The following is a 72,089-nucleotide window of genomic DNA, read 5'->3' on the forward strand; positions in this document are numbered from 1 at the left end:
TTGTTTGCTGAGATGTGCGAGGTACTTTGAGAGAGTTCGATTGTGATTTGATTGCTTCGTGTTCCACTTTATTTGTGGGACACGAATTCGCTTCCGGTGCGACTTGACTTGTGTTGTGTTCCACTTTATTTGTGGGACACGGACTTATTACCGATGCGATTCACCTGATCTCTCATTCATTGAGATGTATATTCCTGTATCGTCTGGCTTGCGTTTCTCTTGCAGGTTGCTTGTGTGGCTGTGTTTGATACGCACCACATAGCGGTTGTGATTTATTTTCACACCGCATCGCTTTGATGCTTATGCTGGACTCCTGGCTTTGATGGATGTTAGATTACGTGAAGCTTCTTCTCTGCTTACGCTTGCTAGCTCATTGCGGATTTGCTATCCGTTCGGTATTGTCTCCTGGTCCCTTTTACCGCTTTCTCGCATCATCCTTTAACATGAGAAGTAGGACCTAGACATGCATCTGGCCAAGCCCTCGAAAGAGGCTATGTTTTTGTTGGTGTGTTTACAATTTGTGCTTTGCGGCAGAGAGTCACGGTGTAATAAGTCCTATATGGCACTCCGTTAAGTCCTCATGGAAGGCATGCGGAAAGGATTAGCAATCAACCCCCGCCTAGTCTCATCGAGTCCGTTTGGTATGCGTACGCTACGCGTTGCTCGCTTCCGAACCTGCACAAGATCTTGTTATCGAGTATGTCAGGAAAAGGGTTCATGTAGCCGGACCCCCGCCTTTCCTATAGCTCACGTCGCTCGACGTTGATGCTCGGTGTACGCACGCACCGTTTTCCTTTACGATCCGTGACGGCTTGGTTGCTGAGAGGGGTCCGCCCTCTTGTCTATGGCACGATCATTTTCACGAGGTCTAATGCTTGGTTGACTTGGGTTGAGCTGCTCCCCTTGGCTATGGCGGGACCGCTTTTCTACCACTCGGTCAGTACCGTTGGTTTGTTTGCTTTACGAGCGGATGCTCGTTTGTGTGATATTCTTGTGCGCTTCCCCCTTTTCCCCATAGGTTGTTAGGCTAGCTTAGACTTGTACCCTTTGTATGATAACATTAGGTAGCAAGCTTTCCCCTTTAGCTTAGGTTTTCCTCATGCATTCTTTAAAACACAAACCACACTCTTTGATTTTCTTTTCTTAAGAGCTTGTTATTTCCGCTCCATTCCCAGCATAAGTCTCCAAAGGTCGAGCAGCGGAGTGTGAATGTAACTTGTTCACCTAAAAAACACAAAACAAACAGAAATTAGTTAGCCGAGCTACGGTAGCTCTGATTCTGCAAAACAGATACGTAGGCAACGGGGTAGGGCCCGTGCGAGCATAATCCTTTCTTTTCCCTACATTCTGCATTCATTTTAGTCCAGATTAGCGTAGATTTGTTACACACCCATAGATTTAGACACATGCGTGGATACCATCGAGTACGATGGGCGCGAGGGGTGCTAACACCTTCCCCTCGCGTAACCGACTCCCTTACCCTTTTTCTCTGGTCGTGAGACCGTTGTTTTGTTTTGTGGTTTGCTAGCATTCCCCTCCTTTTCAGGATAAATATGTTAGTGGCGACTCTGTTAATTTTCGCGGTAGCGATAGCTGGCGACTCTGCTGGGGAAGTCCTGACCTATTGCGGGTCCGGACTTAGCGAGTCGATCCTAGCGCTTGTGTGTTTATCTTTGGGTGCTTTACTGCTTTGCATATTTTACCTGTTTGCATTGCATTCTATGTGCGCTTTTACTTTTCTGCATCATATTCTGGACTGTCTGGATTTCTATCTGTGGGTGGGTGTTTCAAGAGGTAAAAGGCCCAATACCCAGGCTATGAGTGATACCATAGGAACTAGGATTAGAGTGGCCGTGACGGACAGAAGGCGTATGCCTGATTGATCTGATCACGTATCCACGGGCAGAGCTTGGTGGAATGAGGCAATATCGTATGATAACGCCTACATTCGATCCTTTGTTGGCTTTTCGACCTACCTTGGCCTAGATTTACCCGTGAGTGGGGCGGGAATCAATGATCATTTAACAGGTACATTGTTGGTGACCGCTGTTCTTGTTCGTGGGTTACCGCTGTTCTTGTTCGTGGGTTACCGCTGTTCTCGTTCGTGTGTACTATTGGTTCCTGTTCGTGGGGTACTATGGTTTTTGTTCGAGTGGTAATGTATGTTCTATTCCAGTGTGTTGGTGACTATATGTTCTGGTTCCGATGGTAACTTGCTCCGTTGGTGACTTGTGGTTTGGGTGGTGGTCCAAAACTATACCGAACCTTTGAACTTGTGCCGTGTGATTTCTCGGCATCATCAGATATATCCAGTATTGTGGTTCCCACCACTTTGCATCATTGCATATTTACATTCCAAAAAAATAATGTACAAAAAATAACTAGCATACATGTTCCTTCCATTTCCAAGGAATCGTGTCTTTAAGCCTCGTATCGAGCTTTTCCATCTCTTATTTGTAAAAAAAAAAACAAAAACATGAGAATTCCTTGGAAATTGAATGAACTTGGCATTGCATTCATATCATGCATCTCATGCATTTCATGCATAATAGGTGTTCAGGGTCGAGGATCTCTTATTCAGACTTGGTACTCTCACCAGATTCAGAGACTTGATTTGTACTTATTGTGTGTTCGAAGATGGGTCATGGAACAACTTTGCGGGGATTCTACCGAGAAGAAAGCTCAGTTGGGGTTGTTTATGAAGACATGCAAGTTATGACCCATGCTCAAGGACTCTTAGTAAGAAAAACTCAAGGAGCACTTCGTGGATCTCTTCCACAATTTTGCGGTTTCTAAAGCTCCTCGTCAGCGGCTTATCTCCTTTTCTCTCGTGAATTCAAGGGGTATGTTCTCGAAAAAGGAGGACCGAAAGACAAGTCTATTTGATTCTCATGTCTTATGCTCATTTGCTTCCATGCTTGCTTTATTTGCAACTGGTTAAGCTTCATACTGTGTGGATGTCTACAGATTCTCTACTTGATGACGATGACACTAGGTGTGAGTTCTATTCTGGGGCACCTGGTTATGATGTTAGGATCTACAAGTCTTTGAAGTTGCTTGGGGCTCCCGCACGAGGGATAAGCAAGACTTTGTCTATCTTGAGCATTGCACCACTTGCATTGTTCGAATCCCTAAAGCACTGACAAATTCCGTGTGACTTTGCCAGAATCTTCCGCTAGACAGTAATCAAGAGTGTTCTGTAGTGGCACCTCTCATTCTCAAGGTTCTGCTTCATATCCCGAGTCACCTTCTCATGGAGTTTCCTTTTCAGCAACCATTGCTTGTCAATAGAGACAGAAAGAGTATAAGAAGCAGGCTGATGTAATCCTAATGCCAGGTGTTCAGTTGCTTCCTTGCTTGTTGGAATTTCAGTTGGTAAAGATTCATGCTTTGGTTCTTCCTCACCACAGATAGCTCTCCCGAGTTCAATGACAATACTTGGTGTTTTCCATTCTGGGGCACCTGATCATAATGTCAAGCCTTAAGAGGTGTTGAGGTACAAAGAGTCCAGGACTTGCTCGATGCAGAGATGTTTGAGTTTATTCATAATGGTTTCTGCTGGTCAATCCCATTTCATCTGCTGCAACTATAATGTTTGTTCTTCCTCAAGGAAGTAACTCATGAGAATCACGTGCAACTTGTACTGCCAGAGGCTCTCTTCACAACAACTGTTGTGTGTTCCAAGAAACGACTTTCATGGCCAAGCGTCAGAGGTTGTTGTTGTTCGCTGATAGTAATACAAGTTTCCTCCATTCATGATGGTGTTTTCTGTTTCAGAAGCTATATTTAGGGCTCCCGACCGAGGGATAAGCAAGACTCCGTGTTCTTGAGTTTGCACCTGGCAGCTCAAATCCCTAAAGCATTGTCTAACTCCAACAGCTATATTTAGGGCTCCTGACCGAGGGATAAGCAAGACGCCTTGTATCTTGAGTTTGTGCACCACTTGCATGACTCAAATCCCTAAACCTGGACACTTGCAACTTCTGTATGGCTTCGCCAAAATCTTCTTCCAGGAAGTAATCTAAAGTGTTCTACAGGAACATATGCTTATGCTTGGTGTGATTTCCACTCTCGGGCACTTGGTTATCTGATTGAAGGTTGTCAGTCATTCAAAGACAAAGTACAAGACCTGATTGACTCAAAAGCTATCACATTCGCGTCTGAAGGCCAGAATTGAAGTTCTCCTTTGACTCACCGGATCTTCTGAAGCAATAAGTCCATACGGAGAAGATCTCCTCAACATTGGCAATTCCTGAATCATAATGCATGTTCATGTTCAAGCTTTCTTGTTTTGTTCAATATTGTTTGCATGTAAAATTTGTTTGTTTTTGAACTATAATCATAATGCATTGGATATGTTTGTCTTGAAAAAAATCCACTCGCTTTTGCTCTTATATGTTTTTCTATGCTTTTTGTGATACTCAACTCTTGTTAACAAAGCATGATAACTCTGAAGGGAGAATGATGAACATAATACCAATAACCCCAAATGGTATGCTTTTGAGTAGAACCCTGTTGATGAGGTACAGGCATTATTTCAAATTCCCAAACACTGGAGATATAAGGGAGTGAAACCCTCGTTAACCCCTCTGAGCCTTCGAAGTAGGAGTTTCTTTTCTAAAAAAAAAACCCTTGTTTTAACCCTTGGGCAGGGTAGTATTCAGTTAACCTGATCGAGCATTCAAAATTCATCAGGAGCACACATTTAAGGATACAATAACGGTTATCTTTCAAAAGATTGAGGAAAGTCAAATCCACAACGATTATCCCTCACCTCATGAGGTTGAGATATCACGATTATCCCTCACATTAGGAGGTCGAGACCAACATCAAAGCCGCTGTGGTTTATCCCTCACATCAAGAGGTCAAAATATGACGATACCACAATGGTAATTCTTCATCAATCAAGGACTCAGGCAGTCATAATCACTTCCAACAAATCAGAGATTCAGGATCACATGACTTGTTCAAAAAAAAAAGAATGAAAAAAAAAGAAGAAAAAGCCCGCTAAGTCAACAAGTTGAAAGCATGTGACTTAGGCAAAAGTTAGGGCATCCCGCTGGACATCCAAATCAAAATTCAAAAGAATTTGTCCAGGCAAAAATTAGGGAAACAAAAAAAAAAGCAAAGCAAAAGCGAAAAACAAGGATTACAAAATAAGAATCCTCATCAAAAGAACAAAGTCGTGTGATCAGACACCAAAAACGAAAGGTAAAGTGGCTGCCATATCCAGAATACTTCATTGATTCCTTAATCATCTCAAACTCCTCTTGAAGGATGAATGCTCGCATCGAGTTAACTGAACTTAGGACTGGAGAACATCACGAAGGGGGTGGGCACCAAATAATTTTAAGCCTAAAAATCCTTTTTTCTTAAACCGTGAACCTGGCCACGTTACAACCCTGAAAAGTCCTAATTGAAGCAGGGTTAATTCGAAAGCAGACTATACATGAGAATACGGTAAGCTGACTCCTAGGAGATCCGCTAAACGCTTGAGTTGGTATCACACCATCTTTCTTTCATAAAAAACTTGATGTTACGACATCCTTTCATAAAGTTTCTTTAAACTTCAAGACAAACATACTATTTGCATTAGAATTATATTTCTCATAATAAACATTCTTTGCATATGAACAAGTGCTTAACATCAGGAAAGTTTCCATCATGAACTTCAGATGAAAAGTTTATTCCTCCCGAAGGGCAGCCATATTTCAAAGTCTGATCACCTTCAGGGGCACAAAAGCGTTTGAATACTTTGTCGAGCAAGTTTTCACTAAATCTGAGGCAATCAGGTCAAGATTCTAAAAAATCTCTCAAAGTGCTAAACAATCCGGGGCATTCACCCAAGCACAATCGAAGCTACTTCCAATACAGGTCAATCAGGGGCATGGTTCCAAAGTTCAGGATATTGGGGCAAGTTGGCTATGATAGCACAAATCTCGAGAAGGTATTACGAGATGAATTTCTTTAAAGTCCCTACAGGCTGGGGCAAAGCACTATGCATTGGCATTCTTTCCTCATCAGGAGGTGTTCAGTTTAAAGTTCGGATGTGAGCTAAACAACTTATGAACTTAAAAACCGTCAGGGTCATCATCCTCAGCAGTTAGAAGCTGAAAGTCCAATACTTGTTGGCATCCTCACAATCAATATGAATATGCAGAATACTATAAAAGCCAATGCCTGTTTGGTCTCTTTGAAGTCAACACTTTCTTGACCCCTTAAGCCCACTTCCTGGTGGCATTATCTTGGAGAACCAATGCCTATTTGATGCTCCAGCCGATACTTGTTTGGTGTTCTAATCACTGCTTGCTTGTCAACTTGTGAATCTATTGCTTGTTAGAAAATTTTCAAGCCCAGATGTATGACAATTTGTTGCTCTTGCATTTTCCCATTGTGGATGAGCATCACTATCCTCTGTCATGTGAGGAAACCTCGTGAAGATGTCATGCTATATTCTGGGGCATTTTCATCTGTTTATCTCGCAGGTACATCCTTTCGAGTACACCATGTCAGCGCGTTGGCGGATCTAGACAAGCGAGAGATCCTCATTCCCCAGTTGAGTGCATTCAGATGAGGTTTTCTTTGTTCCAAGAGTCTCATATCCTCAGCAAAGCATATTTCAACGAAATCTCCGTGCTTCAGAAGTCTTATTCCCCGGTGGAATATTTTCTCCCTAGTTGAATCATGATTGAATGGTATCTGATTCCCCCAGCAAGCTTTTAACGAGGTTCTTTGCCCGAATGCCTCTCTTTCCCCAGTAGAGCGCTTCTCTCTCCATCAGATGGACCTGTTTTCCCCAGGAGAGTCATCTTATTCCCCAGTGGAGTTGCCTAAACAAAAGGTTCTTATGCTAAGTTCCTTATCCCCAGCAGATCTCATATCCCTAGCAGATCGCTGTATAGAAGTATTCATCTTCCCCACTGAGTCTTTCCTCAGCAGAGATTCACATGCATCCTCCGCAGAATCTGTGTCCTTCAAGGATTTTCCCCAGCGGAATGCTTTATTCACCAGCAAGTTGGTCACTCCCCATTAGAGTTGTCTTCATGACTTGCCTTTATCTCCACATCCCTAGAGTGTCGAGAATTTTCTTCTCTAATGAAGTTGCCAAGGTATTCCCCAGGCAGCCAACTGGGATGTTCATATCCCTCAAGCAGGATTTACTCCCCAAACAGAGCTCGCATCTAGATTTGATCGTCTCCAGCAGATTTTTGATCCATCTTTGCCAGCTCGCAATGGTGACCCTTGGTCACTCATCTTGTCTTCCCCGCATAGTTCCATAATCTCTCCAGGACTTCTTCAGCAATTCAGTGCTCCTCCGTTGTCTCCCTAAGCAACGTTCGAATCATGCATCATTTGCATTGCATTCTCAAAAGCGTATAGCGTCTTCCTTCTCGGAAACGTTATTCCCTACACATTCATACACGCATCATGCATAAATCATATCATATCTGTTGTTTCTTTCTGCAGGAAAGTTATCCAGATACAAATGCCTCCCTAGAGAGCAATATTCGCCTAGTCATTACAGGCGCTTATCCTGATGTTTTGAATCAGAAGAGGATTGTTCTACTTATTTTCTGGCATAGCTCAGATCAGTTCAAAGACATTCTTATTCCTGATGCCCCCAGATCGGTGGAAGATATTTGTTCCTATCCTGATATCCAGCTTAGTTGAAGGAACCGCCTCCGGATCTCCCAAGATCTTCCGAAGGAGCAAGCCTGCTGATGCCTCAGATCAGTTGGAAATATCTACGTCCTGACGATTTATTTTCGTTCAGAAGAAGAACTCATCTGCCCAGTCCTGATGCTTACTATCAGTTGAAGATGTTTTCTTTTCCCGGCGTACACAGTTCGGAAGAGATATCTGTTCCTATTCCTGATAAGTCAGACTTTCAGTTGAGGGAACCGCCTCCGGATCTCGTCGATCTTACGAAGGAGCAAGCCACTGATGCCCAGATCAGATGGAGATATCTGCCTGATTGACTTTTTCATTCAGAAGAGGATTGTTCTACTTATTTTCTAGCATCGCGCCTAGATCAGTTTAAAGACTTCCTTTCCCGGCGTACACAGTTCGGAAGAGATATCCGTTCCTATTCCTGATAAACCAGACTTTCAGTTGAGGGAACCGCCTCCGGATCTCGTCGATCTTACGAAGGAGCAAACCACTGATACCCAGATCAGATGGAGATATCTGCCTGATTGACTTTGTCATTCAGAAGAGGATTGTTCTACTTATTTTCTAGCATCAAGCCTAGATCAGTTTAAAGACTTCCTTTCCCGGCGTACACAGTTCGGAAGAGATATTGTTCCTGTCCTGATAAATCAGACTTTCAGTTGAGGGAACCGCCTCCGGATCTCGTCGATCTTACGAAGGAGCAAGCCGCTGATACCCAGATCAGTTGGAATATCTGCCTGATGATTTAATTGCATCAGATGGAGATGTCGCCTTGGCGCCCAGACCAGAGATATTTACTACCCGTTGATGCCCAGATCAACCGGAATATCTCCTTTCGATTCCCAGATCGACTTAGACATCTATCCCCGATTCCTGTTCGGAAGACATCTGCTACGCCTGATGCCCAGATCAGTCGAGATGTTCCTTCTCTTGATGCCCAGATCAATTGAAGTTTTTCCCCCTGCCTGTGGGGTTGCCTGTTCCTTCTTATCACAAGTGGGAGCTTATTTAATTATCCAGGTTAATTGAAGTTTTTCCCCCTGCATGTGGGGTTGCCTGTTCCTTCTTATCACAAGTTGGAGCTTATTTACTTATCCAGGTCAATTGAAGTTTTTTCTCCCTGCTTGCGGGGTGGTACATTCCTTCTTATTGCAAGATGGAATCTTCTATTGATCAAGAGCGCAAATTTTCGAGTTCATTCTGGTATTCAATCTCCTTCCACCTCAACGTTTTGAAACTTTCATTTCTCACTCGCCAGGTTCAAGAAGTTTGAATAGGGGCAGCTGTTGCACCCCAAAATTTGCCCTCTTTAGTTGAGCTATAAGTTATGGATGACGTTTATTTCGTCTCTCAAAAATCAAGAAAAAAATAAAGAGTTCCTTTGTTTTCAGACAGTTCAGTGCAACTGAGGGCGTGTGATGCAAGTCATGAGTTTGGGGATGTCGTACCAAGACTTAATTCCAGTTTATGAGGAGTTTGTGAATCATTGCAAGCTTAAGGCGTTCATCATGGTTCAAAGTCCAAATTATATGTTCCAGTCATATGCCTTTGTTATGAGGATTTTAGAAACATTTGTTCATGGGTTGGTGTGTGTTAAGAGTTTTGATACAAATTGACAGATTGAAAGATAATTGCAAAGTGATGTAAAGTTTGAATAGTTATAATAATGCAACTTTGATTCAAATGCGGAAAGAAGGTTATTCAAACATGGTTTATAAGATGAAGGATTGGATTTCGTCATTTAATCACAAGAGAAAAAAAAAAGGCATTACAATTCAAATCAAAGTCCATTTCGATTATTATTACAAATCATCAAATTCCTACATCATTCAATGTTCCTTACAAAATTTCCAAGATCCAAATACTTATTAAAGAACAAATTGAGGCCCATTACAAGAAAGGTTACAAAAAAAAACTAGTGACTTTCATAAGTCCATTCCAAGAAGTCTCAGGCCATCTCATGTACCTCTTTAAATCGAAAAGTTGCTGCAAATTCAAGAAAAAAAATCGAGCTCCTTCCATGGCCACGGTCCAACAAAACCGGCTGGACAAAATCTGGCACGTGAGAAAATCATATCAGAAAAAACATGGTTCAGCTAGATAACGGAGCCTTCAACAGAAAATTGAGGAGGGGAGCATAACAGAATCTGTAACAAACTTTTCCAATCTCAATCTTCATCTTCATCACACCATAACATCATTCATCATCCTTCACAGAAAAGAGGTAACAGAAACTGAGAAAAAAGAAGAAAATCTAGAACCGAAAAACGTAACAGAATGGGAACTCACGAGATAACCTTCATGTAACAAACTCTTGGCTCTCCCTCTGAAGGAGATGGAATCTTCCTCATCTCAGGATCGATCTTCAACCTTCTCGTTCATCTTGAATCTTCAACATCATCACCAAAACAACCTCTCTGATTCATTCACGAAAAATTCACAGGACTCTTCACCATAACCGTTCATCATCTTCAATCCACCATCACAAGAAAATCCTAACAAAAACTCATACAAAAAATCAATAACAAGAAAATCGAAGGAGAAAAGGATAGAGAAATCGAACCTTCAATCTTAATCTTTCTCTCTCGATTCATCATCTTTGCAACTTCAAATCTTCATCACTCATTTCCAATTTCAATCAACACTCCACGATTCATTCACCAGTTCTCCAATCTTGATTTCGCAGAAAATGTAACAGAAAATCAATATTCAACAAATCTGCAAGAAATAGCAACGATCTTCATCGTCATTAATCTGCAAGAACAACGCTCGTCATCTTCATCAACAACAATCTCACCGCCGCGCATCATCATCGCCAGTCTTCAACGGAGAACCTCCGAGAACGATCTTCATCGTTAAGCCAAATCGGAGACGGAGCAATCGGAAAAATGAGATGGAGACGAAGCAATTGAATAGACACAAAAGGACGACGAGGTGGTTCTGTTGGTACACGGCGAACTCGATCGGAGATGTTCGTGAAAGTCGTTCCGGCGCCGCCGCGAATTCACGAAGAAGAAAAAGAAGCATGTGAATATCTCACGTAAACACTAAAAACCTAATCCTCTTTTGTTAATTTGATTTGTCATTAACGTTAATTGTGATTGAAAACTAAATGGAGTTTAATTTGACTGTTAGTGTGTAGTAAATCAAAATCTGAATCATGAGATATATTGATGGACTATACACATTGGGCCTCACGAATTGCTATACCATACACCCCTGTAGCCCACGTACCCCTTTTTCTGATGCAACAATAAGTCCTTGGGCCAACTCTGGCTGGGCCTTAGCGCCCAAATTGCTGTTTACACATTATTTTCAGTCTTAAACCCCCATGTGTGCATGATTTTATACTTTAGACTTAGTTCTTTTTAACTAGTTTGTTTTCTATTATTTTTTCAGCATGATAATGACATAAAATCATAAGTTTTGATTAGATTTTCACATGATAAAAATGAACAAAAACATGTAACATTTTCTTTGTCCGGATATAATTTAATTGTTTTTGTTATATAGTTTTGTTCTTACTTTTAGATGAAAATTACATAAAAACAATTACTTTTGTTAGATTTTTGCTTGATAAAAAGAGATGATAAAAAACATGTATTATTTTCTTGTTAGAACTTAAATGTTTTGTTTCATAGTTTAATTCTAATTCTTTGATAAAAATGCCATAAAAAAACAATTTAATCTTGTTAGGTTTTGTTTTAGAATTTTATTTTGTTTTAGAATTTACTTAGAATTTAATTTCTATTATTTTCTATGGCGGGTGCGTGTCTCCTTGTTATTACTGATTTGTTTGCTGAGATGTGCGAGGTACTTTGAGAGAGTTCGATTGTGATTTGATTGCTTCGTGTTCCACTTTATTTGTGGGACACGAATTCGCTTCCGGTGCGACTTGACTTGTGTTGTGTTCCACTTTATTTGTGGGACACGGACTTATTACCGATGCGATTCACCTGATCTCTCATTCATTGAGATGTATATTCCTGTATCGTCTGGCTTGCGTTTCTCTTGCAGGTTGCTTGTGTGGTTGTGTTTGATACGCACCACATAGCGGTTGTGATTTATTTTCACACCGCATCGCTTTGATGCTTATGCTGGACTCCTGGCTTTGATGGATGTTAGATTACGTGAAGCTTCTTCTCTGCTTACGCTTGCTAGCTCATTGCGGATTTGCTATCCGTTCGGTATTGTCTCCTGGTCCCTTTTACCGCTTTCTCGCATCATCCTTTAACATGAGAAGTAGGACCTAGACATGCATCTGGCCAAGCCCTCGAAAGAGGCTCTGTTTTTGTTGGTGTGTTTACAATTTGTGCTTTGCGGCAGGGAGTCACGGTGTAATAAGTCCTATATGGCACTCCGTTAAGTCCTCATGGAAGGCATGCGGAAAGGGTTAGCAATCAACCCCCGCCTAGTCTCATCGAGTCCGTTTGGTATGCGTACGCTACGCGTTGCTCGCTTCCGAACCTGCACAAGATCTTGTTATCGAGTATGTCAGGAAAAGGGTTCATGTAGTCGGACCCCCGCCTTTCCTATAGCTCACGTCGCTCGACGTTGATGCTCGGTGTACGCACGCACCGTTTTCCTTTACGATCCGTGACGGCTTGGTTGCTGAGAGGGGTCCGCCCTCTTGTCTATGGCCCGATCATTTTCACGAGGTCTAATGCTTGGTTGACTTGGGTTGAGCTGCTCCCCTTGGCTATGGCGGGACCGCTTTTCTACCACTCGGTCAGTACCGTTGGTTTGTTTGCTTTACGAGCGGATGCTCGTTTGTGTGATATTCTTGTGCGCTTCCCCCTTTTCCCCATAGGTTGTTAGGCTAGCTTAGACTTGTACCCTTTGTATGATAACATTAGGTAGCAAGCTTTCCCCTTTAGCTTAGGTTTTCCTCATGCATTCTTTAAAACACAAACCACACTCTTTGATTTTCTTTTCTTAAGAGCTTGTTATTTCCGCTCCATTCCCAGCATAAGTCTCCAAAGGTCGAGCAGCGGAGTGTGAATGTAACTTGTTCACCTAAAAAACACAAAACAAACAGAAATTAGTTAGCCGAGCTACGGTAGCTCTGATTCTGCAAAACAGATACGTAGGCAGCGGGGTAGGGCCCGTGCGAGCATAATCCTTTCTTTTCCCTACATTCTGCATTCATTTTAGTCCAGATTAGCGTAGATTTGTTACACACCCATAGATTTAGACACATGCGTGGATACCATCGAGTACGATGGGCGCGAGGGGTGCTAACACCTTCCCCTCGCGTAACCGACTCCCTTACCCTTTTTCTCTGGTCGTGAGACCGTTGTTTTGTTTTGTGGTTTGCTAGCATTCCCCTCCTTTTCAGGATAAATATGTTAGTGGCGACTCTGTTAATTTTCGCGGTAGCGATAGCTGGCGACTCTGCTGGGGAAGTCCTGACCTATTGCGGGTCCGGACTTAGCGAGTCGATCCTAGCGCTTGTGTGTTTATCTTTGGGTGCTTTACTGCTTTGCATATTTTACCTGTTTGCATTGCATTCTATGTGCGCTTTTACTTTTCTGCATCATATTCTGGACTGTCTGGATTTCTATCTGTGGGTGGGTGTTTCAAGAGGTAAAAGGCCCAATACCCAGGCTATGAGTGATACCATAGGAACTAGGATTAGAGTGGCCGTGACGGATAGAAGGCGTATGTCTGATTGATCTGATCACGTATCCACGGGCAGAGCTTGGTGGAATGAGGCAATATCGTATGATAACAGCTACATTCGATCCTTTGTTGGCTTTTCGACCTACCTTGGCCTAGATTTACCCGTGAGTGGGGCGGGAATCAATGATCATTTAACAGGTACATTGTTGGTGACCGCTGTTCTTGTTCGTGGGTTACCGCTGTTCTTGTTCGTGGGTTACTGCTGTTCTCGTTCGTGTGTACTATTGGTTCCTGTTCGTGGGGTACTATGGTTTTTGTTCGAGTGGTAATCTATGTTCTATTCCAGTGTGTTGGTGACTATATGTTCTGGTTCCGATGGTAACTTGCTCCGTTGGTGACTTGTGGTTTGGGTGGTGGTCCAAAACTATACCGAACCTTTGAACTTGTGCCGTGTGATTTCTCGGCATCATCAGATATATCCAGTATTGTGGTTCCCACCACTTTGCATCATTGCATATTTACATTCCAAAAAAATAATGTACAAAAAATAACTAGCATACATGTTCCTTCCATTTCCAAGGAATCGTGTCTTTAAGCCTCGTATCGAGCTTTTCCATCTCTTATTTGTAAAAAAAAAAACAAAAACATGAGAATTCCTTGGAAATTGAATGAACTTGGCATTGCATTCATATCATGCATCTCATGCATTTCATGCATAATAGGTGTTCAGGGTCGAGGATCTCTTATTCAGACTTGGTACTCTCACCAGATTCAGAGACTTGATTTGTACTTATTGTGTGTTCGAAGATGGGTCATGGAACAACTTTGCGGGGATTCTACCGAGAAGAAAGCTCAGTTGGGGTTGTTTATGAAGACATGCAAGTTATGACCCATGCTCAAGGACTCTTAGTAAGAAAAACTCAAGGAGCACTTCGTGGATCTCTTCCACAATTTTGCGGTTTCTAAAGCTCCTCGTCAGCGGCTTATCTCCTTTTCTCTCGTGAATTCAAGGGGTATGTTCTCGAAAAAGGAGGACCGAAAGACAAGTCTATTTGATTCTCATGTCTTATGCTCATTTGCTTCCATGCTTGCTTTATTTGCAACTGGTTAAGCTTCATACTGTGTGGATGTCTACAGATTCTCTACTTGATGACGATGACACTAGGTGTGAGTTCTATTCTGGGGCCACCTTCTCGTAGAACTAGAACATAAGGCATATTGGGCCTTGAAGCTTTTAAATTTTGACCACAAGTTGTATGGTGAGAGAAGAAAAATCCAACTTCATGAGTTGGAAGAGATGAGATTGCATGCCTACAAGTCTAATTCAATCTACAAAGAAAAGAACAAATTCTATCATGATAGTAAGATTAGAATTAAGGACTTTAAGGTAGGCCAATTGGTGTTACTTTTCAATTCCCGGTTAAGACTTTTTCCGGGAAAGTATAAATCGAAATGGTCAGGACCGTTTCTGGTCAAAGAAGTTAGAAGCCAAGGGGCTATAGTGATAGAAGACCAGAAAACTAAGCAAGAGTGGGTTGTTAACGGTCAGAGGTTGAAGGTTTATCGAGGAAGCGATTTTAATCGTGAAACATGTGTTTTATCGTTTGGTGATCCTTGATTGCCTTTGACCGTCGAGCTGACCGACGTTAAACCAAGCGCTCTTGGGAGGCATCCGAAGTTGTATATATTCACTTGTGTTTGTGTTATTTTTTGCAGGTGGGATTTTTGTGTTGTCGTCGAGCCAGAACTGATCTACCGGTATTTTTGGGTGTACTGAGAAAATGCAGTTTTTCTGCTGTTTCTAGTGTAGCGCGTGTCGCACCCATATGCGCGCGTCGCGCGCTTAGTGATTTCAATCACCCCTTCCTGGCAGAGATGAGGGCGCATCGCGCCGAGATAGCGCGCGTCGCGCGCTGTACATAATTTTGAAAAAAAAAATAATTTCTGTTTGGGCCCACCCATGTTGGGCCCGACCCAAAACGAAAGTTAGAAGGGTGACTAGGGTTTGGAGGTTTGTTGCCTCCATTCTCCTCCTTCTCCTCTTTGTCTCATAGAAAGAAAAAACACACACACACAAAGCTCTTGACTTGTGCAAGTTCCTTCTCTATTTTTCGTCTCTCTATCTTCATCATCAACTAAGGTATGGTCTTTCTCCCTTTTCTTTCCATTAATGTAGTTTTAGAAGCTTAGGTTTTTGGATTTAGGGATTTCTTTGAATATTTGAAAAACTAGGGTAGAAAACATGTTTATGTTGTATATAATGCTTGCTGGAACCCTTAGAAGGGAGGAGAAGCTTGTTCTCCTCTTCTGTTTTGCTTAAAAATGAAGGATTTTTCTGGGTTACGCAGAGCGCGCGTCACGCCCTGTACAGCGCGCGTCGCGCCCTGGGTGCAGTTTTGAAATTTTTTTTATTTTTATTTGAATTTGGAGTCATTGTTTAGGGCTTGTTTTGTAGTTGATGATGAATGTGGACTGTTGTGTGCTTTTAGTTGTGAGGATTTGCTTATGAGTGCTAACTTTGTTTCATTTTGTGTGTGTTTCGTTTGTTTAAATTGTGCAGGTATGGCACCTATTTTGAAAAGGAAGAAGACTGGTTCAGGTAAGGGATCTTCCTCACAAGCTGCTAGGTTTGATCGGTCAAAATTTCAAGGACCAGATCAAGAGGCTAGGTACCATGAGCTTGAAAGCCGTGTCGTGTGGAGCAAGCGCACGGTAGTTCTATTGACCACGGCCACTTCCAAAGGGCGTGGATTGCTTTGTCTGAAACTTGCTGGGACAAGTTGTTCGCTCCAGGGCAATTCTATCAGGTGGAGATTGTCAGAGAATTCTATGCGAACGCCTTGCCTCCTAGCAATTGGGTGGGCACTGAGGCTTACCCGTTTAAGACATGGGTGAGAGGTAAGGCTATTGACTTTAGCAAAGATGCAATTTTTTATTTTCTTGACAATCCTCTTGCTTTGGTGGAAGAATGTGAGTACCATCCCAAATTGAATAGAGGAAATTGGGATGTGGAGAGTATTAGGGAGAAGATTTGTCGTCCTGGTTTTACTTATACTCTGACTAGGGCTGGGCTACCGAAGACTTTTATTCGTAGTCAGTTGACGGAGGATGCTCAGTTGGTGACCTCGGTGGTCCTTTACAACATAAGGCCATGAAGTCACACTTCCTCCATCACCATTGATATTGCAGACCTGGTTCGGTGTATCTTGAATGGCGATAATGTTGATGTGTCGAGGATTGTGGCGAATGAGCTGAAGAGAGTCGCCCTGAATAGGACTCGTCATGGCGATGGGGTAAAGTGTAGATTGATTTTTCCTGGTCTGATAATGGGTTTGTGCAGGAAAGTTGGAGTCCGGTTTCCATCTGGGGGAATGATTCCCACGGATGGCATTATAGATGATATTTTTGCTAACAGGTACTGTCTGCCTGGTGGCCATCCTCATGGTGTTGCTGCTAATGCACCTGACCTTCCTGATGCTGCTCGAGCTGTTCCGGTTGCTGCTGCACCACCTGCTGGTCCTCAGTATGGTGATACAGGTGATTGGAACTATCAGATGCACATGGCGCATCAGAGAGCATTTATGTTTTTGCAGGATTCTATCCGACAGTTGTCTCTGCAGCAGCCTGTTGGTTCCAGGGATGATTTGTCTGCTTATGCTTCATGGCCTGAGGGCAGGCCAGATCTTGAGGAGGGGATGGAGCAGGATGATCCGGAGAGTTCCGATGAGGAGTAGATTTTATGTTTTATTGTTTTATGTTTTATTGTTTTTAGTTTTATGTTAGAACAAATTTTAGTTGCTTTTAGTTGCTTTGTTTTTAATTTTGTTCCATCCTTTTGGATGAGGTACTTTGAAAGGCTAAGTTTACGCCTTTGGATAGTTAACACCGTTTGGTGTGCTTTTTATATATATATATAAGTTTAGTTTATTTTATTATCGCATTTAAAGTTAAGTAGTTTTATTTTAGCGTTTATATTGAAGAAATAATGGTTTTTGATAGTTGTCCTGATGATTAATTAGCTGGAACACGAATTTTTGATGTCACAATGAATGTGGGTGATGCAATACAATTTGAGTGGTGATGATATAAGTTGAAAACTGTACGTGCAAGGTACATCCTTTATCGTTTTATTTATCAAGTACCTTTGATTCTGATGCTTTTAATTGTACAAATTAGTTGTCATTAATTTCTGTTGGTAAAATTAGTTCAATTGTGAATCACTTTAGCCCAGATATAGTTGTGCGGAGACTTTCCACTGTATATAAATAATTGTGCTGGATACCAGAAATGTGCGTTTTAACTCGTTTTTCTTATGATTAATCTTGCATTTTTATTAAATTGTGTAAAGCATGAAAGTGATCAAAGCATTTTGTTTCGTATTACGAGTATAACTTCTCTACCAAATATAACCTACCCGGTGAGTGTGTGAGTATTTGCTAACCACTTTGAGCCGCTCTGCCAAGATTCAATCGGTATCATTTCCTTGTTTATAATTGCCGAGTTTTGATCTGAATCTTGATGACTTTCTTTTAAACCTTAAAGAGTACCATGAAACGTGGTTAGCATTGATTCCTTTTCACCTTAGAATAGGGAGCATTCGTGATTATGTGGTGGTAATATTTAAGGTGGGGAGAATAAGTTTTTTTGGTTGTATTGGTGTGGAGAAAAGAATAAGTGATTGCTCAAGAGAGAAAAGAAAAAGAAAAAAAATAAAAAGAAAAAGAAAATAAAACGAAAAAGAAAAAGAAAAATATAGCTAGTTTCCCTTAAATTAAAAGGGTGAACTCTTGATCAATAAAAGGGCCTTGAGAAATGACACTTCCTTGTTAACCAAGTCAAGCTACAACCCTAAAGTCTTTGTGATTCTTGCTTTTACGCTTTTTATATATCTTTTGTTTAGATAAGTCATAATCAATTCTGGATGTTTGCGTCATTGTCTGGTGAGTGTTAGGATCCTCCATTTTTGTTCTCTCAGTAGAGAAGTGCGTAGGTGTGATTCATTCTTGAACTTCTTTTGAATGTGGAATTTCTGACATAGAATTTGTATATAGGATTAGCATTGTTATCATGGTACTTTGATTGAAAATGGTAAGGATAGATCTTTGTGTACTTTTGGAATTTGAACCATTAAATTGTTCTTGTTTCTGCTTGGTTGTTTCATTTGTGATATTTTGTGTTCCCGGTAATTTATCATTGTTTTGTTTGAGGACAAACAAGAGTTTAAGTTTGGGAGAGTTGTTAGGTGCCAAAATGTGTTAATATTTAGTTTAATTAGTGGCACCTTTCGACCGTTTTTATCGAGTATTCGTACAATACCCTGAAGTTTTAGATAATTATTTATAGTTTATAATTTTTAGCTTTCATTTTATGTTAATATGTGTTTTAGTTATGATTTTGTAGGTTTTAGCTCATTTTGGGAAGTTATTGAGCAAGTTTTGGCCTTGATTGAAGCCTGCTGGGCAGAGGTTTGCGTGCGTCGCGCGGTGATATGGGCGCGTCGCGCCCTGGGCAAGATATTTTGTGAAGCTTCCAGCAGAGAGTTGCGCGCGTCGCGCGTTTGGGCGGTTTAACTTTTGAGTGTATTGGCGCGAAGCGCGCTGGAGGGCGCGACGCGCCCTGGACAGAAAACAGAATTACTATATATAGTGCAAATCAGATATTTTACTTCTTCTTGATCATTTTAAGAGCTCAAGGAACCCTAACTACTGTAGCAAACTGAAGAATTGGAGAATCGAAGCTTTGATCGTCGATTAATCGTCGTAGATGCTTCTTGTTCTTCATCTTTACATTCTTGAGCAAGCTACCATTTTCATGGATAGCTAAATCTCTTTTGTATCAAGATAAGATGTAATCCTCCTATACTTTTGTATGTTTTTCTTGTGAATATAGTATGTATGAACAAGTGATGATCAATATAGATGGTTTAATTTGTTTATTAAAGCTTTTCTATGGTATAAGTGTTTGAGACATCAATGTTTGTACCTTGATCTAATTTCATCATCTATCAAACTATAAGTTGCAGACATGGATTTAGCGTTTGATGTTTACTTAGTATCGGTTTTAAAACGTTATTTGTATTGTTTAAACGGTGGAGAAATTGTCGGTTAAACAATACGATAAATCTAACTATATCGTTGCGGACACGGACGGTATAGACGTCGATACGTAATTATATTGATCGTTAACGAGTTCATATACATATATTTATAAGGAGACGAACAAAGTTAGGTCGATGAAATCAAATCCTGATACATTTTCTTTAACTTAGAACTTTCATTAATTTACTCCTTGCTACTACAAGTATTGAATGAACTTTTGCAAACTCAAAACCAAAGTAATATTAACTCAAGACAAAATAGGCTATAGAACGTCGGTGATATCGCAATAATCCCTGTGGATACGATATAAACGAAAAGTACTCGAGTATACTCTTTCAACACTCTCCTAGAACAATATCTTTTCTTAACAGTACAAGAGTTCCATGTTCTCACAGACTTGACAGTTAGAGTAGATAACGTCCATTATGTTTTTGAAAAGTACCAACCAGACACATTGATCAATTTCTGCTACAAGCTCAATCTTCAACAGTAAACTGACTCCTGGTTGAGGTGTCTCATGTCCAAGGAAAGACTTAGCTATTGTAATATGAACTAAGCCTTTTAAAGTGCAGATGCCTCCTCTTCCAAATCAGGAGTAGGTTCCAAACATGTGAACAATACACACTTGCTTAGCACCCAAGCATCTGTAGTATTCTACTTTTATTCAATAGAATTCTGCACAATCTGTTGGTCAGATGTTCCAACATCTAATAGGACAACAGTTTCCTTTTTATGGAATAATCCCAAAAGATCCTCTATCAAAGCCTAGAGATTGGCCTTTTTAGGATTGAAAGCAAAAATAAATTGCTCCCACCTTCGTTCTGATCTCTTTTTCAGTAACTCATATATGAGAGCCTTTATGAGTGGAGTTGATATCACCATCAAGTATTGTGGGCATCTCTTACAAGCTAGTTGAACATCTCTTCAAGTATCACTCCACCCTGGGATACACCACCTTCAAAAGAGGATAGAGGGTTGCAACCTCAACACACCATCAGAGGTTTTTAATTAAATATAAATGCACAACGAAACAAACCACAAGAAAAACTCCTTCTTACACACTCCTTCACTTCAAGGGACCATGTACACATACTTTGTTCAAACAGCTTTTTAGTAATCACCTTCTTTCTTGACCATGAACCAGAAAGTATCCCCCTTGAATCTCATCCAGAACCAGACAGGACGCCTAATCTAATACCAATTGAAATTCTGGTATAATAGAACCCGGATGTCGTATATGATGTCGAGACACCTGGTCTGACAAAAACATACATGGCAAGGAATAAACATTAAAACTGAAAAAGTAATAAAAGACACACATAATTGTTTACCCACTTCGGTATACAACAATACCTACTCTGGGGCTACCAAGCTAGAGATGAAGTCCACTATTTGCAATATCAATTTGCAGACCTACATCCAACACACCCGTTGACGATCTACGCACTTAATCACTACACAATGACCCTTCTACCTAGGTCCTCCCTAGATATGAGAAACCCCTCTCACTCCCCATCATCGCAATGATGTTGAGCAGTTTCCAGTCCCAGGAACTGTATCAACGACCTAATCATCAACATTCTAAGCACACAAACAAACCTAACTTGGAGTTACTTCAAAGCTTCCTCCAAAAACAATACACCTCTTACCTACAGGCTTCAAGGTGGACACTACAACTTCTCTTGCTTCACAGCTTCGAGAAGAATATACGGTGACCTTCCCACAACCCGGGAGGTTCACCTTTCCTAGCCCTAATGGTTACATCTTTGAATAGTTATTGCCTAGGTTACAAAGCTTCTATTTATAACCTTATTACCCAACTGGGTTTGGGCCTTCAAAATACAAATTAGGGTTAACCAAGTTAACCTAATTTTCACATAATCAGGGTGTTAACACATATGTTGTAGATGAGATCTTCTAATGTTATCCACTCAACACTAAATAGATAGTTTCCTAAAATGTAGCATGAGATAAATAAGGAAATATAAAAGAAAACATAACAGCCAGTGCTGTCAAATACTGATGTCACAATATCCAGCATGACATTGTTGCACCCCAAAATTTTCCCTCTTTATTGGAGCTATAAGTTAATAATGACGTTTATTTCGTCATTCTGAAATCGAAGAAAAATAATAAAAAGTTTTCATGGGTTTAAGAAGAAAGGCGTGAAAAATGGTTTAAATAGTGGAAATACGAGAAAATTCGCAAGTCATATTTGGAGGGTGATATGAGCTAAGTTCCCGCGTTGTCTGGACTGTTTTGACGATATCTACAACTTTCGTGTTCGGCTCGGAAGCCAATTCTTTGAGGAAGGTTGCCAGATTTGCAAATTACTTGGGATTTCATAGTGAAAAACAATGCTGAATGTAGGGTTTCGGACCTCAGAAAATTCATATCTCCTAATCCGCTCGTCGGATTCACTTGAAAATTTAACTGGAGCTCCGTACCATCATTACCAAGATTTCATATGTTCAGACCGAAGGCCAATTATGCACGGAAAATTCCCAGAATCTTAAGAATTGTCGCGTCGTTTCGGTAAAAAGTGTGTTTTCGAGTATGTCGCGCCGAGTTTGAAAATTCATAACTTCTTCGATTTTCATCGTATGAAGTCCATTCCGGCGGCATTTTCTCGGAAATTTCGTTAGCTTCATTTCTTCGTCACACATGCTTGTTCAGATTTTGAGCCGAAGATAGGGTTTCATCGAGTTCTTTGAGCGGTACTCACAAAATTCTGCATAGTCGGACCAGATGAATCAGCGTTTCTCGCCATTCAAATGCGCGTATTTTCTTCATCGCTTATCGGATTGAGATGATTCTCGCGGTGACGTGTCAAGAATTTGGTCATCTTCACAATGGTATTGGTTTCGTTTCGGAATGTAGAGCCGAACCGAGTTTCCTTAAAAACGAGCCAAAATGAGACGCACCGAGGGCAATTTGGACATTTCGCGTTGACAATATATAAACATTTTGCTCTTCACAAATAAAAGGGGGAAGCTCACAATTTCAATTCATCAATTTGTCACAAACACTTTCTCTCAATTCTCTCTCAATTTTCATAGATCAAAACCACAAATCACATAAAACTTTCATCAAGATTCATCAATCTTCATCAAGATCAAGAACATGGATTGAAGAATCAAGATCGAAGTTTGAATTTCTCTTCCTCTTCTCCTTGCATCTCGCGCGCCACTCTATCTCTCTCTCCCTCCGGATTTCGTTCGAGTTCGTGTCGCGTTCGTGTCGTGTTCGCGTTCGTATCGTGTTCGTGTTCGCACTTCGGTTAGATCTTCATTCGGTAAGCTTTCGGATCTCGAATTAAGTGCTTAATTGTTGATTATTATGTGAATTCGAATTCCGATCCGCCTCTTGTTCTCGATTGATTGATAATTGATGATGATTGATCGGTGAATTTGTTCATACTTTGTTCGAATTTGTCGTGTTCATGTGAATTGTGTTTGGATTTTATGTTGATTGCATATAATTGTTGCTCGTTGATGATGAATTGTGATATTCGTGTTCGAATCCGTGATTATTGGATGATTTTGTGTGCTTAATTGTTGATGTTCGTGTATGTTACTTGTGTCGCACTCAAAGTGTTTGCACAAATGCATGTGTAGTGCTTTTGCTTAATATTTGCCTTGCTTGACGCGTCGCACTTAGCATGTTTATTGATATGTGACTCACTTGATTCGCGGATTTACGTATAGCATGAATTGTCAGTGTTTGTTCGCTCTAATTTCAAGTTGGAACGGTTTTGGATTGAGTGCGAACGGCTCCGGAGCCTTAAAAATGCATAAAAACCTGTTTTGCTATGCCAGGAACCGGGTTGTCCCACGCGGGAACCGGTTCCCACTCAATCCAAAATTGCTGGTTCTCTGTGTTTTTGTACCAGGAACCGGGTTGTCCCTAGGTGGGAACCGGTTCCTGCGTTGTTTTCCCCCCTGTGTTTTTGCACTAGGAACCGGGTTGTCCCTAGGTGGGAACCGGTTCCCAGCTGTTTGAAATGTTGTTGGTTCTGTGTTTTAGTACTAGGAACCGGGTTGTCCCTAGGTGGGAACCGGTTCCCAGTTTTCTGTCTCTGGTTTTTAGTACTAGGAACCGGGTTGTCCCTAGGTGGGAACCGGTTCCCAGTTTTCTGAAATGTGGCTTCTCTGGTTTTTTATATGGGGAACCGGGTTGTCCTATGCAGGAACCGGTTCCTGTGTGTATTTTTGTGTTTTTCTTTTATAACTTCAATCTTACATAACTTTTTACTCGTAACTCCGATTTGCACGTTCTTTATATCGTCGGAAAGCTTATGAGATGTACTATCTTACTAGATTCTTAGTTTCCATTAATTTGTAGATCATTCATGTTTGATTTCTCTTTGATGTTTCATTGTCCATTTCATGTTTACCTTACTTGTCGATTTCCTTTCGTTTTATGGTAATAACACAATTCCGATTGCGATGTTTGTTATCTCTAACTTGTGTGCTAGTGTGCAAGGCTATTGGATAGACACCGATCGACACTTGTTACTTGTGTGTTCCGTTTCACTTGCGGAACACAATCCTATTCATTCGTATCGTGTTCTCATCCGGGAGACACGATCACTATTACTTTATATCTGCTTGTTTGGTTTGCTTGTTCCTCTTGCAGGTGTATTGTGATCATGCTTGATGCATACGTTGATCGTTGTGCGCTTTGTGGCTGATCGGTGTGCTGACTATTTGCTTTTGCTTTGCTAGCTCGCTTGCGGGATTCTACTTTCTTCGCTTTGCTTCGCTTTAGTTTACGGATCATCATCCGTTTGGTATTGATCCCGTTTCATTTTATTTCTCTCGCACTTTATCGCTTTACCGCATCATCCAATAACATGAGAAGTAGGACCTAGACATGCATCTGGCCAAGTCCTCGAAAGAGGCTCTGTTTTTGTTGGTGTGTTTATATTTGTGCTTTGCGGCAGGGAGTCACGGTGTAATAAGTCCTATATGGCACTCCGTTAAGTCCTCATGGAAGGCACGCGGGAAGGGTTAGCAATCAACCCCCGCCTAGTCTCATCGAGTTTGTTCAGTATGCGCACGATCTTGTTATCGAGTATGTCAGGAAAAGGGTTCATGTAGCCGGACCCCCGCCTTTCCTATAGCTCGCGTCGCTCGACGTTGATGCTCGGTGTACGCACGCACCGTTTTCCTTTACGATCCGTGACGGCTTGGTTGCTGAGAGGGGTCCGCCCTCTTGTCTATGGCCCGATCATTTTCGCGAGGTCTAATGCTTGGTTGACTTGGGTTGAGCTGCTCCCCTTGGCTATGGCGGGACCGCTTTTCTACCATTCGGTCAGTACCGTTGGTTTGTTTGCTTTACGAGCGGATGCTCGTTTGTGTGATATTATTGTTTGCTTCCCTTTCCCCTCGTAGGTTGTTAGTTTAGTTTAGACTTGTACCCTTTGTATGATAACATTAGGTAGCAAGCTTTCCCCCTTAGCCTAGGTTTTCCTCATGCATTCTTTAAAACACAAACCACACTCTTTGATTTTCTTTTCTTAAGAGCTTGTTATTTCCGCTCCATTCCCAAGCATAAGCCTCCAAAGGTCGAGCAGCGGAGTGTGAATGTAACTCGTTCACCTAAAAAACACAAAACAAACAAAAATTAGTTAGCCGAGCTACGGTACCTCTGATTTCGCAAAACGGATACGTAGGCAGCGGGGTAGGGCCCGTGCGAGCATAACACTTTCTTTTCCCTACATTCTGCATTTATTTTAGTCCAGATTAGCGTAGATTTGTTACACACCCATAGTTTTAGACACAGGCGTGGATACCATCGAGTACGATGGGCGCGAGGGGTGCTAACACCTTCCCCTCGCGTAACCGACTCCCTTACCCTTTGTCTCTGGTCATGAGACCGTTGTTTTGTTTTGTGGTTTGCTGGCATTCCCTTCCTTTTCAGGATAAATATGTTAGTGGCGACTCTGTTAATTTTCGCGGTAGCGACAAACATCCAACTAGATCATGTATTAGCTTAAACATTCAAATCCTGCAGAACACTACACAAAGCATGTCATGACATCAGTCAAGACATCAGAACACACAGGGATATTTTACCACAAAATGAAGCCAATCATTAACATCTACAATCATTTTAACTTATTTAGGATGTTGCACTTTGATTATTTTGATGCTAGTTCTTATAAGTTGTAAGTATTTTATGCCATTCTAGGTATTATTTGGTTTTTGCAAATATGTTTATGATGAATTTTATCATGCATTAAGAAATTTAATGTTTAAAAAAAATAACGGTAATATGTTAAACTATTTATTAAGAAACAATCTGACACACCATTAATAGTTATATAGGAAAAAATTGGGTAACCCACTCCCAACCTAATCCAACCCAAAAATTTGTTTTGCCCAAATCGACCTAATGATATCTAGGGTGATTATTTTACCTCACCCAAATTGATGGTCCATGTACGGATTGAGTTATGATTTTGGCGAAATTCAACCAAAATTGACCATGTACAGTACACCCCTAACTACGAAGACTCTTCCTCAGCTGACCTAGCACGAGTCATCGCTGCCTCTCTATCCGTGATCTTGGAAGTAATAGTTCCATCCTTTCCCTGGGTCCTCACTACAAAATGGAAATAATTAAAAAAATCAATTAACTACCGCCATTTTTAAAATTTCTGCTACTCTACGACTATTGCCGATATTTTTAAAAAATTTTGGTACATTTTTAAAAAAATGAACTCATTCAATTTCAAAATTTCTAGTATGTGTATATGAGTGGATATTCGGAATGTTGAAATTCACGTTAAAAACTCATGCAATAACATCGACATTTTAAAAATTCACGGTACATATATAACAGGTTTTATCAGAAATGTCAAAATTTTCGATAAAAACTCATTAAAATTTTAATTTTCTACTGTGAATTTCGCAATTGGCGATAAAAAATATGAAATCTAAAAAAAAATACATGCTTTTTTATGATATTGTGGGTGTGAATTACAAAATTTTCAGCATCGCAAAACAAATTTGTTACATGGGGGATTTTTTAAGTGATTTGGAAAATAGTTTTAAATTTGTGAAATAGTACTTTCACTCAATGTGCGAGGTGCTACGTATAAGGTGAGGATGACATAATAAATTCTCCTATGCAGCGAATTGGTTGGATCTGATTTAGAGATTGTCTTTACAGACTCCTCTATAGGGAGAACCTCCAGGAAAAATCCAAAAATACCTCTGCTTCGGAGGTGCATATCCGAAGTTATTTTTTTTCAAAATTGCATATCCGAAAAAATTTCCTAAAAAATTGTTAGAGATTTTTTCGGATATGCATATCCGAATTAATCAAAATTCTAAAAAATTAAAAATTTTAAAATATTGATTAATTAAGATCTCATAAAATTGATATAATTTATAAGTTATGGATAATAATAATAAAATTGATATAATATATAAAAAATAAATATATTAATAATATTTAATAAAAATTTAAAATAAAAGAGATTAAGTAAGAATAAAAAATTTATTTACTACTTTATTCTTATTTTAATATATATTTTGAATTACATTAGTTTTTCCAATAATTTTTTTATGTATCATAAAAAAAATAGTAAATACATAAAAAAAATAGTAAATAAAGTATTAATTTAAATATTTATTAGGTTAATATTATTATTATATCTTGATTATAATGATATATTTTAATTAGAGTTAAATATGTTTTTTGTCTCTATGAATATCTCAATTTTGATTTTTAGTTCCTATAAAAAAAAGTTGACTTTTAATCTCTATAAAATTATTTTTGCACTCAGTTTTAGTCCTTATAAAGGACCAGGAGTGACTAAAGTTGAGTGCAAAAGTAATTTTATAAGACTAAAAGTCGACATTTTTTTATAGGGACTAAAACCGATTTTTTGGTAATTTTATAGGAACTACAAACATATTTAATCCTTTTATTTAATACAATTAATTATATTATTAATTGTATTGATTCACCTTGATTTTAATTTTTTTATAATTATTAAATTTTTTCGGGGATATGCATATCCGAAACATTCTAAGAGCAAAAATTGGAATATTTCGGATATGAATCTTCGAAGACACCCCTCATTAAAAAAAATGATTTTGAAAATGCATTTCCAAAATAAGGAATTTTCGCCGCGGATGTTCAAAAAGGTTGGGAAGTCCATAAGGAAATTCTCTCTGATTTCACTAAAGTCACCGGCCCAATCCACTTCATTTTGAAGAGGCCCGTCGACTCAGCGCTTTTACTTTTGCCAGAAATCGTCGGAGTCGCACTCAACTCATCTCGCCGGTAAGCTCAGCCGGACTCGGTCATCAGCCGCCAGAAACTGCAACCAAAGTCCTCACAGGTTTTGTTTCCCTACTCGTCTCCTTTATTGGACGCAAGAATTAGAAGCATTGATATATTACAGTCAGAGTCACTGCCGTGTGACCAAATGGATCATGGATATTCCTGTTGTTCAATCACTCTCTTGCAAAAGCAAGGTATAACTATCTATAATTTATCCACAATGTATTTCACCCTTCTTTAAGATGTTACATTTTGTATTTTAAGTATAAAAACTAGTCAAAGTAATATCAAATTGCAAATTTTACAATGTCTCTTGAAACTGAATGTTGTATTTCTTATTTTTCATTTCACCATTTTGCATAACCTAATTAGCTAGTTATTGTTTATTAATCTTGAGACCAAGGTTTTAAATGACTGTCGTTGCGTAGAGGTTTTCGCCATTTCGGGGTTGCTGCCGTGTGAATTAACCGCAATTTCTTCCTCATCACAATCGGTGAATAACAGTATTTATATCGGCACCTTTTGATACCTTTGTGTCACAGCCGTTTTCGTGGTAATGGATTTTTTTTTTTAACTTTGCTTGAGATATAGTTAAATGATTTCATTTATTTCCTTAATCCAGTTCATCTAGTTCCTAGAAGAGGACACCTTGAAAGGAAAAACTATGCATGTGATAGCTGGTCCAGTCCAGCTCTTTGGATCCCTTCAATATGCTGAGGGAACTATTTCACTGAAAGTGGGGTCTTCTCTTAACACTCTCAAAGCATATAAATAAAAAGGTAGCTTAATCAAAGTCCAGAATATTTTGAAAGCTAAGTAGTACTAATAGCTTAGTAAGGCACCTTCGGAAGGAACATATATATGCTTTTTGACTTAACACCGACATTAAAAAGTCGTTGTTAAGTCAATGAAGCTATCTTGCATGATTTGAAATTTAGCATTAAGACGGCATCGATGCACCACGACAAGTTAATTCGTGAAAACAATTTATTTGGTTTATTTTGAATTTACATGTAGCATCTCTGCTGTTATATACTAGAATGCATTAGGTTCTAACATAAATAACTATTTTCTGTGCTCAGATTATATGCTTAATAGTTAGCTTGGATTTTGAGATAAACTTCCTACTTAGTTACTCTGATTCTTTGAATATGGAAAATATACGTGGATTTCATAACCTTCTTGTTAGTACATTTAGCAAGATACAATAACAGCTGGATATCTTTCCTATTGACAAAATATTGCTATGATTCTAACAGAGGTCATTCATCCATGATTATCTAGATAGGATGTCGTTTGGAGGATAAAGATGTTGAGGGATGTAAGTGATACTGCAAGTCTTCTGAAATTCTTTTACTTTCAGTCAGCCCCACCTGAAACAAACAACAGTAGTAAATACGATTGAACTGAGGATAGTCATTATTTTCTAAGGAACATCTTGACAGTATTAAGAAAATGATGAAATGTTAGAAGACTAAACTTTTCTTACCTTAATCCCTTGGCATTTTGCATTTATAGCATTCTGTCCTGCTAGCATAATTATGCATTCCACAGCCAGTTCTGTTAAATTATAAATAAAAGTAAATAAAATAGATACTCAAATTAGGAATGATTTGGATACAGGTTCTTATATCATATTTCTTTTCACGATTAATAAAATTAACTGAACTTGTTTATATTGACCACTGTCTATATTATTATTATTTGTTTTATTTTGGAAAAAAATACATCTTTATTGTAATTATTAATATGATCTTTATTCTCAATTTTAACCATTATGTTGCTTTGTTATGCAAAAATACTGCAGCCTTTGTTCTAATCATCACTATATGTTACTACTGTGCAAGAGCTAATTACTCTTTCATTCTCTGGGAGGAATAAAAAGGAGATTGTACTTTCAATGCATGAAAATGCGGCTTCTGTGAGTATATCAATTACATATTTACTAAATTACACTATTCACCTTTTATGATAATGGACATCTAGGTAATATATGATTGATGGTCTTTCAAGTTGTAACTGATTGCAAAGTCTTAATTGAACAATCGCTATTGTGAAAAAAACGATTTTGGAGGGTAGAGATAGTGATAACTGATAAAGTACATGCACATGCATAACAAACCATGAAGTTTAAATTTAAGTTATTGTTGTTTCATTCATTAGTTTAACTCCTTTTTTTTAATTCACAAATGTCCTTTTTAAGAATAGATGTTATTTCAGCCCTCAAAACTATATGAAGATAATATGAACTAACCTTGGGCAAATCCAGTCTCCACTTTTCCATCCCGGCGGAGAACTGCAATCAGATCCATATCCTCCAGAACCAGTCATTTTACCTCCATATCCAGAAGAATACTCATCTTTAAATGAACCACATCTATAGCAGTTGGATCTGCTTGCGTAGTTGTGAGCTCCGCAGTTCATAGCGGTGCAAAACCAGTCCCCTGCCAACGTTTCAGTCCTGCTATATCTATAGGTTGTTGGATCAGGGCCTCCATACTTAGGGTACCCACAACTTTGGCATGCTTCCCTCTTCTTGAAATTTATGTGCTCGCAAGCACCACACATCCAATCTCCACCGGACCAGCTCATTTTCCTGTTCGATTTAGATACACAGGAAGTGATAAGTCTTAAGAAATTTAGGTTTCATTAGTTTCCTAGTTTCAAAGATGAATGAACAATGAGATACTCGTATTTATCAAGAAAGTTACATATAATATCCATGCAGATGAAAAATACTTCAGATGCAAATGACAAACATAGAAACACAAAGTTTACCTTTCAAGAAAGATTACAAATAAGAGAAGAGTCACACACTAACAGTTTGATACTGCTATAGTAGTTTAAGAATGGCTTGTAAACTAAGATGGTGAGTTTGATGCTTGTGTTGTGAGGTTTTATATAGTGGTGGAAAGATCTATTGTGGGGGGACATTAATGTCTATTTTCTTTCTCCGGTAATCTTCCAATGGCTTTCACTTCAGATTCTAAAACTAAAATTTGCTTGAAAGATGTGGATAATAATTTGTCACTAGTGTTTCTGTTGTTGTTAATAGAAATGGTGGGAAAGTTGGGTAAATAGTGCATGTTTATACCATTTGATCTATCTAGTCTCTTTTGTCCATCTTTAAGTGATTCCTATGCATTATTGAGAGGAACATATCCATGGGGAAGTAAGGCTATATGAGGGGTAGTTGTTATGTGGTAGACTGCAAATGTCTAATAGAATCCACCCTTCAACCCCACCTCACCTATGGTTTAAGAACAACACAAGCTCAATAGATATGATTTATCACATCTTTTGTATTAGGCTTATATAATACAGTAGTTGATAGTGTCTTTGTATTAACTTAGTAAAATAATTTATATAGAATTGATTCTACATCCATTTCAAAGTTCTTTTTTTAACTTTGTTTCAATTGCTTTACAGCAATAATTGAAATGCCATTCGAAGATTCAGGTATCCAATATTACTTTGTTTTTCTTATCTACCGACGAGTTTACTAAATGAATGACTGTAACATTTGGATTGAATTAATTAATAATCCCATTTTTCTGCTGATGCTGATGTGAGATGACTTACCTACACATACATACTGAATGTCTCTACCATTTATATATTTATTTATTAACTATTTAAGTTTTCATTGCTGCCATGTCATTTCTGCATATGCAACCTTAGTAAACTTGACACCAAAATGATGGTGGAAATTTTAAGAATAAAAGCGAAATTGGGAAGAAAAAGTATATTTAACTTTTTTTTTATTAATAACATCAACAACTTTTTATATATGTTTTTCTAAAGCATTTAACATGCCACCTCCAAGAGGTATGTTTTTAACATTATACCCTTGTCTAAAGTCACTAATTTTAAAAAAATATGCGTTTCTAATAGAAATTTCAAAAAAATGCCGGATTTTTAGAAATTCTCACGAGTTTTTACCAGATTTTTTGAAATTTCCGGAATAAATTTCGCAAAAAAAAAAATTGTATTATCGGAAATTTCAAATTTCTAATAGTACAGATTTCTTTTCTTTTTGCAAAAAAAATATCGGAAATTTTAGGGAGTGCCTAGAAATTTCATGCTTCACCCCACTAACTTATTCAAGATAATTTTAGAATAAACAAATGTGATGGGTTGAGTGTATAATAAAAGGGGTGGCATGTTAAATATACTATTTCTAGACGTCACATAAAGTAGAGTCCAATGTCATACTATTGAATTAACACTTCATGTGCAAAAACTAATATATATATATATATATATATATATATATATATATATATATATATATATATATATATATATATATATATATATATATATATATATATATATATATATATATAGAGCATATCAAGTGAGAGCATTTTAAAATGAGAGATGAGAGAAATAAATATCAACTATTGGATTCATCAAGAGAGAGAAGGTTAATGCATTAATGTGGCTATTAATTTATCTCTCTTGATAAATCCAATGGTTGATATTTATTCCTCTCATCTCTCATTATATCTCTTGATAAATCCAATGGTTGATATTTATTCCTCTCATCTCTCATTATAAAATGCTCTGTGAGAATGAATCTGAACCATTGGATTTTAAAATAAATGGTATATATATATATATATATATATATATATATATATATATATATATATATATGTCATATCATATGAGAATGTCATATTTATGTGAGAATGAATCTGAACCATTGAATTTTAAAATAAATGGTAGAGATTATGAGTGAATCTTTTTTTTCTCTCTCCTACATTTTGAAATAAATGATGTAGGAGAGAGAAAAAAAGATTCACTCATAATCTCTACCATTTATTTTAAAATTCAATGGTTCAGATTCATTCTTACATTCTTATATAAATATGGCATTTTCATATGATATGCCATATATATATATATATATATATATATATATATATATATATATATGAGGAGGGATATATTTACTCCAGGAGTAAGTTATTATAACTTACTCCACATCTTGACCATTAATTCTTTTCAATCCAATGGTTAAAAATAATAAGTAATTAAATGTGAAGAGAGAAAACTATTACTTATTATTTTTAACCATTGGATTGAAAAGAATTAATGGTAAAGATGTGGAGTAAGTTATAATAACTTACCCCTGGAGTAAATATATCCCTCCTCTATATATATATATATATATATATATATATATATATATATATATATATATATATATATATATATATATATATATATATATATTTGACATAAATAATTTAAATAAATTAATAATTAAATAAATTTATAAAATAGTTTAATAATTGTGAATTTTTATTGTAGAAAACAAGTGATAAGAATTATTTATGACAGTTGTCAAAAGAAAGGAATACATAAAATAAAAAGCATGCGGCGGAGCGATGGTGGGTAGAATAGAATGGAAAGTTGAAGGCAGTAATGTAGGTTTCAAAAAAGTGATACAGTGGAATCTAAACTTTAATTTTTATGCATTTTGCAAGTGGTAGAAACCGGATCTAGCGACACAAACATTAACTTTAGACTTCTTAACCTACTCCATCTCTGTGCTCTATTTCCCATCTTTTATTCTTCATAAATATCTCATCAAACGGCTTCAAAAATACTGATAAACAACTATTTCATTGAAACACTTAATTACGAGTAGAGATCCACTCCATTTTCTAAAAAGAAATGGAGGGTCTATTATTTTCGTGCATAAAATTAAATAAATAATAAATATATGTCACATGTTTTAAAAATACGTGTAATGATTAGTTGGACATGCTAGAAGTGTAATGTAAATTTAGAAAATAGAAAATATAAAAAAAATTGATAACATAATAATTTACCATCAATTATTTCCACAAGTTAAATATTCAATATGCAATGTAATGCAGCAAAGCTTACCAGCGAAGGGATACATCAAATTTCTAGACTTCAGAGACACTCCTTTATTTTGTGTTATCCTCTATCTCAAGAAATATTTGTATTACATAACACTCTTGGAGTTTGCTCTATTCGTGATCTTATATTATAGGCAAAAAAAAACATCCAAGACAATGGTCAATTAACTTTGTCTTATGCAAACCTTGCATAATGCCTTGATTGTGTTTCTGCATTTGTGCTTTTTTCATCCTCATGGTTTGTTTCTTGCCTTATTATTTACTACTTTTGACTTTTTTTCTTACCTACTTGATTTTGATTTTGATTATTTAATATGTAGATGAAGTGATTATCACCGCTGAAACTCACATAAACAACTACTAGCTTCCTTATTTGAAATCGAATCGGGTGTCTAACCTAACAATATCGTCTTTTGTGTGTTTTACAAGCAGCTGGTTTTGATTTTATTCTCAACAACTTCATTACTTCCCATGTTCATGCTTTTTACTTGCTTTGTTTTGTATCATATTGTATGCATCATGCCTCAATAATCCATGTCCTTATTCACCTCATTGTTGTTTTTTTATAGTATATATTTTCCTTTACAGAATTTTATTTTGTTTTTTTCTTTAATTTTAATTATAAAAATAGAACCTACTGTTGACAAGATTCTTCTGGCCATGGCTTAGATGGGTCGAACTCAAATTCGTAATTTCATTGATGATAAGGAAGGAATCATAATTTAAATCAAACAAAAAAAGGAATTGCAATCCTAGTCACTAAGTTTTCACCAGACAATATGAATATTCCACATATAGTTAAATCCAATTGATATGAAATAAAACCCTGTAGTGACAGTTCTTAATGTCACTCTTTTTATTCTCCACGTGTGAAACTTTTTATCAAAAAAATAAAATGGAAGGCTATTCTATAACAGTACTTTGGATTGGAGAATCCATATCCTAATGATACTGCCTCCAAAATATAGCCGTTCCTTTTACATTTTCAAAACAACCATACGTCCACTACAAACATAGAATCCAAAGTGTTGCTTTGCACCAGTTCAGACCTTAAATTTTATTTTTGCTTAGGATGATGATAAGGCATGTATTGCCAGTATCAGATAAAAGTGACTTTAAGAAGTAATTAGTATCTTTGCATTTTTTTTATGAGTATTTTCTGTGCTTTGATAGTGTGATTAGTTTTTACTAAATATAGATATAACTTGTATCATAAGATAACATGTTAACAAATCATAAATAGAAAGTTTATAGTAAAAAGACAATGAAAAAATTAATTATTAACTTTTATTAAAATTAATGAACAATTTCTGATTTTTTTTAATGTATTTTTACATTTAAAAATTAATTTATACTCTTAGAGCATATGTTAACGTTATCCAACTAATTTATATAATACACATTAAACTCTAAAAAGAATTGGCTACTAGGCAATTGAGAATTTTGTGTGGAAGACAACACATAGCTGTAATTCAACCCGTACAAGATTGTGTGCAGCAGACTCCATATTGTTGATCATTGTCTATGATGCAATAATGCGCCAGAGACTATATTTAGCAGTGTTTTAAAAATCGAACCGGTCATTAAATCGGTGAGGATATTAAGTCACTTGTTCATTGGTTGAATCATTGGATCACTGGTCGATCTGCATGACTAAATCGGATTAAATCGGATAACTCGGTTGAATAAACCGGTCTCTATTGCAAAATTAAATCGGTCAAACCGGATGACCTAGTCTCTAAAAAATATCACAGCACCTACAAAACTTTTCAAATTTAAAATATCATAATTTCACATGTTTATTTTTTACATTCAAATTTTAAATAGAATCATCACTCACAACAAAATAATACAAAATATAAATTTAAATAAATTTTAAACCAAGTCTAATTGCAAACAAGGGAAACGCTGTTGTAAATAAAGTTTGAATAATGTCTAATTATATTTTAATTATATTTTTTATAAAAAAAATCACGAAAACGACGTCGTTTTGTGCGGAAAAAAGTATACATTTGAACCACCGATTTTCTAAACTGTCAATTCACTGGTTTTTTCCGATTTTGACCGGCTCTCTTTGGTTCAACAGCATATCTGATCCAACAATTAGACCAGATCGGTGACCTCTTCGATTCCCGGTCTAACCGACCAATTCGGTCCGATTTTTAAAACATGATATTTAGTACTATATGTTAGATCTATATTAACATATATTGTAGAGAAAGTATAATTAAATTTTGTGCATAGTTCATTCACTTGTATTATCTTCACTAATGAATTATTGATGATTATTTATACAATCTTATAAATAATAATAAAGCCCAATCATCTAACCAACTTAGTTAATTATAACAAATAATTTAACTAACATCTTTTAAATTTTACTTACACTCCAACACTCTCTTTTAATTCAAACTCTATACTTATTTATTACATTGAACATGCTTCACATCTCTTTGAACTTTTCAATCTTGAATGGCTTTGTCAAAATATTTGATGGTTGATCTTTTGTTTTGCAGTGAGTTAAAGTAATTTTGCCGTTGTTTACATGATCTATAAGAAAGTGAAATTTAGTTTCAATGCACTTGTTCCTTGTATAAGTTATGAGATTCTTTGTAAGGTTAACTGTTGATTTGTTGCCTACCATTAATTTCATTTCTTCCTCTTTGCTTATTTCCTTCTCAATCAAAACCGATTACAGTCACACTCCTTTACAAGTTGAATTGCAACCTGAGATATACTTAATCTCATAAGAATATAATGTCATATTTGGTATATGTTAGATCTATATTAACATATATAGTTGAGAAAGTATAATTAATTTTATGCATACTTCATTCACTTGTATTATTTTCACTAATGAATTATAATATCCCTTAAATTCTCTAAGACACTTAAGTAAGACTCCCCCATGTGTTGGATTTTTCAAATACTCCACTATTGACTTTTTTTCAATCTTCGTCTGTTAAGCTGTCTATGACAAGAATTTCAAAATTCTCTTCGTCGGCGTACCCTAGCTCTGTAGTTTCAAAATCTGACGGGGATAGTCTGGTTGAAACAACCCTTCCTCTAACTTTGATTGCATATTGTAACTTCTCTTTTGAATTTTTTTACCTAGAAGCAATCTGGGCCAAATCATTGGCCTCTTGGTTTTTGAGTCGAGGTACATGTCGAATGCTCACCGTTTCAAGCCTTTATAAGAGTCTGTTAGCTATCACAAAGTACATAATAAGATTTTCTTTGACACATTTATATTCTTTTGTAATTTTTTTTATAATAACTCCAAGTCACCAATTATTTCGACTCGAGTTGCCCACCCAATTCCAACAAGATTTCAAGTCCGGCTATCAAAGCTTCATATTTGGCCTCGTTGTTTGAACAAATGCATTTGACCTTATACTTGAATTTTTTTGGGATTTTATTAGGAGAATAATCAGGACTCCCACGGCTGTTCCATTTTTATGACTAGAGCCTTCGAAGTATAACTTCCAAGGCTCAAGTTCGAGATAGTCTAGAGGACTTTCGATTACAGAGTGGTCAACTATGAAGTCTGCCACTATCTGTCCTTTCACATCCTTTAAGGCGTGTATGTTAATGAATATTAAGTTAATGCAAGTGCCCATTTGTCAATTCGACTATGCAACATATGTTTAGATAACATATGCTTAATAACGTCGAAATGAGAAGAAACATAAACATCAACTTGCTTTATATAGTGCTTTAACGTTGTACATGAAAAGTATAGACATAGACATAATTTTTCAACTGTGCTATATATAGTTTCTGCATCATTTAAAACTCGACTAAGGTAGTAAATCGCTCTTTCAAAACCATTTTCATCCTCTTGAGCCAACATGCCCTCTAAGGTTACATCAAATGCAGATATGTACAACTTCATGCTCCTATTTCTACAAGGAGGAGAAAGGATTGGAGGATGAACAAGATAATGCTTGATCTTGTCGAAAGCCTCTTGCTGAGCTTGCCCCCATTCAAAACCTCCTTTCTGCCCCCACTTACGTTCGAAATAAACCTCCTTAAGAAGTTAATTTTGCCTAGTAGCGACTGAAGTTCCTTCTTTGTTGATGGAGCTTTCATTTCCATAATGGCCTTAATCTTATTTTGATTTATTTCAATCCCTCTCATGTGGACCACAAAACCTAAGAAATCCCCAGCCTGCACACAAAAAGCGAATTTAAGAGGATTCATTTTCAGACCATGCTCCTTCATTCTTTCGAATGATTGTCGAAGATTTTCAATATGACTTTTTCCTAAAACAAACTTAACAACAATATCATCAATGTAAATTTGCATAAACGTTTCGATAAAGTCATGAAAGATTGAGTTCATTTCCCTTTGGTAAGTTGCCCCAGCATACTTTAGGCCAAAAGGCATCACTACCCATTTTTAAGTGCCTAAGGCGCAAGGGCATCAAATTCATTTTTGGGACATCTTCGTTAGGAATGAAGATTTGGTTATAACCAGAGTATCCGTCGAGCATACTCAGGTACTCATGTTCTGCAGCAGAATCAACTAGCATCCCGCTACAAGCATTGGATACTCATCTTTTGGGGTTGCATAATTCAAATCTCTAAAATCTATACAAACCCTACGATTTCCATTTTTCTTTATAACTGGAACTATATTGGCAATCCATTCAACATACGTGGTCGTTCGAATGAAGTTGCATAGAAGAAGCCTTTCGACCTCCTCTTTAATCTTTGACAAAACTTCAGGTGCAAAACACCTTGGAGTCTGCTTGACTGACTTTCTTCCAGGCTTGATTGACAGCTTCAGTTCGATGGGATCTCTGCTTAAACCAGGCATTTCGTCGTAATCCCAAGCGAAATAATCCTTGAATTCTTTCAACAGTTGGATTACTTCGATCTTGAGTTGGGGGTTGATGTTGGAACTAATGTATGTTGGCCTTTTGATCGCCCCTTCGCCCAAGTTTATCTCTTTGAGAGAATCTTGCGCTACTATCTTGGTGTTGTTCACCAACGGATCCTTTTCGAAACCCAAAGGCTCGTCATCATAGATGGCGTCGAGCCTCTGGACTTGTACCTCATCTTGAACCTTATCAGGAGGTTCAGGATCAAAGTTCTTAACAGGACCTCCAAGGTATCTTTCATCATTTTTGGCTTCGACAGCCATAAACTTTACTTCGGCCTCCAAGGCCAATTTTAGCTTATTTTCAGCCATATAGGCCAAAATCTTTCTCAATGTCTGTGACTCAGACATCTTCACTGAATTCACTCTCCTAACCAATTGGTTGGATGTCTTTAGTTTCCCCGAAACCCAAGTCTTCAGTGCCTACAACCTGTCGATCCCATTGGAAACCCTGAGTGGGATGTAAGTAAAGGGAATGATATGCATTATCCACAGGTGAAAATGCAAAGTTGACAAGATTGCAAGGTGCAATGTTTGCCAAATTCCAATTGAAATGATCTCTTGACATGATTGACCTTCACCATAAAATAGCTTTGGCCAACTTCAATATTTTCCACAATTCCGTCATTGCGCCAAATGGTTATTCTTTGGTGCATTGAAGAAGGCACTGCTCATGTATCCACTCACGGCCCAGCAACAAGGTGTAATTGGCCTTCGATTCAACCATCATAAACATGGTTGGTCTTGTTATGGTGCCAATTGTTAGGTCAACCTGGATAACCCCCAAGGTTGTTCCCACTTTGCCCTCATAGTTCGACAAAACCAGGTTATGTGGTTTTGTGTCCCTGTCATACTTTCCCAACTTCTTCAAAATGGTGTGCGGCAATAAATTCACTATCGCTCCTCCATCAACTAGGATCTTGTTTATGGGCAAGTTCCCCACTTTTCTTCTTACCAAAAGAGGCTTTAAATGGCTTTTCATAGCCTCATCCGACCTTTCGAAAAAGGCATTTTCCTCCTCCACACATCTGTTATTCATGACATAATAACAAACTGACCTATGTCTGGCCTTCTCCGCGTCTATGCGTTCCTCTGGCTCTTCGACCTCTATAATCTAGTCGTATTTTCTCGGTAAAAAAGACACTACATTACATGTAATGTCGAGGGAAGGCTCTAAATCTGTGTTAAAGTTGTCAATCAACAAATTATCTTCATTTCCTGCATCTTCGCCCTTTTCTTTGAAATTTTCTCCTTCAAACAACCTTCTCACTCTTTCACTTTCTTTCTCCATGTTATTCCCATTATCAATTGGCACATTACTACTTGACTCTAAAACCGTCTTCTTTTTAGTAAAACAGACATTACATTACATGTAATGTCGAGGGAAGGCTCTGAATCTGTGTCGAAGTTATCAGTCAACAAATCATCTTTATTTCTTGCATCTTCGCCCTATTCTTCAAAATTTTCTCCTTCAAACGGCCTTCTCACTCTTTCACTTTCTTTCTCCATGTTATTCCCATTATCAATTGGCATATTACTACTTGATTCTGCAACCATCTTCTTTTTGGCTTCTCTTTCAGCCTTTCGCCTCCTCTATTCCATGCGCCATTGTGAGCGGGACATGAGATTCTTCCCTTTGTAATTGTTAGAGCCATAGGTTTTTTTGTATTGTGACCTAGAATTACTTCCTATATTCCATCGAGGAACCTCTTCCAACCTCGAAATTCTTCCATTTACCATGGTCTTGATCCCACCTATGAGCAGGCCTGGCCCATTTTCCTTTTGGGGCTTCAACAGTTGGTTTGAAAGAGGACTGGTTGTTCGTACGAAACCTCAGTCCCCCATGGTTCTGGATTCTAGGAACTCCCCTCTTATCGAAGGTATACCTGTTGTTCATATTCTTTAGAATTCTCATTTCCTTAATCCTTATCACTACAAGAAATATGTCATATAGCATCGAAACCTTTTAGTAACAGTTAAAAAACCGTAGGTATAGACTCTTTTTACCTATGTTACATATTGTTTATTGACCGTGGGTATAGTTCTTGCTTATCTTTTTGGTTACTAGTGATAGGTAGAAATAAATACCATATTTATAAAAAAGGACCATAAGAATGGAATTAAATACCAATATTTATTATATTAATTTAAAAAATGAAAAATTAATACTATTAACTTATCCAATCAAATATAATTTTATAGGCCACTTTAAAAAAATAATTCAAATAAAAAAATCACGTTATATACTTTGGAAAACTCTGTTATAAATTTTTGTAAACATTAAAATATTCTTTAAGTCTGCTACTCAAACCCTTTTCACAAATGAAAGAGGGAATTTCCGCGCTCAAATTTTCGTCAGTCCCGCAAACCTTTTCACAACCCTAACCTAAAACCCTTTCAGCTTTAATTCGCGTGTACTTCTTCAACCTGCCGTTGCGTCTCCTCACACGAGTTAGATTTTTTTTCTACCTTGGTACAGTCATCGGCGAGTGAAACTTATGGTGGTTGTTATGAGTTTTCTATCGAGTCTCAGAATCGTAAAATCATTTTTCTCACTCATATTATGTGCAAAGAAACTTAATGAAGGTAAGATGTTTGTTTCAATTTGGGGATTTAGGGTTTATTCATTTTAATGCCCATGGAATCATTTGTTGATTGTGTTTGTTTTGATTTTGGAATTTAGGTTTTGTTTCTTTTATTTCCAAACTACTGGTACTTCTTATGTCTATTTCAGGAGGAATTGTTTTTTAAGAGAAATATTTTAGGCTGTGGATACGGATAGAAGTGGTATAATAACTCTCAAAGAAATCAAAGCTGGTCTAAGAAGATATGTGTCTATCATTTGGTTTGGTTCTAATTTGCAGAGAGTAAGAGTAAGGGGGTTTTGATTTTAAGTTGGTAGTTCAGATAGGTCTTTTTACAATGATTTGGAAAAGGTTATTGAAACCTCTAATGTCATAATGTCGCTAGTTTCTTTACATTGATTTACAATGCCTTCTATTTTTTTATTTATGTATGTTGATTTACAATGATGTCAGGTATCTCAAGATCAAAGACTCCGCGAGCAGGTTCGTTCAGTTTGGCATTTGTACGTTTCAATTAGATTCATCCAACCAGCCATTTGAAGCTTATATGTAATCTCACTTTCTCTCTATCTTAATAGATTATTAGCATGTTGCTTTACGATTACTGACAAATGATTTATTATATTAATTTTTAACCGAATTATGAGAAAATTGTAGCAAAGTGACATTAGATTGAGAGCTATATAGATTGTTAAATTGGTGTTGAATTCTTATGTACTGAATCACATTCTTTATGTATTTGATACACTCAATTTCAAACCTACATAATTTTGCTCTCTGTTGTATTTTTAATGGAACAACTAAGTTTTGTAAAGTATTAACTCATCTTCCATAGTGACTTTAGTTTTCTCTTGCTTAAATTTGTTTGACACTATGTGACTGGAAAGTGGATTTGATTTGGATATGAAATACATCTCTGAAAATATAATATCTATGGGATTTTCTAGCGGTGATTTAGCTTTGAAATTTTTGGTTACATTGAGATATATTCTTAGAAAGTCAATCTCATTTCAAACGATAGTTAGTAATGAGTCCATTTGTAGGGGTTCTACTGAAGTCACATTGAATAAGTAATCATGTTTTTATTAAACTCATCATAAGGGATTATTATATTTATTTCAAAATTGGGATTCTATTATATGCCCATTCTTTAGTACTAAAAAATGGGTAGAGTTGAAAGTCAAAGAAATCTAGAATGGAACTAGAGATCACTTTCCTTCTAGTTAATAACTCTGGACCCAATTTGTGGGTAGTAAGGTATGGTTTCAACAATAGATTTTGATTATTGAAATATTCTATAAGATGTGATATAATTGTATCAAACATATGGAAATACATGAATGTCATGCTATTTAAGTGTAACTATTCTAATTAAAGTTTGTATACTCATTATTATTTTGTTTATGTTCAGCAAGGATAGTTATGTTGAAGGATCACCATAATTCAATAGTCATAGAGAAAGAAAGCAACACAACATCTATGTTAGAGGCAAGTATATTTTTTAAATTGATATTTTTCTTATAATTCGAGAATTTAAAGCTATGGCTACCGATCATAACATGATGTATTTAAAGATGTAATGTTGTGGCTTTCCTTATCAGTGCATTTGATCCTATGAAAGGATTTCCATGAGTTAATATACAATGTACTTTAGATTTAGAGTTAAGGATTTCATTTATGTATAACATGCATGTGAAATTTAGATATAAAGCTACAAACTTGATAACATGCATGTGAAATTCACAACCAGACATTAGTTTAGATGCTAGTAGTGTGGATATTCAAATGGAGCTTCAGCAACTCTTTCATTTAAATGCTGCATTTGATTTGACACAAGTAATTAGATTGGATATTCAGTTTGAAATGCTTGACTATATAAGTATATATTCTCAACAATTGTATATTTTGATGAGTCATGCATCTGCATCTGTTCAGGGGCTTACTAGTTGTATTGAACAGAAGAAAAGCAAACGAGAAAAACGTGAGACTTTCAGCAGCACATAACATGGTAAGCTAAAGGAATTATCATATTTATAGTTTGTAAATATACTTACTCATTTGGTAATTTGTATTCTGAGACTCTTTAGATCCTACTAAGTATTATAAAATTTGGTCTGCTATGAGTTGATAAAGGCTGAGTTAACAATTTAGTATATAGAAGTTATTATTCTGAAGTTTTATTTATCTGTTTATATTACTTGACATGTATTGATCATACCTTATAGTCAAACAAGCAATTTTTCCGTGGATGAATGCCAGGTTACAAATTTTTAACTCATCTCACCACAACAACGGTGAGATATTTTGTTTTATTTATGTTGTACTGAGCATATAAATTTTCTTTGATTCTTATCACCTCAACATCTTTCTACTATGTCTATAGGATAAAATTTAAACTTTATTTGGCTGATTTCTCTTTGTTGTATGATAAGTATTGGTGTTTTTATTTAGTTCTTTCCAAGTTTCATTTTATCTTATCCCATTTATTTTAATATTTCAGGAAGAACTAAAAAAATACAATAATGAGGCTAAAACCAATCGGTCCATGCATTGATGAATGAAAGAGAGGAAGATTAGAAACAGCTTTTATGTTTTTGTGTTGTTGTAACATTTGTTTCGGCAGTTGTTATTATATAATTGATATTATTTTGATATGTCTAACATTTGTTATTTTGATAATATAAATGAAATTTTTTAATTTGATGTTGCTTTAAATTGTATGGTGCGTGTAGAAAGAATTGCAAAAATTTAATTATTAAAATACTATATTAATTATGGAAAAAATATATTTGTAAAAAAAAAAAACATATACCAACGACTTATTTCTTCCTATGCCAACGAAAATATGCGGGGGATAAAGTTATTAAATAGTGTAACTAGTTGTTGCTTTCTGAAGTTTTGTCCAACCCTGAAAGTTGCTGTTGGTATAAGATATTGGGACAGCAAATTGGCGTTGGTATAGCGAACTATAGTTGACGGAAGCAAATGTACGTTGGTATAAGTTTTTGGACATTTACCAACGCTTTTTAGACCTTTACCGACGGATTTTTGCCGTTGGTAAATGTCAAATTTCTTGTAGTGTATGTAGCCTTTGATGTTCTTAGCGGCCTTCTTGTCGAAGACCGGACTGCACCTCGGGCAGAGCACAACCTCTGATTTCTTTCGCTGGCACCTGTGGAGGAACTCAAGCAAACTCTCAATTTTCTTTGGGAAAGCCATCTGGTTGTATTCTTCTTGCCTTTTGTTCTCTTCATCCAATTCCATCTCAACCTTTTGTGAAACTTCGACCATATTGACTTTGACACCTGCATCTTTAGTGATGTCCATGTCCCACAACTTCACTAGAAGGCCTTCAGTAGCCTTAGTCACGTCATCGACCTGCACGAAACTATCAGCAGTTTCTCTTGTCATCATCTGGGTGGAACCCTCAGTAATTTCATGTGTGACATCCTCCTCTTCGACCATAATCACTTCTTTGGACAGTCTTCAGTAACTGCAACCATGTTAATTGTAACGGGTTCAACATAATGTGCCTCAGCTACTTGCAGGGGGTCTGCATCGATCCTCATTTGGGTTTTTGATTTTTCCCCAAATTTCAGCCATCCTTCAGTGATTGCCTGTTGAACGAGATCCCTAAAAGAAAACATTGAGATGTCTTATGGCCCAAGAAATTATGATATTTACATAAACCCCTCTTTTTCCTTTGTTCTAAAGGGGGTATTTTAGCACTGGGAGGTACTATCATTTGACCATCTTTAACTAACAAATAAAATATTCATCACATTTAGGTACGTTGAAGGTATAAGTTTTCTTAGGGAATCTATCTTCCTTATTAGGTTTGACTGGATTTTTACCATTCGAAGGCGTCGAGCCCTTACAAGAGTAAGGGGGTCTTTGCTTAAGTTCAACAAGGTCTATTTCGCCCTCTTCGATATCGAAAGGCTCTTCATAACACCCTTGTTTGCCTTCATCGTATTCGACACAAGCTATCCTTTCTATTTTATTATTCTTACTTGCTCTAGCTTTCTTGATTTTCAAGCGTTCTATTTGTCAAACCCTATCACCCAATTGGGCCATGTCTCGTAGGTGTTGGGTATCTAGTTTCTTCCTAATGGAATAATCCAAACCTCCTGCGGCCATTTCGACCAACTCATGTTCAGGCATCTGAGTAAAACATCTGGCTTTGAGTAAACGAAACCTATTTAGATAATCATCTATTGGCTTAGTGAACTTTCGCTTCACACTTGCCAATTCTTTCAAGCGAATCTCGATTCGTCCCATGCCAAACTTCTCATAGAACAATCTTTCCAATTGTGCCCACCTATGAATCGAATTCGTTGGCAACATAGTGAACCAAGTAAAAACATTTTTTTGTTAACGAACTTGGGAAGTAATTAATTCTAAGGTTCTCATTCTTGGAAATTTCGCCTGCTTCTATTAAGTACCTAGCCACATGTTCGATAGTAGATTCGGTAGTGTCCCCCGATAATTTGGTGAATTTGGGACCTTCCATCTAGGGGGAATATCCGACTGTAGGATGTATCCGTTCAAAGGGGAAGTGTAACTTGGCCTATGAAGGCCGACATTTACACCTTTTCGAGCCACGATTTGTTCGACCATGGTTGCCAAATTGTTGTCTGCTACCATATTATCATGTTGAATCTGATGTATGACTTCATCAGCATTCTGGTTTCTATCTACCATTACTACCCTTGGTTCTATCTCTCTTGGGATATGTTGTTCTTGCCTAAGAGGTTCGACCCTTGGTGGTTTGACATCCCCTCCTTGATTTACCATATTAGGCTGGGGTGTATTTCGTTAATTTTGGTTTATTGTTGGGTTTTCTCCAAGAATCGCCCCTTGATTTTCTCTTATCCAGTGCCTTTGAATTTGTGGTGGGAGTTGGGGTACACCAACAAACACAACGATGCACGTCATTTGCGTTGCCACGTGCTGATTCGCTTGAGTGGTGTTTCGTATCAAAGGGTTAAAAATGGTACCCATTGTCTGTGCAAGCATTTGTACCATTTCATGGTTGCTCTCGTCAATTTGCCGCCTGATCACTTATGCAGAGTTATTTGTGAAATTTGGCATTTGGGAGGAGAATTCTGCCCTAAAAGGCTGGCTAATTTGACCCATGTTATTGACAGCAGACCCATAACATTGTAATGGAGAGGTCATGTTCATTATAGGTTCTGAATATGTCGAAGTGAAATTATGCAAACTTGCCATAAATGAAGTTGGCATGCCATAGGGCTGTTCGCGACCATTCAAAGGCATAGTAAAGTCGGGAGGCCCTAAGGGCCTTTGAGGAAACATTCCCCATCGGAGGGGGGGGGGGGGGGGTCCCTGGGGGTCCCTATGATCCTACATATGTCAAAATAGGGCCAGTTTGAGTGCTCGACTGCATTGGCGTCGAACTTGTTGAAGATACTATATCGCTTGAAATAGGTGCTGCTATCGTAGTTCCCCCTGTCGAAGTGACTGGGGTAGTACTTCATTGTTGTAAAGGGGATTTTGACTACTTGGCTGACTTTGATTTGCCATTTTCCAAATGTATCTTCTTTTGGGTATTTCTTCGTTATTTGTGGCTAATTTTCCACTTCTAAGTCTCATACAATGAAATAAAATACTAGAAAATAATGAAGAATTTTGTTTCTACTAGAACAAATATTTTCAAGCACAGGTCCCACTGGGCGTGCCAATTTGTTTAACCTGGAAATTTGTAAACAAACGCTAGTCCTTCAAAAACAAGAATCTTTGATTACTCATAGGATTGACTAGATTGATCCTAGGACATGTGCTTTTTTATTTTAAAATTTGTTCTTAAGAATGAAGGACATTTCGACAATGCTCATGTTCTTATGATAGCGTTTGTTTTGATCTAAGTGATTCTTTAAAGTAATATCATAAACTTGTAAAGAAACAAAAGAAAGACAATTGAAAGTAACTTGCAAGAAATAAAATTCTGTAAATGATAAGTTATAAAACTGTAAAAAGATCAAGATGGTGTCTACACGTACATTCTCAAGAGACTCTTTTCTCAACACCCAAATACTTTGAGTTTTTAGTGAGATTTTGTACACAAATGAACACACTGAATCCTAACACTAAGACTCCTATATATACTACTTCGAAATAACCGTTTTTGACGGCCTTTTGTTTAGAATATGCCATGTTTTGCTCGACATGTCTCCCTTTTGTCATGAGGCTCCACGCGTCCTCTGGAAAAAATGGATATGGACGAAAGTCACTTATCCTTAATTCAAATTCAAACTTTCTCGTCGAATGCCACTCCATTTGTCGAACCAATATGAAACTTAACAAATATTTCTAAGTCCATGTCCAACACTTCTTTCATACAACAAGTGACTTCGACAACATTTCAACAGACATGTTATTTTGTCAAAAAACTCGTAATATCTTAAAAGATATTTTCTTCCCTTTGCTGATACCATGGAGTCGAAAACTCCTACTAACAATGACATTCAAGGATAAAGAACTGAAATCACCATCATATAAAAAATGCATATTAGTTAGCGACTCCAAAAATAAATTGGTATAGTAACTCACTACTTTATGACAAATCTAGAATATCCTTTCAACCCAATCATTCCCAACACGAAGAGTCAAAACTATGTTATTCTTTTTTATGCTCTTGACACTAGCATGAAAGAAACCAATATTATTGTCACCTCTCTTGAGCCACTTACTCCAAAACCTTTGGAACAACTAAAAATCTTTAACTCTAGAGAAAGGACTAAGGGTTCAAAGTTTTGTAACAATCGTATTTTGTTGGAGAGCTCCCTTGTCCGCTTTAGAGTCCAAAGAGTTATCTTCCTCCCTAAACACCGTAATTCTAAAATACAAATTTCCAAAAACATTTCTAATCCAAAATTTGAGAGAACCTTTCAGTTATTTGAGCTTTTCTTTAAGAATCAAAGTTTTTCAACCAAAAATAAAAAAGGCTTAATTGCAACTTTGGTCCCCCTATTTTGTCTTTTTCTCGATTTTAGTCCCCTCATTTTTAAAACCACGATTTTGGCCCCCCTTTTAAATTTTCTATTGAAAAAGATACATGAATAGGGACTAATTTTGCAGAAAAAGGCAAAATAGGGGGATGAAAATTGCACAGAAAGCTTAAAAAGAGGACTAAAATAGTGATTTTTAAAATAGAGGGATCAAAATCAAGAAAAAGACAAAAATAGGGGGACTAAAGTTGCAATTAAGCCAGTAAAAAAAGAACATCCAAATAATTTTAAATCGAGCTCAAGCAAATCACGATGGTGTAGTTAGTACTACATCTGGTCCCATTTATAAGAAAAGATTCTCTTTTTAGATACATTAAATAAATAATGTATCTAGACAATATGTTGTCCAGATACATTATTTATTCAATGTATCTAAAAAGAGAATCTTTTCTTATAAATGAGATCAGAGGAATAGTTGAATATGATAGGTTTCAGACCATAGAGTTGGTTCATTCATTGTGATGCCTAATATTATATGTTAAATATCTTTTAAAATACATAAAAAATAATTTTTTTATATTTTTATTTTTGAGTAAATTGTTTTTTGAATTTATTTATGAATTTTTGAAACAAATTTCTCCTAATATTTCATATTTATCTTCTAAAACAATCATCTAAGAAATGGATTTGGTTCAACACAACCGCCACGTAACAAAACACAGTTACCATGTTGTTAGTGTCAGGTTCACCTTCCATTCTTCACTTTCTTCCCGGTTCCGATCCTCCTTACAAGATTCTTGAAGAACACCCTTATCTTAAACTCCTCGCACAATGCAAAAACATCAACACCTTCAAGCAAATTCACTCACTTGTCATCAAAACCGGTCTCAACAACACCCTTTTTGTTCAAAGCAAACTCATTCAATTCTGTGCCGTTTCACCTTCCGGCGACCTCTCCTACGCTCTCTCCCTCTTCGCAGAAAACGAACCACAGCACAAACGCAATCACTTCGTTTGGAACTCTCTCATTCGTGGCCATTCTTTGAGCCCTTCTCCCATTTCCTCTTTACACCTTTTCACTCGCATGCTTAACAATGGCCTTCAACCAAATTCTCACACTTTCCCTTTCCTATTCAAATCATGTGCAAAAGCAAAGGCTGCACATGAAGGTAGACAGCTCCACGCTCATGCTTTGAAGTTGTCTCTTGATTTGCATCCACATGTTCATACTTCGCTCATTCATATGTACGCTTCTGTTGGTGAATTGGACCTTGCACGCTTGGTGTTTGATAAGAGTTCTCTGAGAGACGCGGTTTCTTTTACAGCTCTTATTACTGGGTATGTCTCTCAGGGTTATGTAGATGATGGTAGAAGACTTTTTGATGAAATTCCCACCAAAGATGTGGTGTCTTGGAATGCTATGATTGCTGGGTATGTTCAAAGGGGTCGTTTTGAAGAAGCTGTTGCTTGCTTTCATGAGATGCAGGAGGAAAATATCTCACCCAATAAGAGTACAATGGTGAGTCTTCTCTCTGCTTGTGGTCACACTGGGTCGCTTGAATTGGGTAATTGGATAGGTTTTTGGGTTAGAGATAATGGGTTTGGTTTGAATCTTCAGTTGACCAATGCACTCATTGATATGTATTGTAGGTGTGGTGAAATTGATACTGCTCGTGAGTTGTTTGATAGGATAGATGAAAAAGATGTGATTTCGTGGAATACTATGATTGGTGGTTATTCTTATTTGAGTTTGTATGAAGAAGCACTAGCGTTGTTTGAGGTGATGCTTAGATCGAATGTTAAGCCTAATGATGTGACCTTCTTGGGCATTCTTCATGCTTGTGCTTGCCTTGGTGCTCTTGACCTTGGTAAATGGGTTCATGCATACATAGATAAGAACTTGAAGAGCAGTAGCAATGCTTCTCTTTGGACAAGTCTCATTGACATGTATGCAAAATGTGGTTGCATTGAGGCGGCAGAACGGGTTTTTAGAAGTATGCATTGTAGAAATTTGTCTTCTTGGAATGCCATGTTATCTGGATTTGCCATGCATGGACATGCAGAGAAGGCTCTTGCACTTTTCTCGGAAATGGTCAACAAAGGATTATTTCAGCCAGATGACATCACATTTGTTGGGGTATTATCTGCTTGTACACAAGCTGGTTTGGTTGATCTTGGACACCAGTATTTTAGGTTGATGATGCAAGATTATGGGATTTCTCCGAAATTGCAACACTACGGTTGCATGATTGATCTCTTAGCTAGAGCTGGAAAGTTTGAAGAAGCGGAGATTCTTATGAAAAACATGGAAATCGAGCCTGATGGAGCAATTTGGGGTTCTCTCCTCAGTGCTTGCAAGGCTCATGGACGTGTTGAGTTGGGTGAATATGTTGCAGAACGTCTCTTTCAATTAGAGCCAGAAAATGCAGGGGCATTCGTGCTTTTGTCGAATATATATGCAGGAGCTGGTAAATGGGATGATGTAGCAAGGATACGAACAAGGTTAAATGACAAAGGAATGAAGAAAGTTCCCGGTTGCACCTCTATAGAGATTGATGGTACTGTTCATGAGTTCCTTGTTGGTGATAAATTCCACCCCGAATGCAAAAATATTTATCAAATGTTGGATGAGGTAGATAAGCTTTTGGAGAAAAATGGGTTTGTGCCTGATACTTCTGAGGTACTCTATGATATGGATGAAGAATGGAAGGAAGGAGCTTTGAGTCATCACAGTGAGAGATTGGCTATTGCTTTTGGTTTGATTAGCACAAATCCTGGAACTCCGATTAGGATCGTGAAGAATCTTCGTGTTTGTGGAAACTGTCATTCGGCTACCAAGCTAATATCTAAGATTTTCAATAGGGAAATAATTGCAAGAGATAGAAACCGTTTTCATTATTTTAAAGACGGGTTTTGTTCATGCAATGATTGCTGGTGAAACTTAATGTATCTATTCAATATCATTTGCACTTCTGCAGAAAGAGATCTCACTGATTTGCATTCGTATGATTAACTATGATTGGTTGATAGTACAAAAGAACTCTCACTATTGAGATGCAAATCATTATTTATAAGTACATATGTGAAGAGTACACGGCGAAACTAACTTAATGTTGATTAAGAATTTAAGATTAGCCGGATGCATACATGCATCTGAATCCATGATAATTCATGCATTGGAGGGTCGGTTGAAGGAGTTCTTTCTTGCTGTTGCCAAGACGGTCTTGTCAGCTACTATGAAATATGCTGCTCCGGCCACTACCAACAGAATATGAGAGTAAGTATACACCAATGATTGTGAAGAGAATAGTTGCTCAAATGTTGTGACAGTAGTAAGAATGAGTAAACTAACCTGTGGAAATGATGAGAGCTTGTGCAGTGTGATTGAGGTTTGCTCTTGCCCAAGGTAGCATTCTAACACTAGCCAGCTGCATATCAAACATATATAGTTCTTCCAGTTAGCTATACACCAAAGTAGAATGTCGAATGACTGAAAGAAAATAGAAAAGGTGGAAGGAATGAGTAGTAGTTACAGTTGGAATGGCAGTGGCAATAGTAGCAACAACAGCTGCCTTAGCTCCAGCCATCACACCTTCTGTTTACACAACAAATGGAGAAATAAAAACATCAAAAACAAAGGAAACCGAAGATTATATTATAGATTGACAGTAATTAGTAAAGTATGCATTACGATGAGAACAGCGTTTGGCCATGGCCATCCTCTGATCTAGATAAGCCAAACTAGTTTTCTCAAGAGAAGAGTTAGCAGCAACATTTCTCTCTGCCATTTTCAAAGTTCGAATTGAATTGAATTGCACAAAAGCTGAGAATGAAATAAGTCTTTGTAAAACGGTGAATATATGATTGGTGTAGTGTTGAATGAAGTGTGTATGAGGTTGAGTGCATATTTATAGTGAGATGGTGAAAGAGTAGGTTGATTAACAAAAGTTTTTTGATAGAGAGATGAGTGGTACTAGGAAAGGAGGAGTTTGATGGTTTCAGATAAAATCCACCGTCTCATACAATTGTTTTCACTTTGAATTCTGTTATGATCAGATGTTTCCTTAGTTGTTTTCTTAATATAATAAAATACTCTTAACTTTTTTTTATGCACATGTTATTTTTCCTCTTATCCATCCTGTATGTCATTGTTTAATTATTTGACGCACTTTAGTAAGATAAAGAAAATGTCCTTTAGCAATGTGTATAGAAGAAGAAGGTAGTGGTTTAGAGTAAAGGATGGCTAGAAACCATGGGTTTTGGTTACCAACGCATTTGGACATCTCAAACAAAGAGAAAGAGAGCATGAAGCGTGTGAGTCAGTATAATAAAACCATGGGATTAAGGGCAGGTGGGTTAGCTTTTTCTTTAGCTTTTTCTTATTTTTAAGAGCATCTGATGCAATAGTGCATTCTGCGAATCAGTGACTGACACAAGTTAATACTTGGTTGGATTTTGTTGGAAAGGGAGGCCATGGTTTTTGGGCTAAGAGTGGGGGTTGGCAAATGGCACTACTATTTGCCTCAGCTGCTCTCTTTTTCTCTTAAATGCAATTTAGACCAGCTTTTATTTTAAAATGATTTTTTGTTTTAAAAAATTATAAAGATTTTTTTAATAATTTAAATAAAATTATTTTAAATAGTTATTTTAAAAATATTACTTTTAAGTATTTGATCATTTTATTATAACTTACTTTTAAGTATTTGATAATTTTAATATCACTTAAATTTGAAACTAGTTTAAATGTTTTTTCATAAAAATTAACTTGAGATAGATCTTTTTAAAAAAAATTGTGATTTCAACTATATTTTATTTTTATATTATATAATGGCAAAATTAGTTTTTTAATTTATAAAAATAAATATAAAAACTTTTAATATTTTAAAATAATTTTATAAGAAATAATTTTAAAAATATATAGAAAAATCAATATCTTTTTAAGGTAAAACATACGGGCCCTTAAGCCTCATGTACCTCAAATATGTGGTTTTGATTTTGAAGTTTTATTTGTATGTTTTAGCTTTCAAATTTTTCAAATACATATTACAAATCAACATTAAAATCCTGTCAAACTAGAGTCAAAGTGAAGAAAAAATTATAAAAAAACACTACAAAACAGTGGTATATTCTACCAAATTTGGACAAAAATTCACTAAAAAAATAATATTATAAAACGAGCATTAAATTGTTTTAAAATTCCAAATACTACATCTTATAGACTTATATGGGATCATATCTAAACAAAAATATCAAAATGACTATTAGAAAGAAGTTGTGTGCTGTTTGCAGCATCGTTTTATTTTCTTTATTCTTCTTCTTTTTGCTTTTTTGTTTGTTGTGACTATGCAACAGCAAGTTGTTGTTGGACAACAACTTGTTGTGTCGAAGCATTTTTATGTCTAAAAATCTGTGTAGAAGTAGATGTTTTCTGAAAAAACATTTTGTGCAAACTGTTGTCTTAGTTAGATTAGCTTGTAAAGAAACTGTGTGAAAGTTTGTTGCTTCTTATGAATCTAAATGAAAGATGATAAACAATAAATATTGGATATTACTCAAATACTATACATAACAAATTCTTTCAGAAACGCATCAAATCAAGGATAAAAAAGTTCGGATTTTGAATTTCAAATTAAGAAATTATGGATATTAAAATTTAGATGCACATCACACACAGAATCAAATCCAATCTCAATACCACACAAAATTAAAATTAAAGAGTTTGTCTGAATTTTAAAATCTAGATATTTGACTGTATTTTTTTTTTCTTTCAAATTGAGGGATTCTCAACCTCATCGAATTGATCTCACCAAAAAAATTCATAAATGGTTGGAGCAGGGAGACCATATTATGATTTTCTGCCTTCTTTATTATATTGTTGTGATATTTAAAGCCTTATCTAAAAGTTTACTGTTATGGATCAATGGTTAAATTCAAGTGGCTTAGAATCTAATGTACAAATAAAATTAACTGGAAATTTTCAATCGACTCATTTTGATTATAATTTTTTTATAGGAATTATTATGCAATTTATTAAGAGTTATTAGATATTATTGTGATACACACTGAATCGAATAAGGAAGAGGGGAACACAATTTCTTAAACCCTAGATGCTGAGAAGAGGAAGAACCATTGATGACAAGGAAACTGTGGGTTAATGTGCTTAGTAACAACAGAAATTCGGCGAATCGAATGGTAATTGAATTTGTTGGGCCAAAGCTGGTGAATGGTGAACTAGAAATTGAAATCGAGGATGAGGATATAGAGACATAGTTGAAATTTTGGGAATCCTCCCTGATTATGTATGTGTTGGGAGGTGATCTGAGCATGAACACAGTGAAGCAATTTACGAGGAATGCTATGTTCTATCAAAAATGTTCTATCATGAGGAAGGCTATTTCATTCTCAAATTAAAATCGCACAAGGATAATGACTCAATGATGATGAAAGGTCCTTATATCATCAGGAATATGCTTGTATTGCTGAGAGAATAGATGCCTGGATTCAATCTGAAGTAAGACATGTTGCGAACATTGCCAATTTGGATCAAACTTCTCGAATTTCCTTTGCATCTATGGGGAGTGAAGTGTTTTAGTAAAATTGGGAGTGCTATTGGACACCTTTGGTAAATGATGATTGCACAACCAATAAGCTTAGGGTTTCCTATGCTAGGATTCTGGTGGAGGTGGATATCATACAAGAATTGGCAAAAGAGGTAACCATTAAAGATAAGGAAGGGCGAAAATTGTAGCAACCAATAGAGTATGAATGAAAACCCCCTTTCTATGATAAATGTCAGAAAGTTGGCCACAAATGTGGAGTGAAACCTTAGAAATTGCAATGGAGATCTAAGCCTAAATTGACAGAAGAAGATAAACCACAAACTAAAGCATATGTGACTCCAACAAATGAGGCTATTACAAGTAAATCTATGGAATATAAGATGAATGAATGGACAAAAGTGAGCAAAGCTGCAAGAGATAAAGGAAAACTTCTTCAATAGGATAATTCACCAACAACAATTCATTATGAGAATGGTTTTGAGGCATTAGGGATTTTAAATGATCCTCTAGTTCCCCAAGATAGTGGTCCATGATTGTTGCTTGAAATGCGCGGGAGCTGAATAAAATTGGTAAGCTAAGGGAGATTAGCTCCCTTCTTCTTAAGCTTCACCATGAGATTGTTATTTTACTTGAGAATAGAGTTAAAAGTGCCAAGGCTCAGAACGTTAGGAATAAAATCAACCTTAGGTGTAGGTATTTGGATAACTACCAAAAACATATTAATGGTAGGATTTAGGTGGAATGGGATGATAGTAAGGTTGACATCAAGCATATCAGAAGTGCCAATCAACTGATTCATTTATAATTGAGATGCTTGCACGACATAATAGTTCAAATACACATCCCATAAATAATAGTTCAAATACACACATTTATAATTCAAATACACACATCCTCTTCCACAACACGGGTTTCAACATAATAGTTCAAATACACACATTTATAATTGAGATGCTTGCACGACATCCAACACATCTGAATCATACCTGAGATGTTTACATGACATCCAACTCATTTGATCGGTATCACATTTTTATGTATTGATACATTTTCATAATATGTCATTGGAGCGGAAACATTAATAGAGCAATAAATAATAACATTTCAACTCGTGACATTTAGTCTCATAAAAGTTAACTTCATAGAATAAGAAAAATAAATATAATAGTCATCTAAAAAGAACTTTGTAGTCTCCACAACATAAATGGTCTTTCACTTCAACATAAAAGACATAAGAATTAATTCAACATTATCCCAACCCGATGTTACATGATCAGAGCAAGGAACCACTAGTAAAAACGATAAACTAAAGAAGTAACTCCAAGAGCTATCTTCTACTTACTTCAGCAATGCTACTCCTAAGTATCTCCATGATGCCCATGTAAAAACAACATTTCAATAGAAGGGGTGAGAATACAATTCAATAATTAGTGGTGAAAATAATTGAGAGTAGATTAATTATCAACATCACACATCAATTATAAAAACATCAACCTATATAGTATTCTCATCTACAATTCATAACACCAAAATTAAATCACCAAATGAAAATGTACTCAACATGCATGTGGTACCAAATTATGAATATTTAGGTTCATTTCACTCCATGATCCCCACCATAGGATCGATTCCCTCTTGGAACCGGAGCACACCAAATAGCTACCATCACCATAGGTAACACTTCACTAATCCCCCATAATAGGAATTAGTTACTCGCATGCGATCCATCACTATAGGATTGAGGCTCACCAAAAACAATAACAGAAGTTCTGACAATATGAATGCATGAGCTATCAACATGCAACAACAATATCATATTCATAAACTCAACATCTCAACAACATTATCATAATAGTATCAACACAATGACATCATTATCACATAGCATTATCACAACGATGCAACAATTCATTAACCAGCCATATAATCCAACACTTCATTAACACAATAAGAATAGAAATAATATTTAAACATTCCACCAATTACTATTATGTTATAGCTCTCAGTGTTAGCTTTCTAACGCTTCAAGCAGAATTTCATTTAGACTTACAGATCAAAAGTTACGAGGTAAAACGTCAAAGCATGACATAGTAAAAACAACATATGAACAATCAAACTTACAAAAATAGTGGACATAGGGATAATTCTCAAACAATTCACTTATATTTATCATGTCATAGCTTTGTGTGTTAGCTTCCTAACACTTCAAACGGCTCGTCGTTTGGATACACTGTTAAAAAGTTATGATTAAAACAGTATTTGACTAAGAAATTTCCTTGCCAATATGTAGTAATCGATTACCAGTATGTGGTAATCGATTACCGACCCTGAAAATCTCAAAAAGCTTATTTTTAAGCTGGTAATCAGTTACCAATATGTGGTAATCGATTACCACCTATGATGAAAATACTCAGTTTTTTTTGCTGTCTAAAACTCTTCCAAACATGCCCTAACATACCCAAACACATTTACTCAACAAATTTCATAATTTTGCATTTTAACTAAAACTTTCAAAACTTTAACAATGGCATAAACATGGAATTGACTCGAAAACAAAATTTTCATCCCATAAATATTTTCTAACAAGATCAATACATATATCATAGTAATTATCATCAATCTATTAATTGTTATCATGAATTAGATGCTTAGACTCATTTTATTTTCAAGAACACAACTACAACACATCAACACATACAACAAAAATGCACATCATAGCATATAAACAGAAATAACATATAACTTCCATCAACAAGTCATTAAAACTCAAAGGAAGAACAAACCCTATGGAGATTAAGAATCTCTCCACTCTAGCCTTCATCACACCTTCATTATTGAACCAAATTCCCACCCCTACCTTGTAACTCCGGAAAAATTCAGCGAAGATGATGATTGAAAATCTCTTCCATCAATCCCTAACACACCTTCTCCCAAAGCATTTTTTCTCTCTTCTCTTTGTTTCACGTACTGATAGAATGAGACTCTTTTTCCATATTCTCTCTTTGATAGTAAATCTATTTCTCCCATTAGAATTTCTCAATACTACCCTCAACTTAACCTTGTAATTACCACTTTGGCTTAAAATCTCGACACATTCACTTCTTCTTATTATTTTATTATTAAATCTAGTACTTCAATATCCTATCAACATTATTATTTTAGTTAAATAAATCTACTGAAATTACCATTATTTAATTATTTAAAATTTTAAATAATCTTAATCAACTCTAACTCTCTCTACACCCCCACCTCAAGCATACATACCCCCACAACAACACACAATTAATTAAATCATCAAAATGCATACTTCAATCAGTTAAAATATAATAAAATATTTAATAAGAAAAACGCGGTGTTACACCCATCACGGCCTTACTACTAATAGGATGAATGTCCTGAAGATTGAGGAGGCTAAGAGGTGCACTAAGAATATCCTTAAGTGGCATTACTTAGAAGAGAAACTATTGAAGTAGAGGGCCAAAATTGATTGGTTAAAGTTGGGTGATAGTAACACATCTTACTTTCAGGCTTCCCTTAAAGTCAAACATAATGCAAACAATATAAGATTATTATATAAAGATGATGGAACTCAAGTTCACACCCCTGTTGATATTGAGAAGGAAATTCTTGATTATTATAGAGGCTTAATGGGAACAAAAGATAGGAACCTGATCCATATTGACATTACTGCCATGAGAGAGGGGGCTCAGTTGACAATGGAGCAAAAACATATTCTTATTGTTCTTGTGAATGATAAGGAAATTCTTAATCCCTTAAAAGGTTTTGGTGATTCAAAGGCTCCTGGTATAGATGGTTTTGGAGTCAATCTTTTCAAAGCCAGCTGGAACATCATCATGGATGACTTGATATCAACAGTCAAGGAGTTTTTTTAAAAAAAGAGAAACTATACAAGGCCTTTAATAACATTATGGTTAACTTAATTCCTAAGAAGGCTGATGCTAAAACTATTAAGTAATATAGACCAATAACTGGTTGTACCACTTTATTCAAGATCATCTCTAAGATTCTTACTAGAAGATTAGGAGGTGTCCTTGGTAGCATAATCAGTCAGTTCCATGCTGCATTTGTTCCAGGCCAGGAGATTCATAATCATATCCTGTTAGCTTTGGAGTTACTCAAAGGCTATACTAGGAAGGGAGGGACATCTAGGTGTATGATGCAATTAGACCTACAAAATGCTTATGATATGGTGGACTGACATGCTCTAGAGTCTATGCTCAAAGAGTTTGGTATTCCTAGGAATGTTTTAAATTGGATTATGCTCACAGTAACAATTATTTCTTATAGGTTTAATATAAATGGAACTTATACTAGTATCATGGGAGCTACGAAAGGAATCAAACAAGGGGATCCCTTATCCCCTTTTCTTTTTGTCATTATTATGGAATATCTCAACATGTCCCTCAATAAAATGCAGAAGACTCCTAATTTAATCATCATGCTAAGTGTGAGAAATTATAGATTGCCTCAACTGACCTTAAAGTTAAGCCAACCAAGAGCATAATTTATTTTGAAGGAGTTAGTGACAGAACCAAGGAGGACATCATTAAGTTGACTTCATACATGGAAGGAACTTTGCCTTTTAAATACCTGTGAGTGCCTTTGACTAGCAAGAAATTATCCATTAACCATTATATGCCTTTAATGGAGAAGATTGTGGGAAAAATCAAGCACTAGAATGCCAAATTATTGAGCTATACAAGAAGAGTTTAACTCATTAAGAGTGTGGCTTTTGCTATATCAAATTATTGGCTTTTATGTTTCTTGCTTCCTAATTTTGTTATTCGTAAGATTGAGGCTATTTGTAGATCTTTTTTATGGACAGGTGGTGCCATTATCAGTATAAAAAGTCATGTTGCATGGAAGAAGGTTTGTAAGCCTAAAACCCAAGGTGGCCATAATACATTTGCTTTGGCATTGTGGAATCATGTCTATATGTTAAAGCTATTATGGAACTTGAGTGCTAAGTCTGACAATTTATGGGTGAAGTGGATTCACACTTATTAAACTCACAAGGATGAGCTATGAATATTAAGGCAAAGGCAAATGACTCTTGGATAATGAAAGCTATTTCAAAACAAAGAGAGTTTGTGAGTGCTTTGTAGGGACTATGGAACCATATGCATCATCTGAATAAGTTTAATATGAAGGCAATGTATGTTGGTCTAACTATTGAAGAACCAAAAGTCCCTTTGATTTAATAAGGCTAGAACAAGAGCCCAAATGTTATTGTAGCTTGTTTGTCATGGAAAAGTTGCCAACAAATCGATATTGCATAAATATGGAATGATGGATAATGTTCAAAGTTGCTTTTGTGCCAAAGAGGAGACTGTGAGCCACCTTGGTTTTATCAGCCCCAACATAAGCCTTCTCAAGAATATCCCATGCTTCCTTTGCGGAATTACAATTACCAACCTTTTCGAAGTTGTCGCCATCAACGCATGAGTGAATAAGAAAAGTGCTTTGGAATCGTTCTTCTTCTCTATCTTGAACGCACCAATTTGCTCACTCGTAGCTTCAGATGGAAGTGGTATAACACCATTCTTGATCACATCAAGAACCTCTTGATACCCAAACAAAACCTTCATTTGCTTTGCCCACTTATCATAGTTTTTCGAATCAAGAATCGAAAGATCGGAAGGGAGTCGATCATTGGAAGTACTTTCCATAATTCGCAGCAGATTAAAGGATCAGAACCAGAGCTCTTGATGCCAAATGTTGGAGCAAGTCAAAAACTTGCTATGGATATCAATGGTGAAAAGTGAATTTGGAGAAGATGAAGTGGAATAGAGTAAATTGAGAGAGAGAGAGAGTTTAGGAGAAAATGTTTATTCACAATGGCATTACACTCAAAACAAACTTTACAATGAGTTTTTATAATGCTCTAACAACATAACAAACAAAACTGAACACAACATAACAACCTGTTAATTTTCAAAATATCGCGCCAAAAACTGGTTTCCATATATGGAAAAACCGGTTTCCACTACTAAAAACAGAATTCTAGCAACAACAAAGAAGCTTCTTCCAATAAGCTGTTTCTTCAAAACAGCTTCTAAAGGCATCCAACTGCACTTGACTTATTTCCACTTCCATCATCGATAACTGATCAAAGATCGATGATATTGATTATTCATACGGGTGTGCACGGTTGGTTATTTTTAGAAACCAAACTATATTCATTTTTAAACTATTTAAATGGTTTGGATTTATAACCATAACCACATTTCAATCAAAATTGGTTATGAAACCAGTTATTAATTCGGTTATGGTTACGTAACCGGTGTTTTTTAAAATTACAGTTTTAAACTAGTTATTTATAAATTTGGGTAAATTTTTTTAGTTTAAAATCGGAATTATTTTTAAAACTGGATAAAAATTGGTTATTTTTAAAAACTGATTTTTAAGGCCTAATTTTTACGATAAAAAAAATTATATTTTAAAATCGGTTTTTTTTTAAATAGGCAATGACATTAAAATAGGAGTATAAGGGGTATTCCAAACCGAAAACAAGACGGAAAACTTCTACCACTTGAAACAAGAAAGTGGAAGAATATTCCAAATGTGAAAATTACAATTTCCTTCTAACTTATAGGCAGAAATAAGCCATCCCCAAGAGTTGTAAACAATTTCCGATATGCTCTCGGTAAAACTATATGGCTCATTCTTGAAAATAAGCGCATTTCGCCTATTCCAAATGCACCATACCGTGGCTAACCATATGACCGCTACAATGGTGCTCTTGTCTTTAGACTTCACCTTCTCCGGGTTCCAAATAAACCCCACAAAATCCTCCACGAATAAGTTATTAATCATGATATTTTCAATTATAACATACTTTGGCGATATTGTTAAGAATCTTTTGTTGTACTTCAAAGAAAGAAATTATAGAGAAATTTTGTTGTACTTCAAAGAAAGAAATTATAGAGAAATTTAACACGTTGCAAGTTTACTATTCTAAAAGACGTGAAATCTTAGAATAAATTTCTTTTCTCTAAAACACATATTATGAAATGTGAAAATGGTCGCTCTATCAAAATCAAGACTTCCATTGCTTTCAATATGTCCAACATAGCTAAGGATTAACTTTTGCTATCAGCATTATTTGATATCACACGAAACCATCTTTCTAAATATTTGATTGACAACCTAAACTACACATTTAAAAATTCTTAAATGTAGGATTGCCAACTTATTAAGAAAAGAGAAGTTATAATTGATTTGCATTCATTCATATAATTAACTATGGTTGATTGGTAGTACATAATAAGAACTCTCCCACAATTGAGATGCAAATCATTCTTTATTTATAGGTACATATATGATGAGTCCGCGACGAAACTAGCTTAATGTTAATTTAGAATTTAAGATCAGCCGATGCATCCGAATCCACAATCCAAGTTATGCATTTGGAATTCATGCATTGGAGGGCCGGTTGAAGGAGTTCTTTCTTGCTGTTGCCAAGACGGTTTTGTCAGCTACTATGAAATATGCTGCTCCAGCCACTACAAACAGAATATGAGACTAAGTATCCAACAATGACTGTGTGGAGAACAGTAGCTCAATGTTTTGACAGTAAAGAAGAGTAAAGTAACCTGTTGAGATAATGAGAGCTTGTGCTGTGTGATTGAGGTTTGCTCTTGCCCAAGGTAGCATCCTAACACTAGCCAGCTGCATATCAACCATAATTATAATCAAGTTAACTATTGTTAAGAGTCCCACATCGGACAATATATGGCCTGAACATGTCCTTATAAGTGGGGGCAATCCTCACCCTACAAGCCGGTTTTGTAGGGTTGAGTTAGGCCTAACCACACTTCTTAACATGGTATCAGAGTCTCGTTTAAGATCCGGTGGGCCACCTTCTATGGTTTTCGCTATCGGGCCACCCGCCATTTATTTCCACGCTCCAGTTGTCTGGTCCTGGGCGTGAGGGGGTGTGTTAAGAGTCCCACATCGGACAATATATGGCCTGAACATGTCCTTATAAGTGGGGGCAATCCTCACCCTACAAGCCGGTTTTGTAGGGTTGAGTTAGGCCTAACCACACTTCTTATGGAGTCACCAGTTAGAACAATGTCATCTACATAAACTAGCAGGGCAGTAAAACTGTTTGAAGTAGTTTTGACATAGAGAGAATGGTCAGCCTTGGACTGATAGTATCCAATGGAGATCAGAAAAGAAGAAAGTTTTGCATACCATTGGCGACTAGCTTGCTTGAGGCCATAGAGTGATTTGTGCAGTTTGCAGACATGAGATGTAGATGTGGTAGACATACCAGGAGGAATGCTCATATAGACCTCTTCATTTAACTCTCCATGGAGAAAGGCATTGTTTATGTCAAGTTGTTCTAAGTACCACCCTTTTATTGCAGCAATCGATAGAAGGACTCTAACTGTGGTAATCTTAGCAACAGGGGAAAAAGTATCGAAATAATCAACTCCCTCCATTTGTGTATAACCCTTGGCTACCAACCTAGCCTTATACCTTTCAATGGAACCATCTGCCCTGTATTTAATCTTATAGACCCAACGACACCCGATAGGCTTCTTACCATATGGTAAATCCACAACATCCCATGTGTGATTCTCAGCAAGAGCCTGTAGCTCAGTATGCATAGCCTTCTTCCAACAGTCAAACTTAATAGCTTGGTTAAAGGACTTTGGTTCAATTTGAGAGGATATGGCACAACAAAAAAATTTGTAAGAGGGAAGACATTTATCATATGTTAGTACAGAAGATAAGGGATATGCATTGTGAGATTCATATGAATGTAATGAATGAGATTTATTTATGGTAGCATAACAATGATAATCAGAAAGATAACTTGGTGGATTAGAGGCTCTAGATGAATGTCTCATAGGCTGGGAAGTAATGTTATCTGTATTAGGTGTTGTGGAAGTGGTAGAGGTAGAAGAATTACTTTCACTAGGACCTACTGAGTTTGGATGTGCAGCATTTTGGTCAAGGGTCAGATTTGTGATATTTAATAGGTCTGAACCTAAAGGAGTGAGGGCAGGTGAGTTGATTGGTTCATTTTGCTGGTTATGGGAAAGAGGAGATGTGACAGGACTATGAGGTTCAGCAGGGCTGTTGTTATTGTCAGAGGTAGCAAGTAAAGTGTTATCAGGAGAAAAGGACATGTCAATATCAGTGCTAGAACTAGGCATGTGCAGTTCAGGCAAGTCATCAAGAAAAGAGGGAAAAGTTTGATTTGGCTGTACTCGGTTATTTGATGGAGAAGGAACCTGTTCATTTCTGAAGGGAAAGATATTTTCATAGAAAGCAACATGTCTAGAGACAAATACATTGTGACTGTGCAAATCATAGAGAATATATCCTTTGGTTCCATCTTTGTAACCAAGAAAAGTACACTTTCTAGCCCTTGGGTCAAATTTTGTCCTATGATTCTGTAAAGTAGTAGCAAAGCATAAACATCCAAAAATCTTAAGATGTGTGAATGAAGGTGGTGAGGAGAATAACATTTCATGAGGGGTTTTTAGTTTTAATAAGGGAGAGGGTAGTCTATTAATCAAATGAATGGCATGTTGGACACAAAAATTCCACATGTTAAGGGGGAGTTTGGATTGAAAAAATAGGGTTCTAGCAACATTTAGAATATGTTGGTGTTTTCTTTCAACCACCCCATTTTGTTGGGGTGTCTCAACACAAGATTTTTGGTGTATGATTCCTTTAGACAAAAGGAACTCAGTTAAGGGCAAGAATTCTGTTCCATTATCTGTTCTAAGACACTTTAGGGATAGTTTGAATTGATTTTCAATGTAGGCTATAAATTGTGTAAGACTATTTTTAACTTGATCTTTTGTTTTAAGAAATATGACCCAAGTATATCTACTAAAGTCATCTACTAAAGTTAAAAAGTATTTGTGACCTAAGAAGGAAATAGTAGAGAAAGGTCCCCACACATCTGCATGTAAAATTTCAAAAGGAGCAGAAGAATGAGTATTGCTAAGGGAAAAAGGCAGCCTTTTTTGTTTACCAAAGTGGCATGATTCACAAGGAGTATTATTGCTCTTATAAGGAATACAAGGAAACAGTTTTGCAACAGTTTTTAAACCAGAATCAGAAATGTGACCTAATCTAGAATGCCAGAGATTACAAGTATTATCAACAAGGGTAGTATAGGCTGCAGAGTGAGAATCTGAATCAAGAACATATAGCCCTCTTTGCAACTTAGCTGTACCAATCATTGCCTTGGAAAGGTTCTGCATGATATGGCAAGTATCAGCAGTGAAATATACAGAGCAATTATTGCTATTGACAAGCTTGGCAATGGATATAAGATTGACATGAAAGTTAGGCATATAAAGGACATTATGCAAGGTAAGGGAAGGAGAAACAATGATGCTACCAGACATAGATGCAGTTATATGTGTGCCATCAGGCAAAGTAACATGAACAGGTATGATGTTGGTACAAGTAATGAATACACTCCTATCAAATGCTATATGGTCAGTTGCCCCTGTATCTAAAATCCACAATTTTGGGTTCTTACCAGTAGAAATGGTTGAGTGGGAGGTCAAGGCAAAAGGGGAGGTGGATATGGAATTGGCCTGAGCATTAAGTTTTGACTGTTGAAGGAGTTCAATGATACTGTTGTACTGCTCTTGAGTGAATCCCATTGAAGATGTAGTAGACTCTTGTGGAGAGGCTGCTGAGGCAAGAGTGACTGTGGCAGCGGAATGAGTATTGGTACCAGCACTCTGTGACTTGTTCTTGCCTTTAAAGCCAGGTGGAAATCCATGTTTCAAGAAACAAGTTTCCACTGTGTGGTTTGTTCTTCCACAGTGTGTACAAACACGGCTATGACCTCTAGTTCCTGCAAATCCCTGTGTTTTGTTCTTTGAGTATGGAGGCTTGCCATTATAACTTCCAGAATTGGTTTGTACCTGAAATGCAGTGGTTTCCTCACTGTTGTTTCCAGTAGGAATTGTGGCTGCTATAGAACTTTGCATTTCCCGTTCTTGCTGAATGACCAGAGAGAATGCCTTATCAATGTCCGGTAATGGACTCATCATCATTATCTGGGATTTTGAATGAGTGAATTTCTCATTCAATCCCTTCAAGAACCTAATAACACAGTCTTGGGCACGGTAAGTCTGAATGGACGCAATAGCACCACAAGAACACGGGATGGCGCAAGAACACGCAACAATAGGGCGGTAATTATCGAGTTCATCCCAGAGCACTTTAAGCTGAGTAAAGTAATTAGAAACGTCAAGATTACCTTGTCGTAGCTTGTACAGATCTTCTTGAATGTCAGAAATGCGAAACAAATCACTATGAGAAAATCGAGTCTGTAGATTCTTCCATACACCCGTGGCACTATCAATCCACAAGACTGATTTGGCAATATGTTCCGAAATCGAGCGGTGAAGCCAGGCAAGAACCATGGTGTTGCATCGAATCCAGGGCGCATAAAGGGGATCAGTAGTTGGAGGTTTGGGCAAGGAGCCATCAATGAACTTCTCCTTGTTCTTAGAGATCAAAGCAATATGCATTGATCTTGACCAACTATGGTAGTTCTTGTCATCCAGTAATGGAGAAACTAGAACGAGTGCTGGGTTTTCATTTGGGTGTAGATAGTAAGGGTTTGAAGAATTGGTAGAAAAATCTTGGTAAGCTTGGTAAGCCATTGATGATATGAGAATGAAGAACTCCGATGAAAGAGAAAAGGTGAAGAGAAGATGAATCTGTAAGTTTCAGAGATTCAGAAAGAGAAGGGCATCGGAAAAGAGAAAGAGGGATAAAGAATCAATGGCTACCAGAGCTTAATAGCTCTGATACCATGATAATGGCATAGTGAAACTAGCACGCAAGCCATGAAAGAAAGAAAGAATGAATAACAATGGTATAGCATATGCAGTTAAGAAGATGATAGAAAAGCAGAATTGTTCTATTATTCATTGAGTATAGAAATGGTACAGTCTCAGTATATATACAATGAGCAATAGCCAATACGTAACTAACACTCCACGTGTGTGGCTAGGATAAGATGAAGAATAAAGAGGAAATAAGCTACTAACTATGCTAACAACTATATACCCCAAACCTGTTTCTTAGAACATTTTAAAGTGTAAGGAGTAGTTACAGTTGGAATAGCAGTGGCAATAGTAGCAACAACAGCTGCCTTTGCTCCAGCCATCACGCCTTCTGTTTACATAACAAATGGAGAAATAAAATCATAAAAAACAAAGGAAACAGAAGATTATATTATAGATTGATGTTAATTATAGTAAAGTATGCATTACCATGAGAACAGCGCTTGGCCATAGCCATCCTCTGATCTAGATAAGCCAAACTAGTTTTCTCAATTGGAGAGTTAGTACCAACATTTCTGTTTGCCATCTTCTAAAATTGAATTGAATTGAGTTGAGCAAAAGGTGACAATGTAATGAGGTGAATATATGATTGGTGTAGTTTTGTTGAATGAAGAGTGTATGAAGTTGGGTGCATATTTATAGGGAGCTTGGTGAAAGAGTAGTTTGAAGCCAAGAAAGAGAAAAGAGTGGCACTGTGAAAGGTGGAGTTTGATGGTTTTGGATGAAATCCACAGTTTGAGACAGTTGTTTTCACTTTGATGTTTGTTGTGATGGTTGATTCTTGTGTTGTTTTCTTAATATAGTAAGATGCTCTAACTTTTTTATTCTTAAAGGGTTTTGTTTTTTAAATTTAAAGTACTAACCTTATCCAAAACTAGTGTCTTAAAACTGATACAGAAGTCCATAAAAATGCAATGCACATGTTCTTTTCCCCTCATCTGGTACCTATTTATTTATTTATTTATTTATTTATTTGGTACACTTTAGAAATATAAAGAAAAATGAATGTAGTGAATCAATAATTTTAATTTTTTTAATAGGGTGAATCAATAATCAATATCATAAAACCATGGGATTAAAGGAAAGTTGGGTTAGCTTTTTCTTTATCATTTTTATTTAGAAATACATTGGTTTGATTGCAACACGGTCGCACGATTTAATTGATCGGTTTATTTCTGCTTTTTTTTAAATATTTTTAAATTATTAATGATTTTGTTAAAAAAATTTGAAAAAATTTTTTGAATATAAATTTTCATAAAAAATTTGTTGAAATAACTATTCTTAAAATATTATTTTAAATATTTCACTTTTTAGATATCAATATTTTAATAAATTAATTAAATTTGAAGCAATTTTTAATACTTTTTCATAAAATTTATTTAAGATACTTTCTTTTTGAAAAACCACTTCTAATTTATAAATATTTTAAAAAACATTTTTATAAAAATTATTTTCACATGTGTGATTTTGGTCTCAATCGATTTTAGTTTTTAAAAATCTTACATGTGTAATTTAAATTTCAGTCAAATTTTAATTCAATTTTAATTCAGAAGTGCTGAAAAAATTTCAAGCTAAAAAGAATTAAATTTCAGTCAACTTATATCAAAATACATAAAATAAAATTCCAAACCAACATCAAAATGATGTCAAAGTACCATTCAAATTAAAAAAAAAAAAATACTTCAAACCAGTATAAAATTTAGACAAACCAGCACCAAAATAAAGGAGAAAAATACATAATATATATAGAGCCATCCTATCAAATTTAAACTAAAGTTAACTAAAAATTTATATCAAAAAATACTTCAAATTAGCATCAACATTTTGTGAAACACTTTATATATATATATATATATATATATATATATATATATATATATATATATATATATATATATATATATATATATATATATATATATATATATATATATATATATATATATATATATATATATATATATATATATATATATATATATATATATATATATATATATATATATATATATATATATATATATATATATATGGAGCATATCAAGTGAGAGCATTTTTTAATGAGAGGTGAGAAGAATAAATATTAACCGTTGAATTCATCAAGAGAGAGAAATTAATAACCACATTAAGGTATTAACATTCTCTCTCTAGATGAATCTAATGATTGATATTCGTTCCTCTCATCTCTCGTTATAAAAACAATCTTACATGTGTCATATATATATTTACATGTAAGATTATTTTTATAATGATTTTTCAATACCCTTAGACGAGACTTTGAGTTGAGTCTTTCGGGACAGACTTCAATCAACTCCCTCAAGAGAGACTTTGAGTTGAGTCTTTTGGGACAGACTTCACTCACGTCCCTCAAGTGAGACGTTAATTTGAACATGTTTGACAAAACTCTTAGTGTTAGCTGGAAGTTTCGACGCCAAGATTAATTTAATATGATGCGTAAAAACAGAAGTATTTTTAAAGATATTCTGGGATTCGACAGGAAGTTTGTTGGAAAGTTCTAGTCGAAGTCATTCTTGCATGAGAGGAATATGTTAGATAGAACTTAGAAATATTTTCTAAGTTTTTGAGTTACAATTCGACGAAAGCAATACTGAAGTTTCATTCCACGAAAAGTTTTGAATTTGAATAAGAGATAACTATATTTTGTCCTTATCCAATTTCAAATCAAGATGCGTGAAACCTCGGGATAAATGGAAGACATGCCGAGCGAAACGTGTCACTTTCTAGGAGAAAGACCGTTGATAACAGTTATTTCGACTTAGTATATATAGGGGTCTTAGTGTTAGGATTTCAGTGTGTTCATTTGTTGTACAAATACTCGAAGTACCTAGCGAATTGAGAAAAAAGTCATTGAGAATATACATCTGGAAACACAATATTTATATTTCAATTTAAAGTTCATTTACATTTCCAAAATTTGTCTTTCATTGCAAGTTACTTTAAAAAGCATTCTTTATTGCTATTTTCTTTACATATTCTGCAAGTTATATAATATATATATATATATATATATATATATATATATATATATATATATATATATATATATATATATATATATATATATATATAAACATATATATAAAACATTCTCCAAATCATGAATGTTGTTAAAGTGTTCAACAGTCTATAAAACATAATCTTAACAATAGCACATGTCATAGGATTCATTGGTTGATCTTGTAAAATTAACCATTTTTTGAGACTAGAGGTTGTTTATCAATTTTCATGGTAAATAAATTGGCACGCCCAGTGGAACAGTGCTATTGATTAGAACATTTTTCTTGTGAAAATTCTTGTATAAAGTTCTTCGTTTTATCATTTCTCTGTTAAACCTCCTTGCATGAGACTAAGAAGTAGTAAAATAGCCACAAACAATGAAGAAAAATCAAAGAGAAGATACATTAGGAAGACGACAAATCAAAGTCCACCAAGTAATAAAAATCCACATTACAATAATGGAGAACCACCCCTGTTATCTTCGACAAGGGGAACTACGGTTTCAGCGCCTATATCTGAACCTGTACCGTCCATAACAAGTTCGACGCATGTGCAGTCGGTTGCCCAAAGTGGACCCATTTTGACTAATGTGAGGATGCAATGTCTACCAGTGACCCCCATAAGTGGGGAACGCTTCACAAAGGCCTTATATGCCTCCTGGCTTTTCTATGCCTTTAGGTGGTCACGAACAACCTTATGGCATGCCAACTTCGTTGATGGCAAGTTTGCACAACACCACATCAATATTTTCAGAACCGATAGTGAACATAACTTTGCCATTACAAGGATATGGGTCTACTGTTAACAATATGTGTCGAAGTAGCCAACCCTTAGGGATGAAATGTTCTACCCAAATGTCCAATTTGACCAATAATTATGCAGCAGTAATAAGGCAGCAAATGGACGAAAATAACCACGAAATGGTCTAGATGCTTGCCCAAATAATGGGTACGATATTCAACCATTTGATCCAAAACACTACTCAAGCAAACCAACAACTGGCAGCACAAATGACGCGCATTGTCAATTTCTTTGGTGTACCACAGCCCCCTCGACATCTTCAGAGGGAATGGGTGATAGAAAATCAAGGGTAGTCCTCGAAGAAGACCCCACTATTAACCAAGTCCAGCAAAATCATAAAAATCCACACCAGGAAAATGTAACAAATCAAGGAGTGACAGTCAAACAACCTAGAGTTGAACCTCTTAGGAAGGAACCACATATTCCAAAGGAAAAAAACCAAGGGTAATGCTGGTGAATAGGAACCAGAACGCTGATGAAATCATACATCAGATTCGACGTGATGATATGGCAACATATAATAATCTGGCAGCCATGGTCGAAAGAACCATGGCGTGAAATAGGGTGAATGTTCGCCTTCATAGACCAAGTTATACATAACCATTGCCTGAGTATATCTTACAATCAGATGTACCCCCTAGATGGAAAGTCTCCAAGTTTACTAAATTTTCGGGGGACACTACCGAAGCCATTGTCGAACATGTGGCCAGATGCCTAATAGAGGCAGGCGAAATTGCCAATAACGAAAACCTTAGGATAAAATACTTTCCAAGTTCACTTAAAAAAATGCCTTTACATAGTTCACCACATTGCCAGCGAGTTCGATAGATAATTAGGCTCAATTGAAAAGATTGTTCCATGAACAATTCTACATGAGACAAATAAAGATTAGTCTGAAAAATTGGCAAGTGTCAAACGAATATTCACTAAATCAATAGATGATTACTTGAACAGATTTCGTTTGCTCAAGGTCATATGCTTTACGCTTAGGTGAAGCATTTAATTGAGCTAGAATATAATTCATTTAATAATAAATGGATTCATATTTAAATGATAAAGTTCAATTTTTATTTTATATATGAAGATCTTTTTATAAATAATCTAAGCAACTTTCAATTCTTGAGATATATGACTTGGAATTCATGCATTGGAGGGTCGGTTGAAGGAGTTCTTTCTTGCTGTTGCCAAGACAGTCTTGTCAGCTACTATGAAATATGCTGCTCCAGCCACTACCGACAGAATATGAGGGTAAGTATCCAATGATTGTAAGGAGAATAGTAGCTCAATGTTTTGACAATGAAGAAGAGTATACTAAACTAACCTGTTGAAATGATGAGAGCTTGTGCAGTGTGATTGAGGTTTGCTCTTGCCCAAGGTAGCATCCTAACACTAGCCAGCTGCATATATTAAACATATATGTAGTTCCAGTTAGCTGTGAACCAAAAATCTCAGAATATTTAAAGTGTAAGCTAATAATGAGATTTGTGTAAAAAAAATGAAAGAAAATAGAAAAAGGTGGAAGGAAGGATTAGTAGTTACAGTTGGAATGGCAGTGGCAATAGTAGCAACAACAGCTGCCTTAGCTCCAGCCATCACACCTTCTGTTTACACAACCACAAATGGAGAAACAAAAACGTAAAAAACAAAGGAAACAAGATTGATTGATGTTAATTAGTTGGTATTAGTAAAGTATGCATTACCATGAGAACAGCGCTTGGCCAAGGCCATCCTCTGATCTAGATAAGCCAAACTAGTTCTATCAAGTGGAGAGTTAGTAGCAACATTTCCCTTTGCCATCTATAAAAGCTAACAAT

General features: G+C 36.4%; 4 protein-coding genes and 2 long non-coding RNA genes across 8 annotated transcripts in view; 3 read left to right on the forward strand and 3 right to left on the reverse strand.

The window, feature by feature from the left end:
* The first annotated feature begins 27,593 nt into the window (after positions 1-27,593).
* On the forward strand, positions 27,594-29,851 carry LOC131633903 (uncharacterized). Of its 2 annotated transcripts, XR_009293439.1 has the most exons (3): positions 27,594-28,471; positions 28,952-29,013; positions 29,500-29,851. It is a non-coding gene; the product is annotated as an uncharacterized LOC131633903 (long non-coding RNA). The 2 variants fall into 2 exon arrangements; XR_009293438.1 differs by lacking the exon at positions 28,952-29,013.
* LOC131633892 (uncharacterized) lies at positions 28,895-30,935 on the reverse strand. 2 transcript variants are annotated; one of them, XM_058904568.1, is made up of 4 exons: positions 30,471-30,935; positions 29,947-30,288; positions 29,182-29,252; positions 28,901-29,065 (listed from the first exon to the last, which is right to left on the reverse strand). In XM_058904568.1, the coding sequence occupies exons 2-3, from the start codon at positions 30,282-30,284 to the stop codon at positions 29,183-29,185; spliced, it is 408 nt and encodes a 135-aa protein (XP_058760551.1). In that variant the 5' UTR covers positions 30,285-30,288; positions 30,471-30,935; the 3' UTR covers positions 28,901-29,065; position 29,182. The 2 variants fall into 2 exon arrangements, with proteins under 2 accessions (XP_058760554.1, XP_058760551.1); XM_058904571.1 differs by lacking the exon at positions 30,471-30,935 and having other exon boundaries at positions 28,895-29,065; positions 29,947-30,337.
* A 9,832-nt stretch (positions 30,936-40,767) lies between these two features.
* On the forward strand, positions 40,768-42,555 carry LOC131604172 (uncharacterized). Its single transcript, XR_009284620.1, has 3 exons — positions 40,768-41,412; positions 41,515-41,610; positions 42,473-42,555. It is a non-coding gene; the product is annotated as an uncharacterized LOC131604172 (long non-coding RNA).
* A 6,161-nt stretch (positions 42,556-48,716) lies between these two features.
* On the forward strand, positions 48,717-51,013 carry LOC131633921 (pentatricopeptide repeat-containing protein At1g08070, chloroplastic). The gene has a single exon (XM_058904599.1). The coding sequence runs from the start codon at positions 48,760-48,762 to the stop codon at positions 50,968-50,970; it is 2,211 nt and encodes a 736-aa protein (XP_058760582.1). The 5' UTR covers positions 48,717-48,759; the 3' UTR covers positions 50,971-51,013.
* On the reverse strand, positions 51,010-51,857 carry LOC131633929 (early nodulin-93-like). The gene is made up of 4 exons (XM_058904611.1): positions 51,724-51,857; positions 51,566-51,627; positions 51,385-51,460; positions 51,010-51,290 (listed from the first exon to the last, which is right to left on the reverse strand). The coding sequence occupies exons 1-4, from the start codon at positions 51,818-51,820 to the stop codon at positions 51,202-51,204; spliced, it is 324 nt and encodes a 107-aa protein (XP_058760594.1). The 5' UTR covers positions 51,821-51,857; the 3' UTR covers positions 51,010-51,201.
* Positions 51,858-71,291: 19,434 nt separating this feature from the next.
* LOC131604178 (early nodulin-93-like) overlaps positions 71,292-72,089 on the reverse strand; it is a 992-nt gene continuing 194 nt past the window's right edge. The window contains exons 1-4 of the mRNA XM_058876642.1: positions 71,976-72,089; positions 71,815-71,876; positions 71,597-71,672; positions 71,292-71,504 (exon numbers count right to left, since the gene is read on the reverse strand). The exon at positions 71,976-72,089 is cut by the window's right edge and continues 194 nt beyond it. Of these exons, the coding sequence (XP_058732625.1) occupies positions 71,416-71,504; positions 71,597-71,672; positions 71,815-71,876; positions 71,976-72,072 (324 nt within the window). The 5' untranslated portion in view covers positions 72,073-72,089 and the 3' untranslated portion in view covers positions 71,292-71,415. The remainder of the gene's footprint in view (positions 71,505-71,596; positions 71,673-71,814; positions 71,877-71,975) is intronic.

This window comes from Vicia villosa, linkage group LG1 (genome assembly GCF_029867415.1).
Source record: "Vicia villosa cultivar HV-30 ecotype Madison, WI linkage group LG1, Vvil1.0, whole genome shotgun sequence".
Lineage (NCBI taxonomy): Eukaryota > Viridiplantae > Streptophyta > Magnoliopsida > Fabales > Fabaceae > Vicia > Vicia villosa.

Coding starts and splice junctions, on each gene's coding strand:
- LOC131633929 (XM_058904611.1), bottom strand. CDS start 51,820: ATGGCAGAGAGAAATGTTGCTGCTAACTCTTCTCTTGAGAAAACTAGT. Junction 51,461..51,565: donor TTGCCACTGCCATTCCAACT/GTAACTACTACT, acceptor TTTGATATGCAG/CTGGCTAGTGTTAGAATGCT. Junction 51,291..51,384: donor AGCTCTCATCATTTCCACAG/GTTAGTTTACTC, acceptor TTCTGTTGGTAG/TGGCCGGAGCAGCATATTTC.
- LOC131633921 (XM_058904599.1), top strand. CDS start 48,760: ATGTTGTTAGTGTCAGGTTCACCTTCCATTCTTCACTTTCTTCCCGGT.
- LOC131633892 (XM_058904571.1), bottom strand. CDS start 30,284: ATGAGCTGGTCCGGTGGAGATTGGATGTGTGGTGCTTGCGAGCACATA. Junction 29,253..29,946: donor GGAGACTGGATTTGCCCAAG/GTTAGTTCATAT, acceptor ATAATTTAACAG/AACTGGCTGTGGAATGCATA.